This window comes from Etheostoma spectabile, chromosome 9, assembly GCF_008692095.1.
Source record: "Etheostoma spectabile isolate EspeVRDwgs_2016 chromosome 9, UIUC_Espe_1.0, whole genome shotgun sequence".
Classification (NCBI taxonomy): domain Eukaryota; kingdom Metazoa; phylum Chordata; class Actinopteri; order Perciformes; family Percidae; genus Etheostoma; species Etheostoma spectabile.
In genome coordinates, this window is record NC_045741.1 from 35,257,325 (window position 1) to 35,325,605 (window position 68,281).

General features: G+C 40.7%; 6 protein-coding genes across 10 annotated transcripts; 1 reads left to right on the forward strand and 5 right to left on the reverse strand.

The window, feature by feature from the left end:
• Nucleotides 1-681: 681 nt before the first annotated feature.
• Nucleotides 682-7,561, reverse strand: mknk1 (MAPK interacting serine/threonine kinase 1). Its single transcript, XM_032526369.1, has 14 exons — nucleotides 7,442-7,561; nucleotides 6,744-6,791; nucleotides 6,153-6,255; nucleotides 5,932-6,030; nucleotides 5,746-5,843; nucleotides 5,413-5,492; nucleotides 5,246-5,319; nucleotides 5,040-5,144; nucleotides 4,881-4,936; nucleotides 4,687-4,782; nucleotides 4,342-4,536; nucleotides 3,706-3,870; nucleotides 3,068-3,111; nucleotides 682-2,751 (listed from the first exon to the last, which is right to left on the reverse strand). Exons 2-14 carry the CDS (start codon nucleotides 6,780-6,782, stop codon nucleotides 2,532-2,534), a joined length of 1,374 nt encoding a protein of 457 aa, XP_032382260.1. The 5' UTR covers nucleotides 6,783-6,791; nucleotides 7,442-7,561; the 3' UTR covers nucleotides 682-2,531.
• Nucleotides 7,562-8,121: 560 nt separating this feature from the next.
• mob3c (MOB kinase activator 3C) lies at nucleotides 8,122-13,445 on the reverse strand. 2 transcript variants are annotated; one of them, XM_032526376.1, is made up of 4 exons: nucleotides 13,154-13,445; nucleotides 10,953-11,387; nucleotides 9,416-9,618; nucleotides 8,122-8,567 (listed from the first exon to the last, which is right to left on the reverse strand). In XM_032526376.1, exons 2-4 carry the CDS (start codon nucleotides 11,368-11,370, stop codon nucleotides 8,538-8,540), a joined length of 651 nt encoding a protein of 216 aa, XP_032382267.1. In that variant the 5' UTR covers nucleotides 11,371-11,387; nucleotides 13,154-13,445; the 3' UTR covers nucleotides 8,122-8,537. The 2 variants fall into 2 exon arrangements, with proteins under 2 accessions (XP_032382267.1, XP_032382266.1); XM_032526375.1 differs by having other exon boundaries at nucleotides 10,953-11,546.
• A 61-nt stretch (nucleotides 13,446-13,506) lies between these two features.
• Nucleotides 13,507-43,091, reverse strand: zfyve9b (zinc finger, FYVE domain containing 9b). Of its 3 annotated transcripts, XM_032526368.1 has the most exons (17): nucleotides 42,809-43,086; nucleotides 40,496-41,271; nucleotides 40,270-40,369; nucleotides 39,986-40,182; nucleotides 39,779-39,890; nucleotides 38,950-39,072; nucleotides 38,594-38,749; nucleotides 38,230-38,454; nucleotides 38,063-38,145; nucleotides 37,810-37,914; nucleotides 37,576-37,726; nucleotides 37,055-37,135; nucleotides 36,630-36,792; nucleotides 36,375-36,480; nucleotides 36,105-36,284; nucleotides 35,207-35,370; nucleotides 13,507-13,559 (listed from the first exon to the last, which is right to left on the reverse strand). In XM_032526368.1, the coding sequence occupies exons 1-16, from the start codon at nucleotides 42,870-42,872 to the stop codon at nucleotides 35,209-35,211; spliced, it is 2,784 nt and encodes a 927-aa protein (XP_032382259.1). In that variant the 5' UTR covers nucleotides 42,873-43,086; the 3' UTR covers nucleotides 13,507-13,559; nucleotides 35,207-35,208. The 3 variants fall into 3 exon arrangements, 2 of the variants coding, with proteins under 2 accessions (XP_032382259.1, XP_032382258.1); XM_032526367.1 differs by lacking the exon at nucleotides 13,507-13,559 and having other exon boundaries at nucleotides 34,640-35,370; XR_004333567.1 differs by lacking the exons at nucleotides 13,507-13,559; nucleotides 35,207-35,370; nucleotides 36,105-36,284 and having other exon boundaries at nucleotides 36,405-36,480; nucleotides 36,630-36,887; nucleotides 42,809-43,091.
• Nucleotides 16,660-34,495, forward strand: elovl1b (ELOVL fatty acid elongase 1b). 2 transcript variants are annotated; one of them, XM_032526372.1, is made up of 9 exons: nucleotides 16,674-16,926; nucleotides 27,594-27,710; nucleotides 31,229-31,331; nucleotides 31,410-31,600; nucleotides 31,790-31,870; nucleotides 31,963-32,019; nucleotides 32,109-32,214; nucleotides 32,527-32,663; nucleotides 32,910-33,236. In XM_032526372.1, exons 3-9 carry the CDS (start codon nucleotides 31,262-31,264, stop codon nucleotides 33,234-33,236), a joined length of 969 nt encoding a protein of 322 aa, XP_032382263.1. In that variant the 5' UTR covers nucleotides 16,674-16,926; nucleotides 27,594-27,710; nucleotides 31,229-31,261. The 2 variants fall into 2 exon arrangements, with proteins under 2 accessions (XP_032382265.1, XP_032382263.1); XM_032526374.1 differs by lacking the exon at nucleotides 27,594-27,710 and having other exon boundaries at nucleotides 16,660-16,926; nucleotides 32,910-34,495.
• A 178-nt stretch (nucleotides 43,092-43,269) lies between the features above and the next one.
• On the reverse strand, nucleotides 43,270-49,530 carry btf3l4 (basic transcription factor 3-like 4). The gene is given in 6 exon segments (XM_032526377.1): nucleotides 43,270-43,632; nucleotides 44,951-45,010; nucleotides 46,843-47,044; nucleotides 47,219-47,332; nucleotides 49,470-49,486; nucleotides 49,489-49,530. Coding segments are annotated over 6 exon segments (474 nt in total). The 5' UTR covers nucleotides 49,523-49,530; the 3' UTR covers nucleotides 43,270-43,585.
• Nucleotides 49,531-52,692: 3,162 nt separating this feature from the next.
• Nucleotides 52,693-58,328, reverse strand: ptgfr (prostaglandin F receptor (FP)). Its single transcript, XM_032526370.1, has 3 exons — nucleotides 57,929-58,328; nucleotides 56,756-57,564; nucleotides 52,693-53,354 (listed from the first exon to the last, which is right to left on the reverse strand). Exons 2-3 carry the CDS (start codon nucleotides 57,548-57,550, stop codon nucleotides 53,040-53,042), a joined length of 1,110 nt encoding a protein of 369 aa, XP_032382261.1. The 5' UTR covers nucleotides 57,551-57,564; nucleotides 57,929-58,328; the 3' UTR covers nucleotides 52,693-53,039.
• Between the last annotated feature and the right edge of the window lie 9,953 nt (nucleotides 58,329-68,281).

Here is a 68,281-nt window from a genome sequence, read left to right on the forward strand (position 1 = left end):
TAGTATGCCGGATCGATGAAATAACTGGCCTTTAAAAATAAAGATGTGCCTATGGGAATTTAACATAGGGGTGTGTATATTTATGTCCCCTCTATTTTAGATTAGATTAGATTATACTTCATTCATCCCACAGCGGGGGAATTCCCTTATTCCAGCAGCATTTTCTACAATAAAAGCAAAACAAACAAACACAAGTAAACACACACACTAACAGGCAAACAACAGACAATAAACAGAAGGTATGGCTGAATGTAAAGTGGCATCAAATAAAGGTATTTTAAAGGGCGGTTGCCATGGTACAGAATACAATATTGCAGCATGAGTGACGATAAAATGAAATTGCATATGTAATAAAATAATACAGCAAAAGTAGGTAACCATAATATAAATTATATATATTTAAGGAAGAACATTCATTTACAATACATTCTACATTCACAAAGAAAATTGATGTCCTTAAAAGGTTGGATTTTCCTAATTCTTTTTAATTAAGACATTAAGCTAAATTTCCAAGATTCTTTTTATTACTTTCTTTTTTTTTTTAAATCGACTTTAGCATGGGTGTGTAAACTTTCTCAAGCCAATGTATGGAAGAGAAACTAATTTGCTCAGTACAGCTGAATGATATCTTGCATTAATTAAAGGCATAAAGAGTAAATGATGCTATGTATGTAACACCCATTAGACAGGAGCTGTTAAGGATCTTTTTATTGAGGACACAGCATACCAGAGAAAATATGCTCCACACTGAGAGCTTTATGCATTAGACCCCATAAGAGCTTTGACAATTTTCAATGGGAGTCCATAATTGCACACAAATTACTGTATCTCATTTGATGCCATTACATAATGATGGGGGTGGGGGGGGGGGGGGAACAAACAAGTCCTTTTATGATTTATAATGGGAGAGAGGGCTGAAACGTAGCAAGTGGTTGTATACTAATGTGTGTATTCGCTCTGAGCAAATCTCTGACAATTCCTTCCATCCTATGAAGGACCTTTGTTGCTATAGGGATGGGGTGTCCATGGCAACAGTGTGAAATCAGGGGATGTGTCATTAAGCGGGAAACACATTAAGTTGATAGGGTTAGGGAAAACAGAGGTGATACACTACCATCGGTGACCTCGTTCAAACACAGACAGGGTCCATAATGAGAAACAAAAACAAAAACAAAATCTTTAAAAAAAATTAAATAAATAAAAAGATCAAAAGGAACTTGATGGACTTAAGAAGTCTTAGCACGGTTAGCCCATCATATTTCCCTTGGCACATTCAGAGCCAGTCACAGACACTACAAAACTACACAACATACAAATACTTGTATAAAAATAAATCCCTTTCAACCCGTTTGGAAACCTCTATCTTACTACAAAGTGTAACATTGCTATTCATAAAACCTCTTTAGGTCGTACTAGCTACATACAACCAAAACCATTTCTGCAAAATCCAAGTCATTCAGACTAAAAAGACTGACCTATCAAATCAATAAGACAACTAGAAACCAAGTCTTTTTGGGATGGTGTAACATTGGTACAGTAACAAACGTGCAAAGACATGGTGCAAAACAAAAGGTAATGTGATAAAAAAAAGTTGTTAAAACCTCTTGAAAGATAATTACTGTAGGTGTGGATTTCACATTGTTAGACCAAACTGATTATTTGCGATGTAATATTCTCCCTTTCAGATAAACTAGAGTAAGGGATTTATTTTAAAGTACATCAGTGCTACAGGTAACTTGTGTTGAAGTGAAAGCTAGAATTGGAAGGAAACACAAAACTATTTGATCAAAGGGTCTCCTCTAACTTAAACATCCATTCACATTCTTGCACTTTCTGGAAGTTTAACGTAGCGTCGGCAAGAATTACTTTAAAGGATAGAATGGAGAAAAGCCCATTGCCAGAGGTGAACAGTCTCCTCTAAGTGTAGTCCAGTTTTATCATTTAAACCACGTACATCCACACACTTCAAAATCACATACACCAACATGCTTGAAAAAAAGCAAATATAAAAGATAACTCTTCCCTTTTCCTCCAGCAACTGAGAAACATTTACATAAAATATTAACCAATTCACAGTTGGACAACAAGATAAATAAAAGCTATCAAACCGAGATAATATTGCATTAGGACAGCAACAGCTGCTGAACCCACGTAATGCTGTGTTGATCATGATATGTACCGTTTAGATATTCAATATAAACTGCTGGCATTAAGAGGTTTCTGCTGTATTGGGGTGATTATAAAGATTAAAATCATTGGATAGGAAATAGACAAATCTGTTAAGACTAAGGAAACCCAAAGCTATTCTCAAATGAAATCAGCTGTTGTTTAAAACATAGGCAGCTTAAAACGTTTCCTGGACAAATCTCAGGAAAACTATGTTTTCAATTAGGAGGCGGTAGCCGACGATTAACTGTCCCCTTGGTGTTTAAACTCTCTCTAGGTGATAAGATTACTGGCCAGGGGAAAAAGCTTCAACACCAAGAACAGTTAGTCTCCTCTGATACTGTGTGGCCACACGCACACATCCTTTAGGCTGTGAGGTCATCCGAAGCGGGTGCGAAGTCCGTGGTGCGCATGGCGTTGGACTGCGCCCGTCTGCGGGCCAGTCTTGAGTTGGAAGGAGGAGAAAGCCTCATGGAGCAGACGATGGCTCCGACATCTTCATGCTGCTCGTCGTGCTGGGACAGCTGCCGGTTAAAGGCGATGGCTTCTGCTGCAAACTGGGTCAGGTCCTTAGTGCTGCTGTTCCTGAAACAAGACAGGAGGCAGAAGAGAGACACGTTTTACCTTTGTAATGTCTATACATTCCCATGGCACAATGTGGTTTTCCTGCCTCTTCTTACTCCACACACAGGCTCCACTGTCCTATCAAAATCTAATGTGATGATTGCAAAATCATCACATTACATGTGGTTGTGATGATTGCTTTTAGCTGACTATACTTCTCTGTAGAGAATTTTAATTGTATTAAATAATTATTGTATTAAATAATAAAATTTTGTTTAAAGCACCTTAAGAACTGCGTGAATAAATTTGACTCAACATTCGAGGCTGCCTGTCATACCTCTGTAGAATACGAGGAGTTGGAAGACCTCTCTCTGGAGCGTTCTGTAAAAAAATAAAATAAAACAATGGTTAATTTAAAATCAATTTGCAAAAAATAGCAGCGAACGAGCGATACAGTGGTGTTGTATCAGACAACATTAGGGTACCAAGTACAAAAGAGGTATTCTCAGGGTGAGATTTGTGAAAAAGAAAATGCAATCATGAAATCCGTCTTCAATGCCATGGATAGTGCCACTCAACCAGGCATGCCAAAACACTTATATAATAATATTCAATGTAAAAAAAAGCTGGGGAGCGGAGTTCATTTCCCAGCGAAAACAAAATACTTTCACCCATGAAACGCGTGTTTGTTCCTTAGGAGTGTTTTAATCCCAAACGCGATCTTTTTCCTAAACTTGACCAGTCGTTTACATCTCAAAACTTAACTGTTGTCAATTTTTTTCCGGCTAAACTACATTACCATGGCCCCTGAAGGGGCCATCCTCTGGCGGTGCCTGTAGCCGGCTTACAGTCACCTAGGTTAGGTTAAAATACTTGTATTAGGTATGTAACATGTGGTCTATTGGTAAGGTAGCATTGACCACAATGAGGGGGGGGGGGGGGGGGGGGGGAAATACGTAATGTAACAATACCTACCCCCTGCACCCAAGGGTGCTTGAGGACCTGAGCAGCACTGAGGCGCAGAGTTGCGTCCCGAACCAACAGCTTGGATATGAGGTCTTTGGCCCCCTCTGTGATGTGATCCCAGTCCTTGTCTGGAAATTCATACTTGCCCTGCTGGATGCTCTCAAACAGGTGACTCTGAAGACAGGATATGACACAAGTTGCTGTAAAACCGTTCAGCGGTCGGTGGTTTTGTTATGCAGTGGTAGTGAAGCAGAATGACAACATTCTCCGTGCTGACAATTGAAACAGCATTAGAGTGTCTGTAAGTGTGTCTGATGGTGACAAAATGCTCTAGAGGAGAGATTCAACATTAAACCCCGGACTTAGATAATAATCAGGTGATAACAGAGGAAAACAATTCATGTCCACAATTACAGACGCAGTCACACCTAAATCCCTTTATTGTTCAATCATCATTCTATACAGTCACACACACTTTTTGTTCCTAATGGTTAAAAGAATGCACTTAGATTAGATATCACGAAAGCAAGAGGCACACGAACTACGCAACTCATTCCCATAACAAGTTCACAACTTCAAATGTCTTGTTTCTCTGACCAACAGTTTAAAACTGAGCAAAGACAGCGGCTGATTGGGCGGACATACCTGGCAGGTTCTGCAGGTTTCTCCCCGGTCCCAGCCACAGTCGGTGCCACAGTGGCCTGTGAAGGGGGGGCTACCGCTCAGAAGGATGTAGAGGATGACCCCGAGACTCCATAGGTCACAGCGTTTGTCATAAAACGAGGCCTCATCAGTAAACACCTCCACTACCTCTGGAGCCATGTACTCTGCTGAGCCACACTGGGAAGGGGTAAAAAGAAAAATAAAGCACATGGGAAGAGTTACAAAACAATTAGATTCGTTCAGTTTGAGTGAGTGAGTGAGTGAGTGAGTGAGTGAGTGAGTGAGTGAGTGAGTGTGTGTGTGTTAAATTCAAAACTAGAATACTACCGGTGTGGTGAGCTCTGGAGTTGTTATGGGCGTACAGGCACTGCTAAGCTTCACTCCACTTCCCAAGTCAAAATCACAGATCTTTACTGGGGACACCTGAGTAGAAATATGGGAGAAAACCCATTAGACTGTTATGCTTCTAGAAAACAACTAATGTCCTTTTGAAAGCTTCCTGTCCTTTAAAAGTTACTTACCCGATCGGTGCCTTCACAAAGGATGTTCTCCAGCTTAAGGTCTCTATGAGCAATGCCTGCAAAAAAGCAGAGGAATGAATTAATGAATAAATAAATAAATAAAATCCATAGTTATTCTGTGTGGACATCCATAGGATAGCGGTTTGGCTGTGGACTTACCTTTAGTGTGTAGAAAATCAAGAGCTTGGGCAATGTCCCTGACCACCTTACTGGCCTCTAGCTCATCAAAGTACTTGCGGTTCTGGATGTGCGTAAGAATGGAGCCTGAAGAAAGAGAAGCAATCAGTGTGTATTTTTAACGAGTCCACTGAAAAAGCTAAGTGTATGCAGACGGTGTAATTGTTGAGCTATTGTTTTATACTTACCGCCACGCAGCTTTTCAAAGACCAAATAAAAGCAGGAGCTGTCTTCAAAGAACTGGATCAATTCCAAAATGTTGCTGGATCAAGAGATTTCCAAATGATTAGAATATGTTTCATAATTAGTTAAAAAAGAAAAGACAAAAAAAAAGTCTTTTACAAAATGCACTCACTTGTTTCCTTGACACTGGTAGAGAGTCTCCACTTCTCGAAAGACTCTGCTGCGGCTGTGCCCTGCACTCTTTTCTATGATCTTTGAAAAACAAAACAACATATTAAACAAGTGTCACGTGTTAAAAAAAAAAGTGTCAGCATTTATGCAAACCGTTGCATGAAGTAAGCCCCAAAGGTTATCCAAAACTATTTCCACAACTGTCAAGGTTGTCCATCAAGTACAACACAAGCCAGAATTTTTTTTTTTTAACAGCATCCAACAAGCAGTATTTCCTTAATCATAATGAAAAAAAAATTCAATACTTTGTTAGATGAAATATATCCTTACTCACCTTCACAGCAAACTCCTGTCCATTCTGCAGACTTATGCATCCTTGAACTTTAGCATAAGCCCCCTGACCGAGCACCTCATCAGTCAGTTTGTACAGATCTGAAAAAAAGTGACATACATGAGCTGTGGTCGGTGTTTGTTTCATCTTTTGATGTTTGATGTCTTCCAATAATATCAGCATGGTTACCATCAAAAGTGCCTGTGGAGCTGTCTGTTGCTCTAGTTCTTTTCTTCTTCTTTCTTTTAGCTGCATCTGGGATATTCACTGGCTGGCTTTTCTCAATTTCTGTAGCAACAAAAAAAACATATGCAATCTAAACAGTCCAGACTTTGCCAGTGTGTTATTGTAGGCAGGCCCCGTTCATTTGGGTAGGTCCAGAGCGGTTCTGAATCATAGAGCTGTTGTACCTGCTGGGCCCTGTGAAAGGTGCTGTCTCTCCTCTGAAGTGACCCCATTCTCTTGAGTTCCCCCGCAGCTCTGCCCTACTTGGCCCACCGCCAGGGACTTCTCCTGTAACACAGAGAAGGAGCCGAATCGGAGGGGGGGGGGGGGGAGGGAGGGGAAAGAGCAAAGAGCAGCCAGAGCAAGATCAGGTGGTGTTACAGTGGAGAAACCACAAGAAGGATCACATAATTCTTTGTTCTTAGTGTTCAATTGTGACCAATTTAAATTGCCCCCCTGTGTGCAGCAGGCTAACATATCATTAACAAAACCTTTTTTTGCAAACTACTATTGCAACCTAGCTGATCTTACATCACCCTCTGGCAACGTGCCAAAACAGTGGCCTGATGAGAATACAGGAAGCACCATGACAGGCCTCATCACCCTGGACATTACCAGAGGCATGACTCATGGGAAATGATGAAACTTCTACATTGCTGTATAGATAACCCTGACAGTTAGTAGACTACTTTCTACCAGCTAGGTGGTATTTAACACAACACGTTTCAGCAAGTTAAAGGTTTTGAAATCCCCAGTATTAACAGTTCAGATCTTACCTGCAGAGACAACTCCGTCATTATGCTCTGCCTCACCATATCTGCCAACTGAGAGTAACAAATACTGAGTTAGTCTGGAAAAGACTACCTCGACAGAGAACACGCCATTAAAAGTGGTCGGAAGTTAAAGAATTTGCAATAAAAAAAGTAAAAACTATATTAACCACCCCACGGTAAAACTGACATGTACCAAAACTGTTTCCTCTTTCTTAGACTCTCTTCTGTTAAATTTTGTTTTGGTCTGTTCGCGGTTGAGTAACAGAAGCCGCAGAAGTAAGTTTAGCTCTAATAACCAGCCTTACATCAGCTCAAAGGTGTAGCAGATATGGATCCTTAGCTAATCCTAGCTAAATATTTGCAATAGGTCCTTCTCGTTAGCAACTCTCAGCCTACACAGCCACATCGTTACTTTTCATTAGCACGGTTGCTTCACACATCTAGGCAATGTTACCAAGACGAAGCAATGTCACGTTCTAACAGATAAACCAGAACATTAGGAAAGCTAAAGTTAGCGTTTAGCTACTGTTGACTGCATATTCCGATGTTATTGTCGTTAGCTAAGCTACCCCGAACTAGCTAACAAGTACCCCTAGCTAGCTTGTCCTAACGATTAACGTCTATTCGCATAACGTTCGTATTTAAATACCGGTCAGGTCTCGTTAAAACGAAAAAACATAAACACAATAATTCCTTCAAACCTGCACTCTGTGTCCAAAACCAGCCAAATCCCCTCTGTCAAAGCCTCTCACAGCTGATGTAAGCGTCCATCGCTAGCTCCATCAGTCAAACAGTCAGTGACGCGCAAGGCGGGAAAAACAGATCAACAGACGTGTACCCCGCCCCTTTCTGCATACCTCCTTCTCCCATTGGTCGACAACATGGCAACCGTGACGACACGTAACGTCACTTGGCTTGTTGCCCCGTCACACCCATAATACAGTCTACAGTTACACCCCACTCCACGTATTGGGGATTTTTTTTGTGCATGATGACATGGTTTATTTACAGATGCGGATGTTGACAGGTCAGCAGGACCGTAGAAGAAGTAGCCCATTTGCATACAGTCTATGAAAATACGGCTGACGACACATATATACAATGTTTCATCATTATTATTTGTTAGTTTACAGCGTTAGTCATCCTTGTCTTTATTTATCTGGTGAAATATGTCTTCGTCTGTGTTGGTTTTGGCCTTAACCAAACCTCTAAAGCAAATACTGTATATGATTAAAAAGATATATAAGTAGCCTCGTTGTCTTTTGTCTTTTCACTTATATCATACAGTGTTGACTTTTATAACGAAAACAAATTCATGAGCCAATGTTTTCTGTGCAAATGTTTGTGACGCAGTGCAAAAACACATTTGCAATAGAATTGATCATTTTTAGGCTGCATTTTTATATTCAAACTATGAAAAACTTCAAATAAAATACAAACTTTCATTCAACAAACAAGACTCATAACTGTGTATTAAAAAAAGATCCAACATAAACATACATGCACAGGAGGAAAAGAAAAAACATGAACACAGGAGCTGTATTGTAAAACAACACAAAGTCCTATAATGATGGCTTCAAGCACCACAGTTACTGTAAGTAAAATCCTCTGTGAGGGCACAGAGCCACCATCTGAAGAAGTGTGGTAAGTTAGTGGACCTTCCCAGTTGTGCTTAGAAAACCACTCATACAACTTTATATAAAGTTGTTCTTTGTTTTGAGTGTTTTGAAGCCAATGATTTCTCACGGGGCTCAGATAATGTCAAAATGTAAACTCCTTTTGTCCGTGTGGTTTTGTTTAACTGCAAATCTTCTCTGTCATCTCTTTCTGTAGGAAAAGAAAACAATGGACATGTTTAACACATCAAATTCATATTGTAAGAGGAGATGAATGACTTTTAAGAAGTGCAACTTTTAAAATGAAAGACATTATCTCTCATCATGAGACATTCTTGTTCCTTTAGGACCAACAACAACAAAAAAATGGCCTTGGGTAATAAAGGTGAGACAATAAAATAGAGTCTGTTTACAAGATTAATCTTTTCTACAGTGTGTTGACATAATTGTTGCATCCCTGTTTCACTTTACGAAGGGAACTACACAGCCCGGGCTTCATAATGGGGATAAGTAAAGCCTTTTATTGACGCTTAGAGCACCCTTTTCCATCTGGTCAAGCGTGATGGATGTCCCTTTGTTGGATGAAGCAACAACTACACAAACTCTGCCTCATTACTGCACAAAGTCAGTAACTTCTCTAATGAGAGATGGTGCTTCAAACCAAACCATTTTCTATAAAGCAGTTAACGAGGGTCACTCTCACTCATGATTGAAAATTGGGGGAAAGCGAATGCTGATTCCATTCCCAGTGTCAAATGGAAAATGATTGTTATCTTAGGGAGAAGTAAGTAGTCTGTGCGGCTTCCAAGGAAAAAAAACGCTGTAATTTTCTTTGCGCTACATGTGAAAACACCCTGACATGAGGACAGAACTCAACCTCACCAAGCATGCTGCATAATAAGGTTATAGATTGCAGGAGGACTAATATTTTATGCAAGACTGACAGTTATGAGAGCAATACTGACAACCCTCTTAACACAAAACATCCATTTGATCTTCTTTCTCATGCTCCCCGTCGGCCATCTCACACATCTGAGAGCTATCGAGCTATTGTCTCACCAGAGGCTCGAGTTCAGAGTGATCAATGAGGTTGAACTCTGAGATGAAGTAGTAGTAGTGCTTGTAGCAGGTATTGATGTGGGCCTCTGCACCCATGCTGCAGATGCTGTCAAAGTGATGGATGTAAACATGCACAAACACCCTGAAGAGACGGCTCAGGATCTTCTTGCACACCTGCTGGAAGTTCTTGGGAAAAGGTACACCTAGTGTGAAGAAAAAACGAGAAACGTGTTACAGACTTTAATAGACTTCCAACTGAGAAATTGTTTGATTAAATCTATCATAAAAAATGTAATTATTGTCTTTATTGAAACCCATCATTTAGCACATGTAATATCCTGTAAGCAATACTTTTTCTCCTCAACAGCATCAATCGTTGAGTGCTAGTCAGTAGCTTAATGAAAAACCAAATTGCATGGACAATTTATGAGAAGTGATGAGAAGTCATTCCGAGCACAGCCTCTTTTTAGGTACTGGTTTGATAAAAGTGGACATAAAAGAGAAATTATATGACCTGTTACTTTATACTGTATTCCACCTTTATTTAAAATTGTTTAACAAGACAATTCTTACATGAGGCCCCAGTCAGTTTTATAAGTGCCTCAGTGTCTTTTTTTCTGCAGTTACTGTGGATGAGCTCTGTCAATTTAATGAAATATAAATTATGATTTGGTTAAAAAAAGAAAGAAAAGAAAACAAGAACGTTTGTTTAGGAGGAAAATGAACAAACAAAATACGATTACAAATTGGTTTCAGCCTAAAATTTAGTACATTTACTGCCACTATAACAAACAATATAGGAAGATGTGTGAATACATAGAACAACTAGAAGTGCACTCTGAGAGCGCAGACCTCCGCCAAGGCATGCCCTATCTCACAATGCTAATGCAATGTGAATTCTTTTTCAGATTATTCCAATGCCACAAAATGCAGAACAAACTGTCTTGCAATGTTAAACAAAAGTCAAATATAATCTGTGTGTCTGCCCTGTGATTTGAATCCGCTCCAAAATATATAATGGGTCCTTGCCTGGCCCATCTTACACCCATCCACCAAGTTTCATAAAAAAATGGGGCCAGTTTTTCTGTAACCCTGCTGACAGACAAACAAACCAACAAACAAATGGTCATAGAGACAAAACCCATTCACACCTGTATGTTTTTATTTCACATGACTTGCATGTCTATGGACTGTAGGAAACCAGCGCTACCAGAGGTCACTCCTGCCAAATCCACACAGAGAGGCCCCTGATTCTCTCCTCTAATAAATGTTTGCTGTCAAATCTGGTGCTGAGATAAAATACCACCACCATCACCTATTCAATCTCCCCGAAATGTCAACTTCATTGTTTAATTAACCTCTGCTGGAACATTTTCATCCCCTTTTAAATATTAATGAAGGGGAACAGCATTGCACCACCAGGCTGACACTTCAGCATTGACGCAGCACAACGTCACTGTTGGCAGCAATCAATCATGTATTAGGTTACACACTCAATAGTAGTTCTGATGCCTTCATTTGTAGACTCCTCACACACCTACTCTGGTGGGGAAGATGTCCTCATTATTGATGAGCGACTCTATCCAGTCCATCAGCAGGTTCATGTACTTGAGTGCAGGCAGCTTGGTGGGTTTCTTGTAGTCATCACCGTCCTGCCACCTGTACTCGTACCTCAGCCCCCCAGACATGATGGGACACGTGCGCTCGGAGCAGTACTCGCTCACCGTGCCGTAGATCAAGTTGATCCTGTTGAAGAAATCCACCACGTGGACCGCAATCCAGTCGTTGATGTTCTCTCCCTCCGGCAGCTGCACCACTTTCCTCAGGTCCAAGCCGGACTTGAGCGAGGCCTGGGCCTTCTTGTATAGTTCAAAGCGCTGCGTGCCCGGTTCAAATCGCTTTCTCGGCCTGAACGTTTTGTCTTTGCTGAACACTTGTCCGAGACACAACGCCATTGACTCAGCCGCGTCACCTGAGATAAGGGGAGAATAATAACAATAGAACAATAATTAGTTTTGTGTTTGATAAAGTGTCACCTTCCTGGGCAATAGAAACAGGATGGTTTCAGCTCGGAAATCAGGTCACAGGGGGTCAGCGTCTGTCATGTAAAGATTGCAGGGAGCTTGTGTTTCTGTAAAGAAGAAGAAGAAGAAGAAGAAGAAGAAGAGAAGTCAGGGGCCTAATTCATTGCCTGATCCATCCACTGTTTTAGGCCAGAATGGCCAAGAAATTGTGCATGACCAAAACATCAAAAGGTATAAATACAAAGTGTACATATCATTGACAAATTGTTCACAAAGGAGTCATATAATCCGTTTCACAAGCCAAACATTTTCAAGAACTACATCATTAAAATGACTCACGCACATACTGCATAGAAAACTGTAACTCTAAGTTTGGTGTAAAAAAGAAGAAAAAAACAGAACATGACAACTGATAAAAAAACTCAATGTCAGTTCCCCCTTCTCAGAAATGAGTCCTGGGATATGTAACACAACCAATACATCAACACATTGACAAGTGATTTGTTTTTCTTTCTTATAGCTATTAACCATCTGGCTAATAATGCACACTGATCGGGAGCATGCCCTGTTGAAGGGCTGGTTATGTGATCCAAAGCCTTTATTGTCATGGTGATAAAACATAATGTTCTCATTTGAATATTAACTACAGTAAGTGGGTTATTAAGGGAAAATAATGTGGGCAGTCCAAGGACTTCACATAATAGAAAGGGTTACATTTTATTGTAAGTTGTGTGTTTCCATTCAGAAAATTTGGAGAATTGTAGCATGTGTTGGTTTCACAGATTTGACACTGCAGTCACATTTCAGCGACTGTGGTTGCAACATGATACTATGTCCGCATTTGTGCTCCGATTTTGTACTGGCTGCCTCAACGTTTCCTGTGGTTGTTTCTCTGTGACTCAAATTAGCAGAAGTTTCAGCCTCTGCAGAATCATGTGTGCTAACGTTATGGACCCAGCACTATTACGGTGGTTTGTTGTGAACCTCTGTTGACCTCGTTTCAGAAGACTTACAATCCACAGACTCCTCGCACTGGGTTCTGTTCACTCTTATTCATCACTGATACAGTGGTGATTTCAAATGCAAGCAGCATTTGAAATATGAGAAGGGTACTTTTTCTTTCCACTAGCTTTGACAGTGTGCCTGATCACCACACACCACTGGGGGAGCATGAATGCGAACGTGGTCATGAGATAGCTCCTAATTTATCCATGACTAAAGGGCTTCTGAGGAAGGATCATAGTTACAAGTGTGTCTTTCAGTGTACTCCGTTCAGGGCTTAACAGTTCCAGCAAATCATTAAACTTTTATGACACTTTTTGTGCTGAAGAGAGTAATCCATCCATCCATCCATCTTCATCCGCTTATCCGGTGAAGAGAGTAATGGTTTGTAAAAAGAAAAATAGATAAATCAAAGAAAGAAAGAAAAGTGACTGAACGTGGGACCTAGTGACTTAAATTGTGATTACTTTACGTCTCCCGGCGTGCCTGAACAGCCTCGGACTAAAGCCTGTCTGATAACGCACTGTTGGCATGCTTTCACAGTTTTTCTGGAATTGGCCTCCACATTGCAGGCTAACACAAGTCGGCTCAAGACCAGACACATAAATGAGAAAGAAAAAGAGACAGGAACTGCAAGGAACCAGAAACAAAAGAAAGAGGGAGGTCAAAAATAATAGATTACAGAATGGAAAAAAAGCTGCCTCCACTGTACCTGGATGAAATCCTACAGCAGAGGAATGTGGTGGGAAGTTGTGGGAAGTTCAGGGAGGATTTAGGCTCCGGAGCCCTTCTCTTTAAACTCCCTGTGCAGGACAGCTCCAGCAGCTCTGCCCCCCCTCTGGCTCCTCTGGATCCTCTCCGCACTTACAGACCGAGAGGCTCCAACTTCACTCAGCAGCAGAGACAACACAGTAAAGAGAGAAAAAAGTTGTTTGGCTTCTCTTCCTGTGGATGATGTCACATCCTGATTTTGCCTTCTGGCCTCTGTGTCTGTGTGTGTGTGTGTGTGTTTGTCATTGCCTTGTGTGTGTGTGTGGTGTGTGTGTGTGTGTGTGTGTGTGTGTGTGTGTGTGTGTGTGTGTGTGTGTGTGTGTGTGGTGTGTGTGTGTGTGTGTGTCAGTGCCTGTGTGTGGGTGGGTGTGGGTGTATGTGTGGAGGACCTATAATTTGAAAGAGAAGAAGGGCTGGAAAAGGTCTTTCGAAACCCCCACCCAGCCTTCCCCGTTTTCCATTTCTTTCCTCTCTTCTCATCCTGTAGGCAGAGGAGCCAGCCCACTTGTCCCACCAAAGTCCAGCCCTCTGGTAAAGGTCCTGAGAAAACAAGCCCTCCTCTTATGCCAAATATGGGACAAAAAGAGCAGAATGATCCCACAAACATTTCTGGATGTTTGGCAGCCCATGTCCTTCTTTATTGTGTGCAGTCCCAATAATATATAATTTAAATTCTTGGCCTTTTTAAGATATTGTCATTAAACTCCGAGCTGGACCTTAAAAAGAGAAAGTGCTCATCACCAAATAAAAAACATTTAAATCATGAATACATGAGGCATGTTTGACTGAAACCATTTACTGGAGCCCTTGGGGGCAGAGTGTTCTTATGACAAACGCCCTGACATGTTAATATGGAACCCTTGTAACTTCTGGGAAAGGCCCGCCCTACAAAGCAGCTCGATTGGTTGGGATTAGGCATTGAATATTAGTCTTAAAGGTGAATGGGTGCCACTAAAATGCAGAGGACATCTGCTGTGTAATGGCACTCAACCAGCAAAAAGATGCTGTCTACACTCTTTGTAAAAGAAATCCCTCCAGAATGATGACAGTAGGATGAGATAAAGTCTCATTCAGAGAGGTATAGCTTTATTACACAATTTACATTTTCTAAGTTAAGGAGCAAAGGAATCAAAAGCCAGAAGTGCAGACACCTATGGTAGATTTGTGATGACAGCTGCCTTCCTTCCTAAGATTAAAATATGGGAACAGGGTTCAGTGTGTGTGTCCTGAACATTCCCATTGTGTTGCAGCAATCAAGCCAGTATTTGAATTGAGGTGGTGAGATTTTCAATTTTGGGGTCCTCCGTGGGGCAACAGGTAAACCACAATACAGGATTTTATTGCTTCCCTGACCTTCATTTTAAAACGCTTGATGTTGCTTGGTGGAAGAATTCAAAACCTCATCTCACACTCATGGGATTCAAGATGCATGCTATTTTAGTATTTTACTGCTAAATTTGATTGCATTTTTTCCTTTCCTTTTTTGGAACATGTAGAAAGGTTATATATGTAGGACTATCTGCTAAGAAAAACATGTGCTACAATAGGACAATTTAGCCTAAGACCAAACTGCATGATTTAAAAAAAAAATCAGTAATATATATTTATACGTACACGTACAGTATGTGAGCGTATGGGTAAATATGTATACATTTGTGTATATTTTGTTGCTTTTCTTATTCACACAATTCTAAATCTGAATCTTTGTACTATTCATAGCTTATTGGAAACATAAATAAAAAAGAAAACAGACAGAAGAAAGCATTCATAAATTGCAGTTACACAACATATCCACTTGGTGTCAATATGTTATTATGATGAGTGCTGTTTATGACACCTTCTGTAATCAGGGTTATCAGTAAATTATCATCAGAAGAATATCCTTTTTCCAGGCTAGCAAGTGGTTTTGGTTGAAATGTGGATTAAATACAGTTCAGTGCTAACTAATTTGGCATTGCATGTTTGTACTGCACAATGTCTAAATAAAGTAGCTTAAGGGCAAGTGAAAAACGGGTGATGGATTAGCCAAACCCAATTCAAAAGGTTGAAGTCTTTGAAAACAAAAAGGTAAGAGGTGTGTATTATTTTACATACAACACAGATCTAACCAAAATATATGACTTAAACATACATAATGCAAGGGTTTTCAAAACCCCCCAGTGGTGACGGCATACACAGGAAACAGACAGATAAGGCCTGCTGCTGCCCTGTGCTCTACTTGTGTGTGGTGTTATAACCGGGAAATGTGACACAAGAGGAAGTGCAACCAGCCAGGTCTTTTTCCACCTTTAACCTTGAGTCAGCATCCCACTCCCTGTCATTATTCCTCAACACCACGCTGCCTGTCCAAACAAACACTTAATGACACACTCAAGATGTGGGAATGGGGGTAAGCCTGTGTATTGTGAACAGTGAACATGTGTTGCTACTATCTAATGAAAGTAAAAGTAAAATTGGAAAAATCCATATATACTAGGCATGTTCATATCTTACATAATTGTACCAATATGAGGTACCAGACACCTTCCAAGCTTTTTACTGGCAATTGACTTTTGTCTAAGTTACCATAATGAGCGACTTTAATGTATTTTTGTGTTGAAATGTGTGTCTTATCTGTACTTTAAAGTATGTAAACAGATGACTGGTGGTGCAGGAGGACTTGTTTTTTTCTGGTTTGAAAATTCTCCTGGAAGTTTCAGGTATTTAAGAGAGTAAGACAGAGTTTACAACCATACAGGTGGATGAGTTGTGATCATGAAAGCAAAACAAGTGTCTGATGCTGTCAATACAGATCCTCCATTCCCTCTGTAAGTCTCTGTAGAGTCAGTGTGGTGACGCTCACCATCAGAAGAGCGTCACCCACAACATTGGAATGTCCATTCATCTCACTTTAACAGGCTGCGAGTGTGGTGATCACATTAGGTAATTAGATCCTTTCTTACATGTGTTAGGTAAACTGGCACATACCTGAGCAGAGGTAGGTTTACATACTTTAAAAACATCTGACTGCCGTTGACTGACAGACATGATCAAGCAAATCTTTATCTTCACTGGGGATCAGATTTAGTCATTCATTGCTTTGAAGCCTGAATAAAATTGTTGTATAAATGATCTTGCTTTTTTTTTTTTTATATCTGAATAAATCTGAATAAAAATGTATAAAAAGGTGGAGGCAGATAGGCCTAGCTCAGGTGGGCTTTTAGCTTGTTGTTTTGTTGCAAATTTTATGGTTACGGAGATTGTCGTCAGATAGTTAGGTATTTATACAGGCCTATTTTGGTGGTAATATGATGACATGCCATCTATATGTACTTCTGCCTTTTTGCTCTCTTTACATCAAAGACCAAAATGGAGTGTAGCTGTATACCAGAGTTTAGAGATCCACTCCCATCAGAAGCAGCACAATGGGTCTGAGGAAGATTAAATTAGGAGGAGGAAGGAGGGAGCCACTTAACAAGCTTAGAGTCTGTTAGAATGAAGCCGCCGCGGATTTTGTATTGGTGATGATTGACATTGGATACAGTGAGTTGGTTACGTCCATATTAGGCGACCAACTCACAGCAATACAGAGATGACTCCACCTTTTTCCAGCTTCATCAAAGGGGTTGCGTCGAGAGATTTAAGCGGAAAGGAAGAGGAAGCAGAGCTGACTTCACGCTGTCGCTGGACGAAGTTATCAGCCGGTTTTCGACAGTTTTCGCAGGTTAATTTCAAGTGAGTACTTTCTAACTGTTTTTGTCTGTAGTAATTGAACAGTTTGCAATGTGTACGCAACGAGGTTTTACTTCATGGTGTGTTTAATTATTAATTTGAGCGCTGCCAATTTCCGTAACGTCATATTCAAATTATATTCATTCATGTGGGGTAACTTGTTTTGTTTTATTAATAAGTAGAACAGGTTAGACGTAGACTAGTTTGCTGTAACTTAAGACTAGATTTTGGATGCGTTTTGTTAAGAGGGCGCGAGAGTCACCTCTGACCTTGTGCACGGCGGTGTTGCGCCCTAAAGTGTACCCCCTGTGTAGTTTGGTGATTACATTTGCACACCAAGTAGTTTAGCTGTTTTGGCTATTTTTGGTTCTGTATCGGTCTGCTTCTCATCACTTGCACCTGTGCTGTGGACAAAGAGCACATTGACAGCCGGGTGTCTCTCTGCTCAGTGGCTATTGTTCCTCTGCACTTTGAAGGCAGATGGTAATGATCCCAGTGATGGGAAGTGATAAAGATAACTCATAGACGTGTGTGTGCTTGTTTAACAACTAGGTTATGAATTAGCCCATTTAGTTTCAGACTAGTCGATCACAAGTAAAACTTATCCTGCTGGCCAAATGGTATAACGATAACTCGATCTAACGGTTCAGCCTCGATTTCACTAAGCAGCTTCCGAGCCAGAGGGACATCCGTAGCATCTTGTTTTAAGCTCATGGTAGGCCCAGTTTGACTCGTGTACAATCACACATACTGTATTTGAAATAGGTCCCTTTTTCTCGCAAGCACAATTTTTTTTTAAAGACTGGTGTTTTATTTAGATTAGTTTTTAATGTTTTAGCTGAGTATTTGTCTATTTCCCAGGCTACATTTAATGTGATTTAGCCTGTGTCAAAGGTGATGCAGCCCAACTATCTACTTAAGTCATATTGCATATAGGCTATTTTTTTTTTAAGATTGTAGTATTTTGTTCCAGTAAAAAACATTTAACTCATTTGAATAAGAGGAGGAGTTGAACTTTCGACCAAGTGATTCCAAATCCATGAATCAATATTAACTTTTTCATATATCATATAAAGATAACGTTCTCGATAATGTTGTCACACACCTCGTTTATTGGGTGCAACAGTATTAGCCATGTCAAACTCTTGTTTGATTTTACCATTCTGGGAGAAAGACGGAACCAACCGCACCTAATTTTTTACAATGCACAATGAATTAATCAATCAGTTTTATTGGTCACATGAAATCGTAGGTACAAGTCCAGTAACATTTTATCCCGTCAGCTCTTTCAACTTTTGCGTGATTCACCATAAAGCAGAATGAGGCCATCAGATTGGCACACTGATAAAGAGTTGCCCTGTTGAGGCACTGGAAAGAATACTGTGAGGCTTTTTTTACCACACAAGTAGTTCCATTGACATCTGAATATGATCCAAATACAAGTACTTTTTTCATTTTTACAACTGATGCATGTCGTGCTAAGAAGACACTGTGCACATGGCCACTTTTGAATTAAAACACTTGTTTGTGCAATGCTTCAAACTGTTTGCACATTGAAAACAATTAAAGAATTGTTTTTATTATAAAAAAGAGTCAAAAATATGTTGCAGGGGACCCTGATCTCCTGTCTAGCCCTAATTGATGGTTATCTTCTCAGATGTTGGCTTCCTAAGGCAGATTATGAATCACTTATTCTGTGTAGACATGTAAACATTAGCTGTATAACTACCGACTGTGGGCTAGAGACAAAGGGCCTCAAGGTCAGCAAGCATTGTGACCGTTACCACTCCAGCGTTGCATGTTGTTTTGACTTCCTCAACTTCCAAAGTCAACACCCTCTCTGAAGGACTCAAATTTAAGGCAAGTTTCAGCCAGTTGAAATGACTTGATGCACTCTTAAACCCTAACACTCTTTAAACCAGGTTGTTCCTCCAAGAAAGCTTTTGCAAGCTGAGCTGGGTGTGCCCATGCAGCAGTCAAAATTCACACAGTTGAGCGCTGTCTTGTCCTGTAGGTTACTGAGCAGCTGGAGTAAAGTGCTGGGCTCAAAAGCGGAAAATATTAGTCGTGCATGTTTCCCTCACCGCATATTCCCAACCAGGCTGGTGTTAAAAGGATCCTTGTCACGTCTGGGTGACTTCCCTGAAACTCAAACTGTCACTCTTTGCTTGCTTACTTGTCCGTTAACTCTGCCCATGTTTGCTTTGTCCGTTGAATAATGTTAAGGAAGTGCCAGTACGGGTTCAGTTCAGGATACCGGTATCTTTTACAGCTGCACCTTGATAGTGTTAGTTGGAGACAGTGTTGTTTTCATACAGTGTACATCTTGTCTAGTGTAACTTCCAATCCACTCCCCCACTTATGCATTTTTGTTTCATTGGATTGAATTGACTTTTCACACAAACTGACAGTTTAGTCTAGAGTGGACTTATCTTTCAACACTGACCGTTGGTTTGCAGTTTCCCTGGTTAAAAACAGCAGTTGTGATGTCAGTGATTGGGCCGTGGCCCGAATTTCAACTTTAAGTTTGAATCCACATGAACCAACGCAGCAGTAGTATTTTGCAAAACAGCATGTGCTTCAGTGTGAATTTACCATTTGAAGCTGCTTTTTAGTGGCTGTAACAGTAGTACAAGGTTTGGAGTATACAGCTTATATATGTCAAATCCACAGTAAGGAAGAAGTAAAACCAGGGTGGTGGTTATGCACCAGTTCAGTTCAACACGAGGGTGTAATAACTTGGTAAATAGCTGTAACATGGTTTAACTTGTCTGAACAGGGCAATGACAAGAAGGAAAGTTTAGTGTTGCCTACAGAATAATATTACATTTGTGGTAGTGGCTGACCGGGGTAGGCATTGGAAATAGTCTCGATGGCCTGGAGATGGCTGTGTGTTTTGACCAGAATGCCTGGAAAGGTGGCCACATGTTAAGGTGTGTTTTTAGTTGCATCAGTGACTGGTTAGGTTTTTTTTTTTTTTTTTTTTATCTGATCCTGTAATTATTACTTTGCCTGTTGTTGAGTAAGGTTTTAAAAGCTGCATCATGTTTTATTTGGAACTTCAGACTAAAGGTTAGATTTAGAAAAAAATAACCAGCTATTACAAATTGTAAAGATATAGATCTGTTTCAGATGTTGGCACAGCTGGCTATTGTTTTCTCTTTCTCTCTGTCAAATGAGTCAGATTAGAAAATTGCAGTAGTATATTTACTAGGGCTTTTTTTAAACACGTGTTCATGTTTGAAGTTTCCAAGAGGAAGTTCCTGTCATAGTAGCATGTTAGGTATTCTTGGTAGACAGATTTGTCATTCCAGTCATGGTTACGTCTTGCATAATAATCTCAACCTTTCTACTGGGCCAGGTTTACACTTGACCTATATATCATGTCTGGAGTTGTTGTGTTGAGTTTGAGCATGCTCTCCCATCAGACACTCACAAGGGCACACGCCCTGGAGTGGGCAAAAAAAACCTTTTTGTGGTTATTGGTGGTATTGGGAAAATGATAATGAAATTACTCAATATTACAATTGATCTGGGTATCATGGGTTGCATAAAAAAACAATCCAGATGTTCACCAATCAACTCAGGAGAAGCATAGTTAAGTTTTTTTGATTGGAAAACATGGGGGAAAAGTAATTGAATTGCCTTTTTTTTGTAATTGGTTAAGTGATCTATCAATTCGGGTGCCAATAGTACTTGCTTGCACTAAATACGACCCTACTACTACACCCTACAAATAACTACTATTTTGTTTGACATCAGGGCAATCTGTAAGCTTTTACATTCAGTCTCATTCAGATCAGTATAGGGACAGACAGTGGTATTTGAGTGTTTCAAGTGATGGCATGGCTAATTATTCATCTTTGTTTTTGGGTTTGGTTAAAAATCCCGACAGGATACTTTTACGCAGCACTCAATTCATAAGTTATGAATGTTTGCAGTCATGAGCATTGACTCCCAATGCAACATCGGCTACTTACAAGTTGGATGTTTTTTTTCCCCCGTAGCTTCAGCCATCGTTTGAATAATTTCGCAAACATCTTTTGCTGAGATCTCCAGAAGCCAGATACATCCCTAATAATATTATGTCATAGTTTTTTTTTTTATATATAAAAGCTCCAGGTTAGAAAACCAAAGTTGAAGTAAAATTACAACCCAAAGTGTTTGTTGTTAATACCCACCACAGTTTACAGAACACCTTCCTGGTTCAACTTTGACCTACAGAACTTTAGTTTCCACTGTTGTGTGCACACATGTTTCCTGTGCAAGGAGAGGTTATTGTAGACACTACAGTTGCTTACAGTATATTTGGTTTTACCGCTAAAATGGTAATCTGGCCGAGGTTATTACTTGTTAGCACAATCGAGTTCCTCGTTTGATATCTCCATGTTCTCACATATCGACAATTACTTTGAGGACAATATAATCCTAACTATTGGGGAAACCCAAGTTATATTAAACCAAAATTACCCCTTAACATTGTGTAATTAATGCAACTTTTCATGTGCAAACTAAACATAATTATGTGCAACATCATACCTAACCAGTTGCAGCAATCTTTGCTCATAACTAAGATTGGATCCATAATTCTGCAGTCAGTGGTTGGACACAAACTGGATCATGTCACCGTGCAAATGAACTTTTTCTGCTCATTCAGAAGTACCCATGCACTATTGTTGTCAGAAATCTGAGCTGTTGAGACCTGTCAAGGGGGACAGAGAGAGGGGAGGGGAGGGGAGGGAGAAGGGGGGGTGCGTGAAGATAATGAGACCAGTGTTAAATGGCCAACCTTGTCTGAATACTTGCAGGTAGTGTAGGGGTAATACTCCCCCGCCACCATCCTACACACATTAACACACACACACACTGAAGGGGAGGTGGTATAAAGATGTCAGTGTCCAGACAAGTTGAGCAACATTCCTAATGATTTGAGCCTTTTGATTATTTTAAGTCTTCTTGAAGTTTGTTTTCCTTAATGTGTATTAAAAATAGATGTTTTGTGTTTAAATTTGTACATCATTGAGTCCACGGTACCCATTTGAATCATACCACATATCTGCCATGCATGGCTAGAAACTAATGGCCACAGTCAAATCTAGATGTGCTGTCACTTTTGACGAATAACCTTTGGATTTTGATTATGCAAATGACAATGTCACCGACCCGTGCAGGCTTATATTCAGATGCAGGAAAGACAAGGTTGCAGAACAGAGTTTATCCTGTGCCATTTCTTTTATAAGGGACCAGAAAAGTTTTTTTTAAGGGTTCGTTAAAAGTGAGGAGGATTGTTTTTTTTTTATAAATTCAGTGTTGTGTAAACTTTGACAAGCCTGTATTTACACAAAATGTTTTACTGCCAAGTGTCTTGACCTTAACAAGGCATCACTCCATTACTGGATTTTTGAGGCGGTTCTATTCTATCTGTATCTATTTTACACAAACAACAAATTTTAGCACTTTCTTTTTTTTTAAGGGATCTCTTAAATTTGTTACTGAAAAGCTGTGATATATTTAACACAGATAAGGTGATAAGGAAAACTTACAGATGTAAAACAACCCCAACCAAGATGACGGTGATAGCCATTATATATTCTAAAATGTTCACTGGAAAATAACATTTGAAATAAACACTAACTTAAATAAAATGACTAAAGACACAAAAAGCAATTTCAATTTCTGTTTGCATTTCTGCCAACATATACAATTCAATTTTATTTATAGTATCAATTCATAACAAGCGTTATCTCGAGACACTTTACAGATAGAGTAGGTCTAGACCACAGAATTTACAAGGACCCAACAGTTCTAGTCCTCCAGAGCAAGCAACAGTGGCAAAGAAAAACATCCTTTTAGGCAGAAACCTCAGACAGACCCAGGCTCTTGGTAGGCGGTGTCTGACGGGCCGGTTGGGATTAGAATGAAGAGTAGCAATAACAGTCACAAAAAATAGTAGTTTGTAGTAGTTCATGGCATAGCAGGGCACTGTGCGGCATTACAAGGCACAGCAGGACGTAGCAGGGCACCACAGAGCGTAGCAGGATGAACATGGCATCGCAGAACGTGTAGCGGGACCATGGCGACAGCTGCAACCATGATTTTGGCGCCTCCCTGATCCAAGGAAACATGCTGGGGGGAAAAAAAGAACATAAGGACTCTGGGGAATGACTCCCCAGAGCTAGGTTAGGAACAAGCATTTCTAGGACATAGATGCACATAAATGAAAAGATAGGAAGATAGAGGAGAGACGAGCTCAGTGTGTCAAAGGAAGTCCCCAGCTGTCTAAATTATTACAGCATAATTAAGAGAGACCGGGTAAAGAGAGGAGCCTGGTCAGGCTAGAACTCTCCCTTACCAGATTGGGCTGTATGCCCTGCCTCCCTCTAGTTTTATTATATTATTGATTATATGATAGATAAATCTGACAACTATGACGAGAAGCAGGTGGGCCGGGTTAGGTGGACGCTGCGACTCCTCACTCCCTAACAATATTCAATTATATGCCCTAACTATAAGCTTTATCAAAAAGGAAAGTCTTAAGCCTACTCTTAAATGTGGAGACGGTGTCTTCCTCCCAAACCCAATCTGGAACCTGGTTCCACAGGAGAGAAGCCTGGTAGCTGAACGCTCTGGCTCCCCTTCTACTTTTAGAAACTCTAGGAACAACAAGTAACCCTGCATTCTGGGAGCGTAGTGCTCTTGTAGGGTTGTAAGGTACTATGAGCTCTTTAAGGTAAGATGGTGCCTGACCATGAAGAGCTTTGTAGGTGAGAAGAAGGATGTTAAATTCTACTCTGGATTTTACAGGAAGCCAATGCAGAGAAGCTAAAACAGGAGAGATGTGATCTCTTTTCCTGGTTCCTGTCAGGACACGTGCTGCAGCATTCTGGATCAGGTGAAGAGTCTTTATGGACTTTTTTGAGCAGCCTGATAATAAAGAATTGCAGTAATCCAGCCTAGAAGTAACAAATGCATGGACTAGTTTTTCTGCATCATTTTTTAGACAGGATATTCCTGATTTTTGCCTTACGTAGGTGAAAAAAGGCGATCCTTGAAATTTACTTTAAGTGGGAATTAAAGGACATGTCCTGATCAAAGATAACTCCAAGATTCCTCACAGTCGTGCTGGAGGCCAGGGTGATGCCATCCAGAATAACTATCTCTTTGGGTAATGCGTCACGGAGGTGCTTGGGTCCCAGAGCAACAACTTCAGTTTTATCCGAGTTTAACATTAGAAAATTACAGCTCATCCAGGTTTTAATATCCTGAAGGCACGTTTGAAGTTTAGCTAACTGATTAGTTTCATCCGACTTGATCGATAGATATAACTGAGTATCATCTGCATAACAATGAAAGTTTATGGAGTGTTTCCTAATAATACTGCCTAAAGGCAGCATATATAAAGTGAACAGGATTGGACCAAGCACAGATCCTTGTGGGACTCCATGACTAACTTTGGCGTCCACAAAGGATTCATCGTTAACATGAACAAACTGAGATCGATCTGATAAGTAAGACTTAAACCAGCTTAGAGCAGTCCCTTTAATGCCAATTAAATGTTCCAATCTCTGTAATAAGATATGATGGTCAATGGTATCAAATGCAGCACTAAGCTCTAATAACACCAGTACAGAGATAAGCCCTTTGTCTAATGCAATTAGGAGGTCATTAGTAAGTTTCACAAGTGCTGTCTCTGTACTATGATTACAATACTATAAATCTATAAGACAATCTTCCCATAATGTTAAATCATTGAAATATGGTTTTAAGCTTTACTGTGCCTGTATGTGTGCTTATGTTTCTAACCAGGCAGATGTTATCAGGTGCACATGTTCTCTGCCACACCTGTAGACCCTGCATGGCTCAGACCAGTTTTGTATTTTAATGAAGGAAAAAAAAAAAAAAGCCAATTGCTCAACATGTAATGTTACTGACGTAGTTCTTCTTGTAAGCTTTTAGCTTTTCCGATTGTGGCAAATGTGTCATAGGGCTTTTTATTTGGATGACAAAGCAGCGGAACGAGTTTGGATTACACTGGATCATCTTTTTTTTTTCTTTTTGGGAGAAAGCTCTTTTTTTATCTCTTTATCTCGAGACACCAATACGACAGACATATTTGGACTGAGAAGACTTGTTGCCCAGGGAGATCACCCTGACTCATACGTAGTTTCCTCTTCAGTGAGTTTGTCACCCTGCTGGTTTGATTAGAATGTGTGATTTTGTTTTTTGACTCTAGTAATCCCTTAGCTGATAGTATCCGTTTTAACTTGGCATTCGCTCAGTTCAAGTGGAAATACAGTTATTCTTGGCGTTGATGGCTCTGCTCTTGATAATTCTCCATGGACCAGCCAAGCAGCATGCTAAACCCAAACAGGGAGCATCATGCTGAAAACCCCTCTGGGTAAAAAGTGTGAGCCAAAAGAAAGACTTAAACTAGGAAGGTGGAGGAAAAACGTTGCCGGCAGCAGTGAGTGAAGCAGCATCAGTGTAGCTGGGACCAGTGAGGAGGGAGTCTAGTTTAAAAGTTCCACCTTGATGTGAGTAATGTTGCCAACATTCCAGACTTTCTTCTGACTTGTTTTTAAAATGTTGTGAGCACAAGAAGAGACCAAACTGTCAAACATTAGGATAACATCTTCTGTTCAGATTGCTTGTTCTGAGCAGAACCACTTAAGCTTGAAATACCACGTCATTAACTTTTTCATTTTTGCATCAATCTCTGAAGGGAATGCCTCGATATGATCCATCTGATCTGGCTTTGAGTCTGCTCATCCTTGTACGCGACAATGGAAGTTATTTCCATTGCATAGCTTGACCTGACATTTGTACCCTGGCAGCAGAGTCAGACTCCTTACACCAGTGTGTGACATGCTGGTGGAAATTCTGGGAGACTTATGCTTACTAATATGATGCAGCTGACACCCACACATTCCTGCTTTTACACTTTCAAAGTTTCATTGGTATTATACTGTTTTGGTTTACCAAGATTATCAATACTGTCAATAGAATTACAATTTGGCAGTTGTATGTCAAACACACTTGAAACATTCAATGAATTTGATGCATTTTAGGATAAAGTTGTAGTTGGGAGGTCACTCAGTACTTTGTGTAAGGAATTGATTGGATGACTTCTCTTTTCTGTCACACATCAGATATGAACCCATACTGTGTCTTTTTACATTAGAAATGTTTTTTTGTGGTTTTATGAAAAAAAAGAATAATAATGAACAATTAAATATCTATTTAATTTATAAGTTTCCTTGACTAAGCACAGTAAACACCTGATACACCTGATAAAATATAGTCAAGACTTTTACTTAACTAAGGTTACCAAACTAGTTTCACTAGTGCAACTAGCAGAGAACGATGGTTTATTTTATTGTCTGATGTGTTTTGGTATTCTGCTAAAACGCACTGGAGTGACAGGTAAAGCCAGCCCAGATGCAGTGCAACACTAAAGACGGCATTTATTGTGACATGATCACTCGTGCAATGCTTTCAGATGTCTATCAACAGCCAAGTTCAACTAGTATGACTATGAGTGTGCTTTCAATAGCAGTTACAGACTTCTTCTTATTGCTGTATGTATTTTTTTTATAGGCCTTCCACTAAAATTAACTAAAATTATCCATAAGCAGACGATTTTACTTTTATTTCTTGTTGGGAACAACTGGGTGTGACCACCTGACACAACACTCTCAGAAGATTTTAAGCATTATTGTGTTAGGCATGTCTTCTCTTTGCAGTAATCATTTGGGTCTTCCATTAGCCATACTATCCAACCCTGAGCAAACATGAAGCTTTTATGACTATTTATGGTTTTTCTTAGCTCGATTGTAATAGATTTTTTTTCTGTCAGGCTGTCATGTATTGCACTCCTTGGTGTTACCAGTAAACTGGAAATGAATGCTTTAATTTGTGAATATGTGGACCAAGCATGCTGTGGCTCTTTGCCAAATATTAGGCAGGCAAACAACAAGTACACACATGGAAAGAAATGCAACTTCTCCTGACTTGTTTCAGGCATTTTATCCATGATATGGATTGTCTCCCAACACAGAGAAAGAGACATGGAAGCTAGTTTTTCTTTATGGGTGTTGGTCGGATAAAGAGCCAATTAAGAGGTAACAATGGCCCCCTTCATGATAACAGAGGTTCCTCTGATTTCTCACCAGCTGCTTGTGAATAATATCAGCCCACCCTTGAGTGAAAACCTACAGGGCGACTCCTTAGTTGTGTGTGTTTCTCTACGTGTGTATGTGAGTGGGTGTGTTTCAGTGGGTGGAGGGCATGTGAAGAGGGAGGGGGGCTCAGACTTGTTAAATTCAGGGCGGCAGTCACAAAGTAGCAAGTTGCATTATATTTCTGTGTGTTTTGTAGTGTGGGTTTAAATAGGGCCATCTCTCTCACCCCAGTTGTACTCTCTCTTGGCGCCCCCTTGCACACAGTGCTTGCTCTCTCTGGCTCAGCCTCTTTCCCTCCCTCTCGTTCTGTGAGCTAGTTATTCATCCACTGTGTGAGTCAGGGAGGGTGGGGATTCGGAAGACTGCTGTACCAGTCACACTTTGTCAGTTTACTTTCTCGTTCTCTTACCCTCTCCCTCTCTCTCTCTCTCTCTCTCTCTCTTTCCCTCTCTGTGTTTCTTCTCGCTGCTGCTGCTGCCGCCGCCCCAGGCTGCCTGCCCTGCCTGCCCGCCCGCCCTTATTGTTTACAGAGAGGCTTTGCCGTCTTGTGAAAAGAGTTCACGTTGGCTTTTGATGATTTAAGGGAAACATTTTAGTCTCAATAAGGTAAGTTGCTTGCATAGAAGTTGAACTAACTTGTGTGGAGTCTGCCCGCATGTTGAGCTGGGATGGTTCCTGTTCTTTTGGTAATTAAGGATAACCGGCTGTTCTTTTAACATGTTTTTTTATATATTATATATATATATATATATAACGGACACTTTATTGTGTGTTTTAACTAATGGGTTCCTCTCAGATTTTTTTTTTTTTTTTTGGTTTATCATTAACTTCTACCTCGTGAGTGTGAGCTCCTTTTTTCCATCATATGATTCATTGACATGCTTGAATAGGAAATCTTCCCCCTCCTTTTCTTGTTTTAGATCTCCTATTGTAGATGTAAATCGGCCACCTCGTGGTTGTGTGGTGGGACACACAGAATAAGTAACGGTGTGTTAAAACAACATTATTTTACTTTGGTCACAAGAATGGACTGGTGTAGCTAAGTGCTGCGAATCGTGGACATTTCTGTTGAGAGGGAACACAACTCATTGCCTCAAGGTTGGGTGGTGCATGTCATGTGTCTACAGCTAAATTGCTTCACTCTGTTATGGAAATAACACAGCAGAGGCTTTGTGGACCCCTCTCACAGTTATGAGGAAGTTCCTGTCCTCTTGTGGAACTACTACTAGTATTGCTGATATAGCTGAACAACAATGACAACAGTAAAGTGCAGTTGATCAGTTTGTACTGGTTCGAATTCTGAAGTAACACTAGACTTTAATTGGTGTCATTATGTTAGAGTTCACTGATTACTAGATGCAGGAAATGGTACAGATGTGTCTGAGCACTGTGGTTCACTAACCATGGTTGTTCTTGTAAAATGGTCTTTGCCAGTTGATTGTGGTTCACTGAACTGGAATGGGAGGGGGCTTTATTTTTCACTTAGGTTACTGAAATATTATACACTCTTTCTTCTTCTTGTTCATGGTCATCATAAGACTATCTCCCTGTCTCACAGTCAGTTTTATTAGTCTGTATTCTGTAAAGAATCCCTTAAAAGTGAGTCACATGTTGCATGTTAATACAGTAGTTTGAACCTGAAAACTGGGAGATTTAGAAAAACTTGTATTTAAAAAAAAAAAAAAAAAAAAAAAAGGCAAACTTTCATCCTATTTATTTGTAGGATTTCAAAACAAAAAGTCTCCTGGTGCCCGGTCTCAGTGTCTACAACCCATTTATTTAAACTCAGAAAAGTGACTTTTGGGGCCAAACAACAAACTAAATTTGTTTTCTCATTTATACAAACCTTGAATGCATGACCAACATTATTAAGGGACAGTTAAGATTTCCTTTTAAAATTTCTACTGGAAACAAAAGTGAGGTGGTCAAACAATTACTACGCAGTTCATGGTCCCTGGGTTACAATAACCTCGGTGGTGGTCATCTGCTCAATATAACAGCCAGAACAAGACAGACTCACTCTACACAGTAGACATGATAGTAGTCTTGTCGAAATGTGAGGCGCCTGACCAAATGCCTCATCATTGGTTCAATAGCAACCACAGCGTTTTGTGTAAGGGTTTTCTGAAATGTTGTGTATCTGATCTGTTCTACCACACCATTATTTGCACTTGATAATGTGAGTTTTCACCCTAATGGTGGAAGAAGGTTAAGTCAGCGGTGCAACTGTTACAAATAAGACTGAAATACCTAACTGAAATCACCTGGAAGCTCAACAAGAAAGAACGAGCAGAGAGATACAGTAGAGTTGGGATGGTTTTATGTCAGTTAGCTTAAGAGCTGGTTTGATTTGCATTGAGAGATGATCTTGTGGAAAGATCCCCATGCCTAACTCTAGGTATGATGAAGGGGATGTGACGATGTGGGGCTATTTTAATTCCAAAGGCCAAGGGAACTTTATCAGGATGCATAGTATCCTGGATCCCTGAAATAACGGACCTTTAAAATTAAAAATCTGCCTGCCTCTATGGGAATTTAACATAGGGGCATAAAGATCAATTTCCAAAAAGATGTTGTTTTTTTATTCCTCTTTTTAATCAACTTTAGCAGGGGTGTGTAAACTTTCTCAAGCCACTGTATATGCTGTGCTGTAGACATGCCTTGTGGTTATAGAAAAAGCCTAATGGGAACAAGCTGCAGGCGGTATCTACAAACGGAAGAGGAATGCTGTTCAGAACACGTTTTAACTTGAGCACAATGAATCCGCAAAATATTATCCTAAGCATATCAAGGGCTATTATGTTTTCCTTTTTAACTGTGCAAAACAGGCTACATCCCCGCATGTGACTTTTCACAAGTAAGCACAGATTACATTTCCTGTTTGACATCCTGTGATAACAGACAGCGTTTTTAAAAAGTTGAAACTGAAGTTGGCGTCCTTAAACTTAGATCCAGCTCATTGTTGGCAAAATACATAGCTGTCTCTATGCTGTACTCCTTTAGTGGTGTTCACCTGAGCAGCTCTTCACCGTTGTTAGCTGCTCTTCATTCCTCAGCATGAAATCATGAGCTGCTAATTATATTGGTTTAAGGCGGGCTGTTCTTTAAGGCCTCGGGCAGCGAAAACTCGGAGCATTGTAGATTGTGTAACAATAGCGTGGTGAGAGGAGGCCGCGCCCTGTATGTCCTCCACACGCTTTACACTTGAAATGATAAGCCTTTGTGAACAAAAAATACGCAGGTCTGAAAACCATGGCAACATTCATGTGGACTTATTTGTAGATTGACTAATAGGTTCAGTTTGCAGTGGCAGTTCTCCAATAAATGTGGTTGCTACATAACAAGAAGCAGTACTTTTTTTGGTTTTAAGGATGTTGGATATAAATGTCAGGGTTCTGCGGATTGTGACTTTTAGTTAAATGATCTGGAACTTTCCCCTTTTTTTTTGCTTCCAGTTTTTTTTTATTTGAGGAGAGCAGTTTAGCTTTACTCCTACACACAAACTGCAGTAGAGTGCCACCTAACTGTGGGATGAGGGACGCCCTCCCAGTTCCCCGTAGTACCTCCTCTCTGATATCAGGCCATGTCTCACCAGTGGTTGGAGCAAAGCATCCTGGTATTTATTGTTGGGAGTGTGTTTTTAGTCAGAGATGAGCTGCTCTGTCCCGGTAATTGCATTTCAGTCCCACTGAATCAGGACATGTCTTAAAATGCTTCTCCTTGAAGGCATTTATTGGTCACAGGTGATCACCAGGAAGACCCAAGCAATGAATAAGACGTGATTTCTTTGTTTCAAAGTTTTTATGTAATCCATGCTTGAAGAAGAATACTGTTGGATTTTATTGTTTGATGTCTCTAGAAATGTTAATGTCTAGGAAAAGTGAACCACTTTTTAAGCCGTAAGGTTTCAAACAGATGGGGAAGGATAATGGTACTTTTGACTTACTGTTACGCATCCAAAAAGGCATCAGAGATGTACATCCTTTATTTGGACCTTTTAAAAATGAACAAAATTGTTTTCTTCTCAGTGTTTGAATTGCTGCCAAGGGAGTGGTGGAAGGATTGCTGCTTTGTTTTGGCTTTGACAAAAAGTAACAATGAGCCTATTGGGCTTTTTTTTGCAGATAATTGGGTCACAACAATTCAAGACGGCAAACATGCTTCAAGAGATTCAGGCGATGGGCTCACATGCCATGGATATCTACGACTACCTCTTGGCGGGAATTGGTAGGTGATTTACCTGAAGAAATACAGAAGATCACTCTTTATTTTTGTTGTCTAAGGTATTTTTTGTTTTGTTTTCAGATCCACGGCTGAAGGAATATCCACTGATGCAGAATCCCATTCCCATGTCCTCAATATTGCTGTGTTACCTATTCTTTGTAATGTACCTTGGACCTCGCATAATGGCCAATCGAAAGCCCTTCCAGCTAAAGGAAGCCATGATAGTCTACAACTTCACGCTAGTGGCACTGTCATTATTCATTGTCTATGAAGTAAGACACTGCTACTCTCCAACATTTTAAGACTTGTAATTAAGTTACTTTCTACTCCTTTTAAACATTTCATGTGTTGACATGGCTACATTTGTGTAGTTTTTGTGTAATTAATATCTGTAAGGATCACTTTTTTTGTTCTTTGTACCTATGACTACAAACCAAGTAAATAAGATGTTGTTTTTTTAGTTCCTGATGTCTGGTTGGGCCACAACATATACCTGGCGATGTGACGCAGTTGATACGTCTGACAGTCCTCAAGCACTTCGAGTAAGTCCCCTCTAACTACTTAGTCAGATACAATTCCTCATTTAATGTGAAGTCAAATGATTAATTTACCAAGTCTGTGTTCTCCTCACCAGATGGTCCGAGTGGCCTGGCTGTTCTGGTTCTCCAAGATTATTGAGCTCATTGACACAGTACGTTCAGTCTTTTAGTTAACCGCCTTGATGTGCAGTTTTGGTCACAACAGCCGGGCTTTAACTAATCGATAACCTCTTTCGATCAGATGTTCTTCATTTTGAGGAAAAAGCACGGCCAGGTCACCTTCCTGCACATCTTCCACCACTCCTTTATGCCTTGGACCTGGTGGTGGGGAGTTGCCTATGCTCCTGGTGAGTACACATAAACTATATCTGGATTTTTCAAACATTAATGGAGGAGCATCAGCAGGTTGTAGCGTTATTACGTCAACCTGCAAACCAAACTTGTTGACCTGTACAATCAGCAACACTGTCCTCCCATTTAGTTTCTGCTTGTCTTATTAAAGAAGCGGGTGCAGGCTACCTACAAAGTACTGAGATCTGTTTAGTCATACCAAAATGATTAACCAAGACTTTCTGACCTTGCAAGATAAACTAAGAATGTAGAGGCCATAGAGGTTTTACTCTGAGCCGGCCTAATCCTGTTTGTGGTTATTACCCTAGGTGGAATGGGATCTTTTCATGCCATGGTGAATTCCTCCGTCCACATTATCATGTATTTCTACTACGGCCTTGCTGCTGCTGGACCACGCTTCCAGAAGTTTTTGTGGTGGAAGAAATACATGACTGCCATTCAGCTGGTACAAACATCCTATTCTCCGAAGTTTTCTGTGTTGTTTATTAAATAATTCATTTTTCATTTTAATTGTGCTACTTGTAGGCTTCATCGATCAGCTTCAGGACAGCATGATGTAGCTTGAATGCATGTTCTGTTGGCATGTTTTTGAAATGCCAAGTTAATGTCTTTGCTCCAAAGGCACCAAGACAAATTCCCCAACATTTATTTATGGAAAGTGCTTGGCTGACTCCTGATTTCTTCCCAACAGACCCAGTTTGTCCTGGTTTCTCTCCACGCTACCCAGTATTACTTTATGGACAGTTGTGATTATCAGTTTCCAATGGTGCTCCACCTCATCTGGATGTATGGAACCTTCTTCTTTGTGCTCTTCTCCAACTTCTGGATCCAAGCTTACGTGAAGGGTAAGCGGTTGCCAAAACAAGACGTAAAGCAGTGTAAGAACGGCACAGCTGTCCACAACAATGGCAAACACCACGAGAACGGCATTAATTACAGAACCAGCAACGGAGCCGGCAACAGCTCTGCTCCCCACGAGAATGGCATCACTCACGTGAGCAAGATGAAGAAGGCCTAGGACCCCTGGAAGGAAACACCCAAGAAGTATGACCCAGTGAACCTGTTCAAACGGATTCCAAAGATAGTTTTGGCTGTGTTTCTTTTCCTGTTTTTGGGTTCATGTGCAACACATGGGGAGATGATGTGGTCAATGATTTCCACAGCTAGGGTCCCCCATTTGGTTGGTTTGTTTTTTGGAGTTGGTAAACCCTTTATGGAACAAAATGTATGAAGAGAAGATGTTTTCACTTAAATGTTATCTTCACTGATTTTGCAGCAACCTGTAGTTCAGTATCACACGGGTGGCCTTACACCCCACTTGCCTTCACTACTTATCTGACCCCTACATCATCCTGAGCACCCCGTGGATAGATGACTGTACAGTTTTATCAAACTTGAAAGTACTTTTTGTAAATAATTTTACAGAAAAAAAAACAACTAATTGTATTAGTATGCTTTAGACTTTCTAAATTTTGTTATTGTGTATTTAAAATTAAATGCCAATAAATTCAATTTAAAATTCTCTAATACATATTGTGTGTCAGTATTTCCACTTGCAGAGTAGGCGCTAACTTTATGCGTAACTTGTTGAAAAGGCTTTCAGATTATAGTTGTCGGGCCTTCGGGGGAAAACTCGGACATTGTGCTGCGTTGCAACAAAGAAGAAAAGCATTTGCGTTGCCTGCTTGAGCCTCTTGTCTTGGCCATCCCAAGTATGTGGAGCAAGTAGGAGGTAAACAAGAGCCCCATTCTGCTTTGTTTAAATTCTTCATTCATTGTAAAAGGCAGAGAGAAAGCATCCTGTAGACCGGATCTACGCCCACCTAACCCAACCATCAGCTGGTTCATCGCGGTCAGAAATACGGTCATATTAGCGCTCAGAGAAAACGTTTTTACATCCATTCAGCCTGCAAATGGATGCAGTCAATAAACCACTGATCCAGTACACACAACAGTGGTAAATTGCTTTGTTTTTCTTTATTGCAAAATACCATGTCACACCTGTAAACTAACCCTCCTTTAAAGTTGCTATATGAAACTTATCTTGAGGGCAAGAAATGATTGCATTCATTATATCTATTATATATTGAAAGGTGTTTCTTACATTCTAACCCCCCTAATGTTTGTAAATGGGCTGGGCAAAACATCAAAAACTAAAACAGTTTAATGTATACCTCTTTGATAGTGCCAATCAAAACTCAACATTATCTTTACAATCAAGCTGTTGTGTTTAATTTAATTTTTACAGGTGTACCTAATAAAGTCACTGAGTGGATATTTTGTGTGTAAAATCTGAAATGTAGTTTATTTTGTGATAGATATTGGAATTCTATAGTGTTTGGAACCAAACGGTACAATAAATCCTTCTAAAAAGTAAATGTGTTAAGTAAAGGGTTCCTGGATGAACGGGCAGTACCTCGGTTGTTGTTGTTGCAAGTTTAATTCCAGGCTGGACATTACATTTCAATAGCAATCCATTAAAATACATCCAGTAAGAAAACATTATTTAGGCATTCGTTCAGTGTGCATCAAATTGCTACATATATACTACATACTGTTCATCAAGTCATTCTCTTTTTCTCTTTGCATTAAGGTCATGGGGCTGAATCCATCTCCCACTTTTAAAGGTGTTCTCCATACGGGAATTTGTATTGAACATTGTGACGTAAATGATATCAAGCTATGAAGTTGCTGTGGATGTACAGTGATCTGATGGTCCATCCTAGGTTTCATGCATACCCAGATTGTCTGCTGCAGGGCAGGGTGAGATCCCAAAACTACTAAGAGTCAGACCACTTCTCTCTACTCGTGAGTGGATGAGATGGATGCAGACCTTGGATGTGGCCTGGTTCGCCCTTTGAATGCTTTTATTGCCCTAAAAATGATAGCAGCACTGATGAAAAGTGCCAAAGACCGAGTTGTAGTCCGGGTTAAAAAGATGAAGTGTGTGTGTGTGTGTGTGTGTGCGCGCGTGCGCGCCCGCTCTCTCTCTATGTGATGTTCTCCAGGATGTAAAAGATAAGCTCCATCACCATAGGCTTGTCTCCTCTCTTGCGCCCCCTGCTGTTGATGACGGGGATCAGCACGCTATCCAGGGCGTTGAGGTACTGAGCTGGGAGGGGCTGCCCATTGCTCCCAGCCACAAATCCCACCTGCAATTACAAAACAGGAGCTTATGTTATAAACTTTACACTTATATATTGTATATACATTTTTCAAAAGATTTTTTGGGGCATTTTCGGCCTTTATTTTATACAGGACAGCTGAAGACATGAAATGGGAGAGAGAGGGGGAATGACATGCAGCAAATGGCAGGTCGGAGTCGAACCCGGGCTCGCTGCGTTGAGGATTAAACCTCTATACATGGACGCCCGCTCTACCAACTGATGTATCTATGCGGCCGTAAGTCATATTTTACATGGTAAATTAATTTGCTGTTGGCCATGTGAGAGAGCATCTAAAACTTTAAGGAATTCATCTTCAAATTTTTAGAGTTATACACATTCTGTAGCAAGGAAATAAATATCTCTGCTAAATAAAGAGTTGATAGATGAGTACTGGTAGAAAAATAAACTTCAGAAATCTCTTTCCCCTTACACAAAGAAATTTGGCAATTACACGCCATAAAAAGGTGAATAAATAAAATGTGTTTCCTGTGGGTGTTTTTATGGGAATGTGGACCTTTCAGATCATTTAGAGGAGTGCTTATTGTTTGCATGTTCCATGTTTTATTGTAAGTGTATCATGCAGACTCGCACTGGTCTGGTCTTGGTCTTGACTCAGTTTCACCTTCCTTGGTCTCAGACTCGATACACACTGGTCTTGGTCATGACTTGGTCACTAAAATTAGCTCAGTGATACTAAATACCAAAACATCCTTTCTGACCTCTTGAGAGTGAAAAGCGACACGCAGCCCCAGCTTGGCCATCCCGTCCTCTTTCAGCAGCTTGAGGTGTGGACACAGTGCCAAGCAAAAAGCCCGGGCGATCCGCTCCGTTAACCGGTCGTGTTCAGCAGAGTCACTCGCTCCTCCTTTGGGATGATCCCACCTCTGCAGGAAGAACACCTGCACAACACATACACAGAGATGTGATGGGAGGAGAAGACAGTTTCAGACGGACTAATGTTGATGTTTGAAGCAGATCATCAAATGTACTTCTGTCCAGCGGATAATCTTCCCATTTTCTTTGTATTCTGACTTCTGAAACATCTTCGTACTGCTGATGGACTCCATGGATTTCCCATCAATGGGGCTAATAACTCTGGAGGATACAAACACACATCATGGGTGCCAGTCATTTACAACGTATAGTAGATCAGTAATTGAAATGCATATGTCATTATTATATTGTTGTCTTTGATCTCCAGAGCTTCATTCTGCCACATGAACATCAAACAGGGACACACTCACCCCTTATTCACAGCGCATTTCTCCTCCACCCACTGTACACAAACAAGTTCCTGGCTATCTGATTGGTCAAGTCGTCCACAGGTGACAGTGTAGTCTTTCATCTCCCGTAGCGACCTGCGGAGCTCCGCCATGGTTTCCACGGTGATCTGCACCATCAGCCCATCTGGGGAGAGGGGACAGCGGTACAGGAAAAACACGCACACGAACAGACACACACATTCACGTGCATCAACATGTACACACGCCTAGACAAACAGTCTGTTAAAATGTACACAGACACACACGTACAAAGATCAAGACATTCTGAATCAACCAGTTTTAAAGCAGGGGCGTTAACATGCACTACTGAGTAAACAAATTATGACAACAATGAATTTCCTGCATGGTAGGAAATAGTCAAGGTGAACCTTGAGCGGACATCCTACCTTCTACGATGCTGGATTTAGCAAGGTATCCTGCAGATGCTTTGAGTGCACTGCTGAATATAAAAAAGCATGATCCAGTGACTGCAATAAAAGAAAGAAAGCATAATTAAAGACACACTCTGTGGCTTCAATTCTGTGACAATCAGTTTTTATAGTGATAAGAAAAAATGACCATGTAGTGCCATCTACTGTTATAAAAAGGAAGTGAACTTCTTTGGTTCTGTGGGCCACCTGAGCCCTTTGTTTCTCTTTGGGCAGTTTTAAAGTTGAACACTGTTGAATAATGTCATCTATATTCTTTATCTGCTACTTCCAATACAATTAAATCCATTTTTGCTGCACATTTAATTGTAATGGCGGAGTTAATGTAAATATACAGTATGTTCACCCTTTATAGTCCCCCCTTGAGGCAATTCACATTTCTGATTGCAATGAATGTCCCTTACTACTACACACTCGTGTTACATTAAGTCCAGACTCTGACATCTTGATGTCGCTCACAGTGTGCTGTCATGGCCCACCTTTGCGTGGCTGATTGTGGATGCTGATGGCTTGGGTCTGGTACTGGCCATCGTCTCCTTGCACACAGATGAGGTGGGAGTCTGCGGTCTCATTGAAGCACGCCCCAATGGCAAGCACATGCTCATTGGATTTATTCAAAGCCTTCATTAGCTAACGAGAGGGAAGAATCACCGTTGATAAAAAGCATAAACATCATTATAAACTCTGTGATGCATTTTAAAGCTTAGTCTTACCTCATTATACCCAGTGGTTGGTATCTTTATGCAGGTCCTCTGAGCTTCTAGATCCACAGTGAGCCCTGGCACCATCGGTAGGCTGTAACGGTAATTCCTAAAGTCCTGGAACACGATGGGAGGAACAGGTCAACATCAGTTATGGGAAGTTTGGTCAAAGTGAATAACACCAAAATTCACTATTAAGGGTGGGAAATGTGTTCGTTATTTTTACCAACACCAAACAGACGTGGTTACAAAATGTCATACTCACAACTAACAGTCTCATTATGGTGTGGCCAATTTCCCCAAACAAGGGCTTCCTTAAGCGCACACTGTACAGAGGACACGGGTAAACTGGAACATAAAAAGAAAGTGGGTAACTGAAGAGGAAACCTCTAGCATTGTCGAAGCGGTATTTAATACCAGGACCTGGCTTACATCTGTACTCGGCCCCCAATCGCAGCATGAGACGCAAAGGAAAGGCTTTGGCCCAGGTCACCTCTGCTCTGTGGACCAGCAGGCCAAAGAGGTAGGGCTGGTTTGGCAGAGGTAGACCTTGAAGGGACTGGAGAGTGGAGCGTATGTACAGGAAGCCCGCATGCTCCTCGCTGCCTAGGAAACTACTGCCAAACAAGGACAGCGACAGGTGTTTCACAACCTTCCCTGCACACAGGGAAAAGGGGAGTCAGTGCATGTCAGTGCATGGTAGGCAGTTGGAGGTGGGGTGGATTAGAGTCTAAACATTCCAAACAACACATATCGACTTTACTATACTATCTGTGTGTGTGTGTGTGTCTCTGACCTGTGAGGGTGTCCCTGTACAGCTGGATGAAGTGGCTGAAAATGTCTTTGGGGAAGCTTTTTTCTTCAGGAAGGCACTGCAGCAGCACCACCACCTCCACCTGGCCCACAGCGTGCATTCCCTTTGTCGTCACACACCAGCACTTCCTGTTGACATCTGTCACACACGGCACAACATCAGGAGCCTTAAAGCAATGCTGAAATACAGCTCGTCATCCTTTTTGTAATCATTAACAATAGTAATTATTTATGTATAGTATTACAGCAGCACTATACTATGATTGTGTATAATAAGTTGCCATTGTATTGATTTCTATGCACTTTAACATGCATAATGAAAAGAAAAATGATGCGTACAGTTGACCAGCTTGACCATAGCAAGTAGGTTGGCATTGAGGACAAACACCAGGGGCTTGGGTCTGCCACTCTCCAACTCCTGAATCAGCAGCATCTCAGAAGGCTGCTCCTCCACAGTGTAATCTGATGGAGGAGAACACAAAATAACACTGCTGTTAGACTGTAGTATCTTCTACCACTGCACAGAAAAGTTTTTTTATGACATTGTACTGTCATCCATTGTAAGCTAAAGAAATAGCTGACTTCATGACTTCACAATACACGTTTAAAAAGGAACCCATAGCTGTGTAAGGATTAACAACCAATGTCTAACCCGGGCCCTACTAAAAATGCAAGGACAGGCAGCTTTTAGTAATGTTATTATTTTAAATTGCCCCTGTTTAACCAGGCGAGGTAAGGTCCACATTATCAATTACAGTAACAACACTATAGGGAGCAGTCGGGACTTTTAAGTGTGAATAATGAAAACATAACTACACCAATTGCTACTTCATCTTTTGTTCAGAACAGACAAGCTTAAAATGGTTTATTTAAGAATATCCAGCGTTTCTCTTTAATTGCTAGTGTCACTTTATTTTGCCGTTTCAGTTGGCTCTGCCTTTTGTCATCACTACATTGTCAACTGCTCAACATCAGAGACCAAACTTTAACCTCTTTTGCTGTCTGATTTGTAAACAGCCTTCTTTGTGTGCCTCTCCTCTTATCTTTGCACCATGCAAGACATGAGGACACCAAGCACATTTCAAGGAAAGGAAAATACCAACTTGTGCGCTATTAAGTAAAAAAGGATTATGCCTCCCACCCTTTAATTGGATGGAAGCTGTCTTACCTCCTTTGACTCCTGTGGAGGTGAGGATGGGTGGCAGGCCATCCAGGGGGATAAGGTTGGCCGAGCTGCTCACTAAAGCCGTGGTGCCCCAGCCATAAGGACCACAGGCCTCCTGGGGGAAGAGGTTGGGCAGAGGAGTAAGCCCACTTCTTTTGTCAAATCTTAGTATAGAACAAATATTTTCTGTTGTATTTTTGATGATCCTACATTGATATTTGTCCCATGTGGGCGCAAGGCTCTCCTGATCTGTGGTGAACCCACAGGACTGCTAACCTGCCCGTTCAGCGCCCGTCTAATCAGCGGTGAGAACCCTCTGACAGGTGTGGTCGGAGCAGACTCTGACTGCTTATTGGGGAGCATGTCCTCTGCAAACCACACCCTCCTTTTTCCCCTCGGGGGCGTCCCTGAAGAGAGGATGTAGGAATTACTTCTGCAAATTTTCATTGAAGAAAACTGTAAACTTACCAAAAAACAAGTATGTCTGTGCTCACTTTTGAGGAGGGTTGAATGACAGGAAACACAAACTCGGCCCTCCTTGCCATCCAGATGTGTGAGTCTGAACTTCAGATTGGAGCAGAGTGCACAAAAAACCTGACAATACACACATGCACATGCACACACCACACAAGGACAGACACACATCCAACATGTCAACAAGTCACTCGAGAACGTCTAATCCAATTTAATCTGAAAATGCCGCACAACCTTTTTCCTCACCTTTCCACAAGCACGGCAGTGATGCCTCCTCTTGGTAAATGTAAACTTGACCCCACACTTCATGCAGACCTGTGCATGAGCATCAGGAACCCACACTGGAGCTACCTCTCCGAGGACAGTGCCTCGATCCTTTGATAGAATCCCAACAGGGCTCAGCTGGGATTCATTGTCGGGACCCAGAGGCGAAGCTGCACAGTCACCCATCGCTCCCTCCCCACTGGCTGCCTGGGCCTTGCTTTTCATTTCGTCTCCTCCATCAGATCTGACCATCTTTAACTGGTCATGTGTCTCCTCATCTGTCGCCTCTGAGCTGCAGGACTGCTCTTGCTGCTCCAGCCGGCTCTCCTCCAGTTCCTTCTCCTCAACCACAGAGTCCTCCTTTGATAGGAGAGCATGGGGCGGCTTCTTCTTCTCCTCTGGCACCTCTTCGTCGTCCTCCTCTGGCCACGCAGCCTCGGCAGGGCTCAGCACCAAGGGGCTGGAAGACTCCCCGAAACAACTCTCACCCCATGTGGAGATGGCGGTCACAGTGCAGCTGCCTTCCTCCAGCTGGGAGGGGGAAGTAGTTTTGGCAGGATGTTCAGATGGTTTCTGCTCACATGGCCCGAAGCTGCTTCTGACTGATGCGTCTGAAGAGGTCTTAGATGGAGATTCTGGCCTGATTTGGCCGCAACCCAATCCTGGTTTGGACACATCCCCATCTTTGAGCACCAGCAGGCAGGGTCTGTTCAGCCAGTGGTGCTTGGTGTCCTGAAGAGACGGATTGTCTCCTTCATCTGTTTCGAGCGGGAACAAGGTGATAACATCATCCCTCAATGTCTCTATCACTCTTTCTATCAAACACACACACACACCATGCATGTATGCACATTAGTAATGACTCATTAGGTGGAAATGTTCAAATGTTCCAATGTTCTAAGTGGCCATTTAAAAGCATGTGATAATGATCTGTTTCATCACCTCGAACACACCTCATTGCTGTCCATCATCACCGACGGCAGCATTAGCACTCAGTTGCCCCTGAGAGCTGTGTTTGAGCTCAGACCACATGGTTGAAAAAAGAGGATGAGGTTTCTTGAGGACTAAATATTCATGTAAAACCAATCATACTTGTGTAAGCAATTGGTGATTGGCTACCACGTAGCTGCTGGCTCCCCAGAGGACCAACAGTTCAATAGTGGCGCTGTGTTTGATTGGCTTTCTAGCCTATAGCATCTGTTACCATGAGGATTTACAGATGCTCTTTCTGTTGGCTTGCAGGTGTTCACACTAAAACCTTGACTGGTTCTGTGTATTGGTCCATCTGTCATGTGCCTTTGGTGGTAAAGACAAATGAGCAAATTCTTATGGTAATAAATGGTTTGCACATTCCAGTTTAGTTTCCCACTGATCATCACCTTCTCATATTCAACTGAGCTGACTGTACAGTACAGAACTGTTTCATTGTGGACATATTGCCTAATGAGCAATATTTGATTATGAACGACTGCATTCATAATCTCAATGTGAGATTCTACATAAAGGCAATAGCCTTCCTTCTGGGATTAAAGCCAATTACTGTTTTAGCACCCTTCTCTCATATGAGAGTTACGTAATAGCCATTACTGTTTAGTAGGCCTACCAGCACTAACGAGAGGTAATGTGTTAATAGCTGGTGTTTCATTGAGCATGAATCACACCCAGTGATTCATGAAGAGTTATCATGACTCAGGCAGGACATTTGGCACTAGAAATCATACACTAGCCTGCATCCGGGTATTATTGGCTCCTCTGATTTATATTTGATGTTAAAGACCTCTTCTAATTTTCCAGGCTATCCTGCATTGCAGCTCCTTCACTTAAAAAAATACATTAAAAAAGGCGGGCCGTGTCGCTCCTGCTGCGGGCTCCCGAGTGTAGATTCCCCGACCCGGCGGAGGGCGACACCGATCCGGCTGACTGGAGCTGACTGAGCGATCGCCTGAACGGGACAGTGACGCATTCAGCACACGTGCTAATGTTTAATCCGCTCGCAGGCACCGGAGCCGGCGGCAATGCGACACTCACCCCCCGCACCCCGTTACATCAGACCGAGCAGGACACTTCACTGAGGTGATGTTCGCTGGGCAGTGTGCGGACGGCGCGTGTATGAACGCAGCTTCACACGAGAATGTGCGCAACACACACAGATGATGCGGACTATGCGCGCGGCCAAATGCTGTATCAGCGATTCTCTGTGACAAACAGACGCGCAGTATCATCCCCCTGTAACGCACAAGCAATGGACGGGATGTAAAGCATCTCGAACCCCGTTACAGTCAACACAAATCTTACCCTCAGTTATCGCTCCCAAAAGGCTTTCATTCTCGTCATCCCGCGCGGAGAAGAACTTGAGCATTTTATCCTGTTAACATGTGAGAGCCGATATGAACACGGACTCGAGCAGCAGTGTTCACAAGAGGAGGATGGGATGATTTCGCCTCTCTACCCTCCTCTCTGTAATCTCCCTCCTCCCCTGTGCCTCTCTGCAGCTCTTTGAAGAAACTCAAGAGGTGTGCAGAAATGTCCCTCCCCAGTTTGCTTTCTACACAGCCCGCAGGACCGCATCCAGGCCAAGACAGCATCTGTGATGCCAGATATTATTAACAGTGGCTGCATGCACATCCTGTCATTCTGTAGGGTTTTCTCGAATTTAATGGATCATTTCCATGCAAAACTGCATAGTAAAATCTTCATTTTGGATGACAACCATCGATATTAACACAACCTTGTCAATGACCACAGCACCATCTAAAAAATGTTAATCACCTTTATTTTGTTTCATAAACAAAAAAGTCTTAAGACTAGCTTTAATGACCACAGTAATCCTGACCATGACTGACAATGTGGTGAAGGGCTTTAACCAATTTTCCAGTAGGGAGTATTTTTTATTTATTTATTCAAGTGCACAAGCCAGTCTGACTCGGACATCCGTGGGTCATTGTAAAATAGAAAAGTCTCTGGTTTGTGGGGATAGTGTCTGATATGTCTGGATGACTAGACTTAAAAACACAGGAGAAGGTTTCTCGCTTCATTGCAGTCCAGCCCGTGTGCACGTGGGCTTCATGTGCGTCAGTTTGCCTCGTTCTTTGACGCTTCATCAAAGTTCTCCACCAGATCTGCAAAACAACACCACAATGTGAAGTGTTACACTCAAATAAAACTACTCTGCATTATAGATGTTTTACCCTATTTTCCAAATGATATCAAATGCACTCAGCTGAATATTTAAAAAGGATTGCGGTAAACAATATTCCAATTTTACAGTGTATCTTTCCTAATCAGTCTAAATAATAGACTTTGCATTAGGGCTGCACGATTATGGCCAAAATGATAATCACGATTATTTTGATCAAAATTTTGATCACGATTATTTGTTGATTTTAACCAAAACAAATTTTATTGTCACATAGGCTATTTATAACTGCGAGAGGGAGTGTGATGGACGCTACTCACAGAGAGACGGCTGACTCATTATGAACGGGTCCAGCACGGTCAAAGGGCGGATAAACACGGCGTCTGTATCTTAACTGCGCTGCTTTTTTATTAACTATGACATTCTGGCCATGGGTCAATCTCTGGCCCAGGTCCTGGTCCAGGTCCAGGAGCTCCGTCTCACACTGATACTCTACCAACGAAGTTAGTTTGCATCAATAATTTCTCCTGGTTCTTCGCCGTGGCGGCCGCAATAGGGGAGTTACCATGGAAACACTCGTACTTATCCAGGTTTGCCCTCATACTTAAAAATATACAGCTGTGTTAGTACCCAATTAAAACTGTAGACAATATCAGAAGTGTTGGGCCGGGGCCGCTGTGTGGGGGGCGCGGAGAGTAAGAGGGGAGAGCGTAGAAAGATCCCACACAGGCACGGCTTTACAGACGAATGGGTCATGTAACGCAAAATCAACCCATATCCATATAAAAAAGTACTGCAGCGGATGAAGGACATTAGCACCGGTGCGTCCTAGAGGAGCTAACAGCTAACAGACGCTACTAGCACCGATAGCACTGCTAACGCTGTTGTCTGAAAAACAATACACGGGACAAAGTGTTGCGTTTACTGGTAAAAGGTAACCTTAAGACCAACGTATTACCGCTGCTATCTGTTGAGTTTTTTCCCCCGCTACTCTGTCCCTCTGGGACTGTCTACATCTTGAAGCTAAAAACCCCGGGGTTCATTTAAACTACTCTGACGGCTCATGAGCAGACGGTAGTAGCGGGAGATTGCTTTGCAAAAACCCGGAGCATTCAATGAAATGACGCTTTAAAAAAAAAAAAAAAAAAAAAAAATCGCTCGATCACCAAATTTGATCGTGGGAAGTCAAATCGGGATCGCGTTAAATTCGATTAATTGTGCAGCCCTACTTTGCATTATGAAAAATTAGTTTCAATACAAGTAGACACAACCTGACTTTTATACATCTAAATGGTGCATACCTGGAACATCATCGTCCTCTTCCTCAATGTCCTCTGCCTTTGGAGCCTTGCTGTCGAGAGCTGACATGAAATGTACAGATAAAAAACAACATATTATAGCTAATAGCTTTGGTTATTGAATGATTGTCAGCAAATATTCTGAAAGAATCAGTCTGGAGATATTTTATATTTTTCTTATTGTCAAGAAAACGTAAAAAGAGCCAAACAAAATGCATTCCTCCCACTAACAAACATTTTCTGTGAGACCAAAGCCTGATGTATCAGTTCCCTCTGTGCCCTAGACCTCCGTTGTTAGAGCCACACCTTTACACTGGGTGACATGTTGCCTCATTATCATGAACATGGGACCTGTAGTTATTTTTTTTTTTTTAGTCCTGATGCTGTAAATAGTCATTGGAACACTGTTATCCACTGCTGAAAATAGTCCAACAAATACACTACTTACTCCTGTTTGAATCAACTTTGCTAAAAAACTAGTGCCCTGTGGATATTGTTTTGCCCTTAAAAAGAAGAAACTATGTAATTGTGACCTGTTGTTTTAACATTTACTTTATATCTTCAGAAGGAATGAATGTGCTTGTGGCTATAATAAAAGCTTTAATAATGGAAAACGGGAGAAACTTTAGGTAGAGCAAAACAGCAACAGAGGAGGGATTTGAATGTTATCTGATCCAACGGGCAGCACATTAGCTAATGGTTGGCCCCTGGCTGGTTACTACACGTGTCAGTCAGTCCTTAGCCTGTCCACAAAGCTACACCTGCACCTACAGTGGCTTGAATACATTTCCACACCCATGCTAATGTTGATTCAAAAGAGGAAGAAAAAACATCTTTTGGAAATTGATCTTAATGCCTTAATATAAAAAAAAAGAATGAAAATCCAACCTTTTAAGGACACCAATTTTCTTTGAGAATGAAAAATGTATTGTAAATAAATAAATGTTCTTCCTTAAAATACACGGGGCATAAGTATACACACCCCTATGTTAAATTCCCATAGAGGCAGGAACATTTTTATTTTGAAAGGCCAGTTATTTCATGGATCCAGGATACTATGCATCCTGACAAGGTTCCGTTGGCCTTTGGAATTAAAATAACCCCACATCATCACATATTCTTCACCATACATAGAGACTGGCATGGGGAACTTTCCATAAGATCATCTCTCAATGCAAATCAAACCAGCTATTACGCTAACTGAAATAACGCCATGACAAACACAATCTCAATTAATTCCAAAGGTCAAAAACTTTATCAGGAGATATAGCATCCTGGATCCATGACATATCTGGCCGTTAAGAATAAAAATGTTCCTGCCTCTATGGGAATTTAACATAGGGGGGTGTATACTTATGCCTCCTGTGTTTTAAGGAAGAACATATATTTTTACTTACATTTTTATATTATAATAACAGTACATTATTCATTCACAAAGAAAATTGGTGCCCTTAAAAAGGTTGGATTTTCCAAACTTTTTTGAACTAAGGCATTAAGATCAAAGAAGAAGAAGTCGTTCCAGGAGGAAGTGGGATAGCGAGCGCATCCAGTCAATTTAACAAAAGACACCCCCCAAAATCATACATGTCTCCTCTACAAACACCATGGACGACAAGAGATTAATTTCGCAGGAGGGAAAACATAATAGACATCACAAATCCTTTTTATAAGGAAAACGCCAGAAAAGAGAAGGCACGGAATTTAATTTCCGGGGTGTTTAGATTGGAAGGTAGATAATAGCTAATAAACACATAATTGTTCTTTCAAGTACTTGTAGAGAAGACAATAAAATCTGCAATACGCTCTGCTTCTGAGACGCTCCCGGTGTGCTATGGTGTGCAGCACAGACGTGCCCATTGAGAAGAAGTCGGGGTAAGAGGTCCTGGCACACCCACCTTGCCGAGGGAACTGTTCTGCCAGTTTGCGCAGGCTGCTGAGGCTGTCTGCTCCCAGCTGACTGAGGATGCCGGGAAGCATCTCTGTCAGCTGCTTGGTCTCAGCGTGGCCCGTGATGGCGAAGGTGTTGGCGGACAGAGAGGCCTGAACTTTGGGGTTGTTGAAGTGGATCACAGTCCCGTCATCCTTGATCATGTTCACCTGAGAAGGGAAGACCACGCAGTTTTTACAGTGGCTAAACGCTCCGGTGTCGTCATGATCTGAGCAGTTACTCTATGCTGAATAAATTCAGTAAACCTGAAAGCGGTCTGGTCTACACTGCCAAGTAAGAGCGCATCACATTAAAGTAAAAAGGTAAGATCCATACCAATTTACCTCCTCAATCCCTGCGATATTGTTGACAGCCAACTTCTTAAGTGAACTCTGAAGCTTTTTGTCATCAGCTGTTGCAGTTCTGTGTACCACCTTCTTCTTCCTGCGCGCAGATCCCTTAAACCAAAAGAGGACATAAGAGTTTTACATTACAGCCACTGTGACTCACAAGAGTGACAGCATTAGGACAAAAAGAAAAGGCCATAGAGGAATCATAGCCTTTGTTGTTGTTGTTGTGTTTTATTGTATTTCCTACTAGGCTCTCAATTAATACACTTACGAATCAACAAGAATAAACAATGTGATTCTGTTCAAAATCTGTTGCAGTCTATAGCCGGAGAGATGGTTTAGGATAATATTGAATATATGTAGATATTGGAGTTAAAAAAAAACTCTTGACAATCATAAATCTGCAGTTTTTACTAAAATGTATAATCACAATATACATCAAGTTAATGAAGATCCCTTGAATGTGTTTCAATGGTCTCTGGTGGACAAACTATTTGATGATATCACTGTTTCTAAACTAGCTTAAATGTATCTTTGGCACTTTGTAACAACTTCTTCTTTCTTCTTCTTCTTTTCTCGATGTCTTTGGTTTTAACAGTGCTCTTAGTCCAATATTCTCAGACTGCTGCCCATTTGTTAAAAGTCTTGGTGTTTTTATTGACACTTCTTTTAAACTTGATAAACCAATTAGCTCAGTGGTAAAAACAAGCTTCTTTCAGCTCAGACTTCTTGGGAAGGTCAAGCCTGACCTGCCCCATAGCCAGCTGGAAACAGTTGTGCATGCCCTGGACTACTGGAACTCATTCTACTGTGGCCTTGATCAGTCTTCAGTTCGCCGATAACAGTTAGTCCAGAATGCAGCTGCACGCCTGCTGACAGGAAAAAGGCGCCGTGACCACATCACCCCACTGTACTGTCGTCTCTCCACTGGCTGCCCGTCATTTTTAGAATTCCTTTTCAGATCTTATTGTTTGTTTTTAAATCTCTTAATGGGCTGGCACCATCATATTTATCGGATATGCTGATTTGGCCCACTCCAGTCAGAGCACTTAGGTCCGCTGACCAGTTGCTTTTAGACTGCCCCAGATCCAGACTGACACCCAGAGGAGACAGAGCTTTTTCAGTAGCAGGTCCTAAGCTCGGGAACTCTCTTCCTCTCATTATTATAGCAGCTTTTAAAAACTCATCTTTTTGCACTGGCTTTTAAAATAAGCTGAGCTGTGACATTTTATTGTTATTGATTTGAGTATTTGAGATCTGCTTTTTATTGTTTTGGCATATTCTGTTTTAGAAGGGTTTTTCCGGTTATTTATTACGCTTTTATTTTATGTTGTTATCTATATTTGTACAGCACTTTGGGGCAGTAGTGACTGTTTGTAAATGTGGTATATGAATCAACTTTGACCTTGACCTTCAGGCATATGCGCTGATAGCAATACATCGGCAACAAGCTAATATCGGCTGATATTATTTGATTTGACATCTCTCGTTTAGGTCACACACATTTTTTCTAAATCTCACTTTTTTGTGTTACACTACATTGAAATGACTCAATGTAATACTATTTTTTAATAAATAAGAGTTGTAATCATCTGAAGGGGGGGTGTAAGGACCATACTGAGACACTTAAAAATGTATCATAATGTGACCATAACATAAGGGATTTATCCACATAATTTATTATCGATTCATCTCCAATTTATTTGAATAAATGTCAGGGTTAACAGTAAAAACAAGGCCATAACTATTTCCCACAGCTCAATATGTCAACTTCAAAATTTCTTCTTTTGTCCAAACATCAGTCCAACCCAAATAGATTCATTTAGAAGAGAAGAAACCAAGAAAACATCCGTTAATTGACTAGTAGTGGCTTCACTCTAAATAATTGGAAAGACACAACTATCAAGACTCAAATATTTAAAATTTAAATAGTATAATTTTAATACATTTGCATTTCTAAAAAAGATTTTAGCTCTTGAGCACATTCTCGGACCCTCTGTATTTAGTTTATCACATTGAAAATGTATTATGACACCATCCTAACATACCAAATACAACAATGAATTTTAGTAAATGCTATAAGCACACTCTAAAACTTGCAAATAAAAAGTAAAAAGTAAAATTACAAACATCACTTTTTATGATAAGATGTATTGTAGGTTTTGGAATAGCACGCATACAGAGACACGCGCGCACACACACAACACAACAGACACACAACAGACACACACAGGCACACACTTACCTTTCCTCCTATCCGGACTGAGCTTGAAGTTTTGCTAGTTTTTCTTGATTCATGTTGTCACCTAAAAAATGAGAAAATTGAGGAGAGTGTTGAAAACGGTATGTGTGTGCAGCTAAACAGTTAGCATGTTGCTGCTTTCCCTGTCGACTGTGAGCTGCAACGTTAGGTACTGCAACAACAAAATGAGCTGAGAGAGAGTCTCCAGTTTCTACATAACACAGTGAAATTCAGAACCAGAAAAAAAAACGTTTTACCAACAACAACAACAACAACAACAACAACTCAACAAACCAAGACGTTAAAGAGACATAACACTGTACCACGCTAATGCAAGAACAAGCCCGACTTTTCAGGTTGCTGTGTGTGTCTGTGTCTGTGTGTTGTTAGCAGCTGCAGAGATGAAAACACAACACAAGGCCTACATGACTGAACACAACGTGTCACGGCTCGGCTCGGTCCGACAGCTCTGCTCCGACCACACACCAGCGACCACACACTCCACACGCACCGCACATTACACACAAATGAACATGTATCATCACAAACCTGGTCAGATATCCACACAGACATGCGGCAGTGAAAGATGGAGGATATCGGGCAGAGATTACGTCACACACCATACGGATTTTTTTTCTTCTGCGTTTCCGAGAAGCTGGATGATCAGAGCGTCGGGCTGCCACCTACAGGACACTTTATGAATTACACCAACAAACGGCGCAGCCCTCACTGTAGGTGTCAGTAAAAACCATATTATTACACATTCTGAATGTAAAGATGGAAGTGTATGTAATATTGTTAATCTTGTTATTTTATTAGGGAAGTTTCATATTCATTAATCAAATTTTTCAAACTCAAGACCATGTTTTAAACTATTCCAAATTGAAATTGGCATATGTTTTGAATCTCTTAAGTTAGTGACAAATACAAAAGCTATAGCTAACTGTATCTGATGTTAACCCCAGTCTATTTAATTAAGAACATCTGTTGTCAATGTCATTAACAAGGTTTGTAAATCTGTCCAATTCTTATTTATTTATTTGTTTTTTATTATTTTTATTTTTTTCACTTCATGGATCCGTTTATATTGTAATTAATACTTCTGTTACCTGGTCTCATATTATATATGTCGCAATCTCTTTCTTTACAATTTTATGTTTTGAGCTGTGATGACTGAATGTTTGTAAATTTAAATCTTTTCTTTCTTTTCTTTAAATAATGTGTCTGTAAAACATCATAATAACAGTTTGCCTCTTTACAAAGAATAAAAACAGTTGTAATGTTAAAAAAGATGTGTGAGAAAGAAATGTGGAAATGATCAACAGAACTTCTCAAGCCGCTCCTGCAGCATTTTACTCCTTTATAAACAAAACAACAGCCTTATCCCATGGAGCCATAAGTGTGTCTCTGAAATAATGCTGTTTCACCGATTAAAAATAGCCCAACTAATAAAACGATATTAAAAAAAACATCTATTGTACATTGATAACTGTAATTAAATTGGCCTTTAAACGATGTATCTTACTGTAATGTCAAACTCACAGTGGACAAAATGTATAGCAAAGCCATTATTACACTTGCAAAATATATCTTTTATGATATCTTTTATGTCTTTACATTTTGAAATAAGTGGATTTAATGTGCAATCCTGAAATTAGTTAATAATATCATTAATATTATCATTATCTTCGACCATTTTTTTCCATTTCAGTGTCTGCCTTGCTATATTCCTCCTTACAATGTATTTGTTCTCAATTTGTTTTTGTTTTCAAAGATGTGTAAGCAATGTGCCACCTATCAGGGAATATAAATTACTGTGAACCTCCAGAGCAGAGGTGATTAGCAGGACTTCTGACAACACTTAACAGCTGGCAAATCACTAATGAATCAGTTTACTGTTACGCTTAGAACAGAATGACTAAAATGCAAGGCTCAAAGGAATGCAAATAGATTTATTGACTGAAAAGAGCGGGGAAGTGGGATGGCAGACGCCAGGGACAGGCACGAAGAGACGGAGAAGCTTGGGGAGTCTGGTGGGTGCGGATACTCGGGGGTGCGTGGGAGAGCCAGGAGCGTGGAACAGAGAAGACACTGGAGCTGGGAGCGGAGACGGAGACAGGCTGAAGCAGGGTGCCGTGGGGGGGCCCGGGGCCCGTGAGGAGAAGCCAGCTGACCGGAGAAAGAAAACAGGAGTGGAGGTGATAACCGCGGGGAAGAAACAAAAAAAAAATAAGTCACATTAACCATAGAACACTGAAAAGAACAAAAGATTGTAGAGAGTTTCAACAGTGGGACCGGAGCAACGGTCAAGCGAAGATTGGTTGAAGAGGCGGGGTTGATGTACTGTTGTTGATTGAAGATGGAAGGCAGGTGTGAGCGGCGGGAGCAGGTGATTGTGGATGAGACTTAGGTGTGCGGGGTCAGCTGGCTTCATCAGGAGGGAGAGTGAGGAAAAAAGAAAACAGCAGGGACAAACAGGGCAGGCCAACAGAAACCTCAGAAAAATAGTCAATACTCGCGGCCAGCCGGACCCCAACCATAACAATGACCTTATCATGATTTATTGCAGTAATTGTAATTAGGTTAATATGAGTCTAACTGATTGGCATTTACAATAATAATTTACTTATAAGAATTGAATACTGAAAATGTCTATAATTATCCTGCTGCCAGACTCCACAGAGACAGACAGAGACACGGGACGGACTTTCTCCTCAAAACCTGTTTTTGGTGAAGAATAACTTCCTCCTAACACATACTACTCTGACCATTACCCATTATAAGTAGTTGTAGAGTATTTAATTTGCTCAGTAATATTAGTTGATTTGTTTTTACATTTCCACATTTATTTCACAGTTCAGCCCGAAGAAACTGGAAATATTTCATGAGAGAGAGATGATATGCTACTCAAGCATTTGTACAGAACATTACATTTACTTTAAAGTTATGTACACATTACCATAAGCAGACCGCTGACTGACTTAATTCTGTCATTCTGTCTTTCATGGTATGAAAATGCTAGATAGACAGACAGACAGACAGATAGATAGATAGATAGATAGATAGATAGATAGATAGATAGATAGATAGATAGATAGATAGATACATATATATTGTATGCTACAAATATCTAAACATTGTGTGCTATTTATACTTAAATATATCTGCAAACACAAGGCTACACTGAGTTTAGTACACAGACTGGAGCTGCCAAATGGACAGATGGTCACTTTTTCAATAGACAAATTGAATTAAGGAATGACTAAACTAACCTGTCTGTGACTGTAATATTTTCTGAGCACTGTAGACGTTTTTAGACATATTTTGTTCACAGCCGCTGATGCGAAAAGCAGAGCTCAAAGGTGAGAACAGAAAATGAATCCCACATTATACAATAGGTCACAATACTGCCAGTTCATGATTACTAAAGAGAACATGAAAAATAACTTTAAATTGGTGGTTATGTACAACTACTTTGAGTGTCTGTATTCCAACAAAATTCTGCACATCTTCACAGCTTCTTCCCGTTTTTTCCTCACAGGTGTTCTCAGATCCAAACAACGTGACCATGTTTCAGGTGATGGATTTGATCGCAGTGTCTGACAGAGGAAGTCTACCGGGGCAGCGGCAGTCAGTCGGCCCGGCGCCTGAGTTGCTGGTCTCCATCGAGCTGTGGAGCATGCTACGCTGCCAGCGGTTTAAGTTATGAGACTTTGGACCCCAGCAGCTGTGAAACAACATGAAGATTTTCCTCAGAACAGCCTTCCTCAGGAGGATGTAGACCCAGGGGTCCAGGATCTGGTTCCATGTGGCCATGCGTATCACCATCAGCAGACTGGAAGACGCACGCTCGTCCTGGGCTCTGGTGCTCACCACGATGACGTGAATCTGGTGGAGTGGTCATGGGCAAATGGAAAGTGACAGAAAAACTTGAATAAGTGCATGCTGTCTAAGATATAAATCAACAAATAACTAATGTAGCATTTAATAAAACTCATGTGCTCTAAAGCCTTTTTTAAGAAATCTTTACTTATTGACACCCATTGAATCAACAATAAATAGTGACTGACTAAACTGAAAAATCCTATTTAATTGTTTGTTTGATCCACTGTATGAATGAGATGTTTTAAATAACCTAAAGGAAATTTCAATGCATTTCCTTTGGACAAATTGCCAAAATTTGTAAAGTAACATGCAAATATGTTGCAAATATGATCAGTGTTTTGCTTTGTAACTGTGATGGATAAGGAGTGTGTCACGCAGCTAACGGTGTAAATCACAGTCAACGACAGAGCTGCGTGTAGGTGTGCAGTTTAGATCAAGGGCTAAACAGTAAACTACTGAAGTATTTGAGTCTTGATGTCATAAATCTTTGGAAGCGATCCTCAGCTGCAAAGAATGAGAGGTATGGACGGATAAAAAACATTAAAGATGCAAAAAACCTTAAAGGAATACGCCACCGTTTGTTGAAATAGGAGCCAATGTATTTTTTGTCTCAGTGCATGCAGCTTAGCTTAGCTTAGTTTAGCTTAGCTTAGCGTAGTGAATGGAATCCAATGCTGCCGGTTAGCATGTTGTGAGTAAAAGTGTGCCAACAAACAAAAGAAACAACCAAATTACTTCTTTCTTAGGGTATTCCTTTAAAAACAAGCTTTTCTTGAGTCATCTTTTCATCACCCTTCACAGATAATCCAAATCTACATTGTATCTGTCTCATTTCAAAACCCATTTCAATATCTCTAACCGGCACTTTGTAGGCTATTTACCAATGTTCAAAATCATCAAATGCATGACAGAATGGCAAATAGGAGATGTGGTTTAAGATCAGAAAAATGATAGTATGTAATAATAGTAGGATACAAAAAGGGAATGCATTATTGTTATATAATTACATTAATTAATTAACATCTGTGTTCTCAGCATGTTTGCACATCATTGCACCCAGGGGACTGACTGTAAAGGCACAGTAGCATCCCTTTCTACCTATTGTATATATAACAACACATATATATATATATATATATATATACACTCACCGGCCACTTTATTAGGTACACCTGTCCAACTGCTCGTTAACACTTAATTTCTAAGCAGCCAATCACATGGCGGCAACTCAGTGCATTTAGGCATGTAGACATGGTCAAGAGAATCTCCTGCAGTTCAAACCGAGCATCAGTATGGGGAAGAAAGGTGATTTGAGTGACTTTGAACGTGGCATGATTGTTGGTGCCAGAAGGGCTGGTCTGAGTATTTCAGAAACTGCTAATCTACTGGGATTTTCACGCACAACCATCTCTAGGGTTTACAGAGAATGGTCCGAAAAAGAAAAAACATCCAGTGAGCGGCAGTTCTGTGGGCGGAAATGCCTTGTTGATGCCAGAGGTCAGAGGAGAATGGCCAGACTGGTTCGAGCTGATAGAAGGGCAACAGTGACTCAAATAACCACCCGTTACAACCAAGGTGGGCAGAAGAGCATCTCTGAACGCACAGTACGTCGAACTTTGAGGCAGATGGGCTACAGCAGCAGAAGACCACATCGGTGCCACTCCTTTCAGCTAAGAACAGGAAACTGAGACTACAATTTGCACAAGCTCATCGAAATTGGACAATAGAAGATTGGAAAACGTTGCCTGGTCTGATGAGTCTCGATTTCTGCTGCGACAGTCGGATGGTAGGGTCAGAATTTGGCGTCTACAACATGAAAGCATGGATCCATCTTGCCTTGTATCAACGGTTCAGGCTGGTGGTGGTGGTGTCATGGTGTGGGGAATATTTTCTTGGCACTCTTTGGGCCCCTTGGTACCAATTGAGCATCGTTGCAACGCCACAGCCTACCTGAGTATTGTTGCTGACCATGTCCATCCCTTTATGACCATAATGTACCCAACTTCTGATGGCTACTTTCAGCAGGATAATGCGCCATGTCATAAAGCTGGATCATCCACAGACTGGTTTCTTGAACATGACAATGAGTTTGCTGTACTCAAATGGCCTCCACAGTCACCAGATCTCAATCCAATAGAGCATCTTGGGATGTGGTGGAACGGGAGATTCGCATCATGGATGTGCAGCCGACAAATCTGCGGCAACCTGTGTGATGCCATCATGTCAATATGGACCAACTCCCTGAGAATGCTTCCAGCCCTTGTTGAATCATGCCACGAAGAATTGAGGCAGTTCTGAAGGCAAAAGGGGTCCAACCCGTTACTAGCATGGGGTACCTAATAAAGTGGCCGGTGAGTGGTGCTGTCCTCAATGCAACAGTGTTAATTTTTTTAGCGTGAGATCAACATTCTTTTTGGCCTTGTAAACTTTGTAATTTTTTTCACACACTGTTGCAACAACTAATAGTGTTAGAAAAACTACAACACCACACCGTATCTAGCTAGATCGGAAAAAACTAAACAGGCACGCCGCACACACTTGTTTGGGCTTGCAAGCCGGCCAAAGAGTAGTGATGTTACGTTTTGAGTGGATGGCGAGCACGAGACATTGAAATGGATCCCAATAAGATTCTGAATGGAAAGTATACTAACAGCTGCCAAATGGTTCCATTGACAAGATCAAAGTTATCTATGTGTTTTGTCTTTGTGAACTGAACTATCTTTGCAGTACGTCCAGTCTGAAATACCACTTTTTTCACCCTTTTATTGATGGAAAGTGTTGCACTGTGTGAGAGATTATTTGCTCCAAGTGAGAATGTTGCGTGTGAAACTGAACACTACAGTCGACTATATGCCAATGCTGTTTTCAATCAAAAAAAAGCATTTGCACAAAGCAAGCCAATCCACTTTTCCACGTTGATAAGAGCATTAAAATGAGAAAAAGTGATGGGCCAAAATAAATCAAGGGATATTTAGAATAGATAAAAATGTGTGATTAGTTACAAATATATATATATATGTATACATATATATATATATATATATATATATACATACATATCCCCGTCCAACATCTACTGTGATATCCTTACCTGTCACCTGTTTGCGTTTGGTTGCTCTAAATGGTGCTGCTCTATTTGGCATATACGGATTTACACAATGAACATGTGTATAAATGCATTTGAGAGTACTATGATTCAAAAGCAAATGAATGCAAACTATTTTGATCTGCAAGTCTTACTCTGTGCATTTTGTGTCAAAGTAATAGACTATAGTCAAGGGAACAACTGACCTTAAGGTAGTAGCATCGTTGTATAGTTTGACAAAGTTTAAAGGTCCTTCGACAATTGTGCCAAAGCAATTGAGAAAAACTGCAAAGGTCTAATCAGTAGGAGATATTCTTACCAGCAATGGGCCCCAGCACACGCACGACACCAACATGATAGCCAGCAGCTGGCAGATCATCTCTAAGTGGTAGGAAGTGCTTCTACAGTGATGCTTGCGGCGCAGTCTGTCCTGCAGCAGAGCGCAGCTTGTCAGTGCATTGCACACAATGGAGAGCAGTAGGGCCAGCAGCCCCAGCATAGAGAAAATCAGAGGGAGGAGCACATCTAGCCAGTCTCTGGGTTCCTCCATGTGAAAGAAGCACCAGCTCCTGGAGCTTTGAACCTTGTAGGGCCTCCACAGTAGCACAGGCAGCACAGCCACCAGGGCAGCAAGCAGCCACATGAGTCCGAGGAGCCTTTTCATGTGGTGGGGAGCTAATGCTGTAGAGTGGAAGATAGGCCTGATGATTCCAATGCAGCGCTCCACCGCCATGACACTCCCCAGGAACAAGGGGGTCAGGCCAAAGAACACCATGCACGCCCCAAAGACGCTGCACACAATGCGGTAAGGGTCAAATGTCTCCCATTTCTTGTGGAAGCTGTAGACCAAAAGCACCAGGGAGCCGTTGATGAGGTGACCCAGCAGGTCTGTGAGCACCAGGCTGCTGGCGAACAGCAGGAAGGACGCCTTGGACTTGATCCGGATGCGGATGTAAGACTTGATGAGGATAAAGAGCGCGAGCCCATTGGAGAATATGCCCACAGTCATAGAGATGACGGAGGCGGTGATAGACAGTTCCTTCTGGCTGCAGGAGTTGTTGCTCGGTCTGACCTCTGACCTGCAAACCGTCTCTGAGCTCCCATTGGCTGACATGGTGGAAATGAAATCTAAAAGAGAGGAGAAATGGTACATGAGATGCCGGATTTATTTGTACCAACATATTTGTAATAAATCTTCACAGGTTAAAAATGAGCTTTTTATTATTTTAATCTGGTGAGATCACTTCATACATAACATAGTTTTTTTTTTTTTTTTTTTAATTTGGAACAGATGCCCAGCTTTACGATAAAATGTTTACAACATTTTACTACAGCTCACATGCAGTTTTGGGTGTGACTGTGGGTTTCATCAACATTGGTGAGTCATGCGATAAAATAAAAATAAAAATCTTAACCGTATGTTCCACATTCTCTCTAGCCAATAACTTTTGTCGATGACGGTTTCTTACTAAAATCTCGTACAGTTCCTTACCTTGCTTCAGGTTCAATCTTCTTACACGCAACTCGCCATAAGTCAACAGCCTCTTCCCTCTCTGTGTCTTTTACGATATTTCAATAAAGCAAATCAGCCCGGCAGTAAATTGAACGTCCAGAAACCGCTCTCCACAATATTCCTGTCGAGGCGGCGATCTGTGCAAACCGTTCCGTCTGCGCTCCGCTGGTGCCCAGTCAGCTTCAGTCTGCGAAGTGTCACTTCAAACTCAAACCCACCTCGATGGCTGGTGACTGTACACTGTGCACATCTGTCGCGTATCGCAAAAAAAATAAATAAAATAAATAACTGCTACAGTTTTGTGTCGGCAGGTTGTCAATAACTGGCCATGATGTCCTAAAAGAACAGTCTGTGTGTGTGACTGTATCACATCCCCTGTGGTTACTCAAGCCTTATATGAAGTCAGCACAAGATTGAGAGGTACTTTTGGTCCAGAAAGATACATCAAATTCGTACCACAGTATAAATTGTGTTATCACTGTTAAAGCCTTATCACTTGCTAAGCTGCCTTTTTTATTTCATTTTTCATAGCCATATAAATCCTGTTGTTATATCCCATTAGTCATGCGTCGGTTCTGTCGCCTTCAGGCTATTTTATTTTGCAGCAATCTTTCATTGATAATAATTAATTTTAAGCAGCTTCAACAGTATTTATCCAATCCTACATTTTTTATTTATTTATCAAGCGTCTTTTTAAAAGAAAATATGATTCGTCATACAATTTGCCTGTACATTCTGAGTCCTTTTTTTTAAGGTAAAAAAGAAAAAAACAAAACAATGAACAACAATAAAACAAGACAAAGCGAAACAAAACGGTGGCGAAAACACAACCAGGCTGACCACGATCGCTCACACTATCCCAGCCCCCTATCTATCCGTCCATCTAGCCCCTTCCCATGTGCAATCCTACATTTTTGATGTTGAAATAATACCAGAGCAATAAATAAAGTTTCCAGTTCTGAGGATCTAACAATGCAATGCTTGTGATGTGTCGGAGACATCTGAGCTAGACTTCACCAGTTAGAGAAACATGTCTCAGCTTTGACTGGACAGAGTGGTTCTTTCCTCCTATTAGTCACACATTTTCTTTTCTGGCGGCATACTGTACAGCCAGCCATTAGATAGATCATTGTACTGGATGGGGACAGGCATGTTTCGCTTTCATAACTGGTATTTGTTGATGCCATTTTTTCATAAATTTGTCATTGTCCAGTGGGTTTATGCAGTCCCTTGTCATCGACTAGGCCTAGGTCTGTATTTCTACTTTTTTCTTCCTGATTCCAGAATGATGACAAAAGAGCTTTCATTGTAAACTGTGATGTGTAAGTTGCTCTTTAGACATCACTAGGACTTACAGTGTAGGAAACTATATTATTTATAAACAAAATATCCGATTTTCAGCCATGTCTGTCTTAAATGAGAATAATAAGGATAATTTGGCACCAGATGTCCAAACAAATGTTATACAGTGTGAATTACACTGTTATAACAATAAACAGCACATGCAGTATTTCCTCACACAGTTTTTGGTTTCATTTGGTGAACTCTTCAAGTTTTTTTTAACCTCGCTGCCCCGGAAAAATCAGCAGACTCTTTTTCTCAGAAAGGCCTGGGTAAGAAAGCAGACATGGACTGAAACTAAATAGAAGCAGCTTTACAAAATACCATGAAATTCACATAAAATGAGTAAAGTGCTCCAGAAAAGAGCCGAACAAAAGATCCTTTAGTCTAAATGCAGCACAGAGAGTTCCTTACTGAGTCTGGGAGCAAATTACAAATGACTTTCGTGATAGCTGGCAATTTAAGACATATTTGAGAGGAGTACATAATTGTAAAGCAGATATGGAATTGACTTAATAAAATATCACCCTTAAACAAAGCCACAAGCAGGAGCGATTCTAGGATCCGACCTTAAGGGGGGCTTAGCCCATAATGAAGTGTTAAAGGAAACACTTACGAGGAATGATGCAAAGATTTTTGTAATTATGTAATTGAGCGCTTACATTCACAATTTCATTCTTTTGTTTCTTTGTAACCTTTTCTGATTTTACTGTTTTCTATGTTCACTCTTTCTATTGTCTGTTGTGATTTTATTTATTTTGCTGGTAGTTGTAAAGTGCTGTATAAATACATTTTGATTGATTGATTTTGAACTTCAGGTCCAAATAAGAATATACAAAAAAATAAACTAATACCCACAAAAGGGCCGGGCAGATGCTGGCTGTGATCACATGTCAACCTCTGCCATGGACTGCATTTGGTCTGTGTGCAGCTCAGGTGGGACCTGGACACCTGACGCACAGTCTGTAGGCTACACTTTGTATCGAACCATTCTATCTCCGAGTCACTTTTCGAAAAACGAACATTCAGGAAATAATAGCCAGGCTGGAAGCCATCCATTAAGCCTCATTGCAGCTGGATATCTAACTGCAGCAGCAGCAGTCAAGGTGCCGCCAACTCCCTTCATTTTATCAATAAAAGGGGTATACATATATGCATATATTTTTACTTTATAGCCTCAAGAGTTTTTCTGTCCTGCACTTTCTGATGCTCATTTTGGTTCAGATGTTAGCACTGTTAGCCATTTTGTGGCACCTATTGTTAGCAGTGAGGCGCCGCATTCAGGGGTCGTTTGGGAGCCCTCTCCTCCCAAGTCAATAAGGGGAAAGCGGTGCATGCTGCTAATCTTTTTTTTTTTGAGATACATAGTTGTACATGGTTTTCACAGAAGAGTGACAGTGACAGTGAAAAAAAACATCAAATCCCCCAAACTCACACATCTTTTGAAGCCTCAATATCCCTTTTTCCTTCACACTGTTGCGCCTATGACACCTCCAGAAAGCTCACAATGATGTTCATCATCTCTAAAATATATTATATTCCATATTTCTGCTCTGCATCTTTCCCTGGCCTGGTCTCTAGCAAATCATCGGCAGTGGGAACTTATTTTATTTTTTTATTAGCTGCTCATAATGCCCACTCTACATGGATTTTCATTTGTCTCCAAACTCTTTTTTATTTAGGAAATTCTCTCATCTGAAAAAACAGAAACATCTACTTGTTTACACCCACCTGAGCACTTGGCTGTAGCACTTGACTGACTATGGTAGAGAACTAGAGATTTGAGTAGGGAGAGGAGAGGAAGTAGAGTAGAGAAAGGAAGTTTGAGTTTTCAGATAACGATTGCATGCTTACTTTGATGACGAAGCCAAGTCGCCATCATACACACATGCATTTTAGAGCATCAGCTTATTTCCCAAGAGAGTGCAATCACAGACCCACTAAGTCTACACACTATGCCTATAGACTCCGCAGTCAGCATATTGATCGATAGGGTCTCCATGACATCAGCCCACTGCAACAAAACAGTTCCTGAATGTAAGCCATGGTGCCAGGCAACTGAGTTAGACAACCTTTGGGTCACACGTCAGCTATCAGCAAATATCACTACAGAACATTGTGAAGGGAAACCAAATTTATTCTACCAATACTTTTCATTATGAAAGTGATTTGAACTGATGGTGAGCTTAATCCATGAAATGAGATTCCTGTAGTTAGTAGTTAGTATTAAATTGCTGTCACAATCGTGTTGCTGTCACAGTCATTTCATGTCGTCTTTCCTATTCCAAATTCTTTGCTGCTGTATGTTAGTTTAATTTTACTGCATTTCCAGCAACAATTGTCCTGGGGTATTAATATCAAACTTTGAAATTGAGTGGTACTTTCTTTAAATTAAGTTAAATTGAGGTTAAGCTCAATAAGCCATAGAAGTTATTTTCTGGAGAACAATAAAGCTGTTTGGAGCAGTTTGAGTGTTTTCTTTAAACCTATACTGTGCACAAAAATATATGTAACACAACAAAGGAAAGGGAAAAAGCCAAAAAGTATAACATGAGCACTTTAATGTCCCAGTTGTGGCAGCACCCTGAAGAACTTTACTGCTGTATCATGCCTGACGTGTTGAAGACATGCTGACTTATTTCCATCCTCTAAAACTTTATTTGATTTCTTTATTCAACATGAGTTAGTACTAAGAAATAATGCAGTGTATTATTTGCTATACATGTAAGAATTTGAAGTATTATGTTGCTACTCTTTGCTTTCTGTCATAATAGTTAGCAAATAACTTCATCATTCCATGCCAAAACATACAGTTAGTTAAATACTAATAAGGTTGGAAGATAGCCTTCTGCATTCTTGCACTTTTTGGCCAACTTTTGAGCATGTGGTAAATTGAACTTCATTTCTTTAAATGATGTCCCATTTATCTCTCACTGCTTTATTTATGTGTGTAACAGAAAATCAAACATTTCACAACATGTCAACAAACAAATTCCTTCCATGAAGGCAAACTAAAAGCATTTCTTATTGTGAGAGCTTAGTCATAAAGCACATGTGTAGGGTGTTTGATAATCTTGTTCAGTATTAGGCTGTGCGAGGGATCTCTGTGTTTTGCAAATTGTTTTAGGGCTGAGGTTAACAAAACCTTGCCGTCAATTCTTGGCCTCTTTTACAAAGCGATGTAAACCAAATACACCAACAAATTTAAACGTTGAAATACTTTCAATGAATAAAGTAGGTTTTCTCAATGTCAATATCCACCCATATACTGTCCTCCAGAGGAATTAAGTTTGCACAGCCAGTGGCTACGCTGCACAATTTCATCTGTATTCTCACAAAATCTAAGTTATCAAACATAGGTTTTCTGTAGGTGGAGATGACCTCAACACTTAAACAAAAGAAAAACAATGTGTTTTTCTTTTAAACAATTCATTGTTTTTTCAAGTCTGTAACTGACTTGCAGCTGTCTCTGTTCTTATTGTAAAAGCAGAATAGCATGTCCTCTCAATGTGGTAATGAAAGCTGCTTCTTAGCTCTCTTACGTGCCCAAATTGTCACTAATTATCCAACAAGGGGACTCCTGATCAAATCTTCTCCCAGGTGACATTACACCTTCAAGCGTGGTGTCATAGAGTATCTGCTGTAATGACAGGCAGCAGAGTGGTTGGTCACAATGCAAGTCGAGCACAGCACAGGCATGGGAGAGCAATCACATTCTTTTGTTGGCTGCATCAAATGGGGCAGCCATAATAGACTGCCTGCCTCAGTAGGGTTCAGATGGAGCCAGGAGTAGATTGAGCGAGATGGGAAAACAACCCATAATGCAGGCTTTTTGCCAGCGGTACTGTTGCTTCCTCCTTTGCGTCCCTATCTCATTACAAAAACACCCCTGTGCCAAGATTCACAGGTAACAAACTCTCTCTTCCTCTGCTCTCGCTCATCTTGTACCTGCTGTCCTTTCTTGTTTCCTGTCTGTCACCCTGACCAAAAAATGTCCCTCATTACATCAAGTGTTAATGGAGCCGAGTTTTTGTGCCATGTGTCAAAGCTGTTTATCAAACCAAGATGGGACGGTCAGTCCAGAGAAAAAGAAAATCAGTACAGTTTCAACATAAGTTGGGGTTCCAACCTTCTTTGCTGTAACCACCTCACCCTTTGCTCATATGTCACATTTCAACTCAAATTCGATCCAATAAGTTTACGACACTTGGTGGCAACTGAATTATCTGACAGTAACAACTGAGTATAAGAGAACAGCTGTCAGCTAATGGCCTCCCAGATGACAAACTCACTTATCAAAACAGAACTCAATGAAACTAGGGAGAGCAGAGTTTGTTTCTATTGATTGTATGATTAATTTACAGTCCAACAGACCTAAGATTCTTTATGACGACACGAAGCTTGGATAGAATGGAGACTGTGTAAAATCTTCTAAGTAACTAGAAACCTTTTTGGTGGATTTAGTTTTTGAGAAAAACTACGGGATGCCAATACTCACAATGCAGCCCCTCCCATGAAAAAACCCGATCAGTAAATTTGGCCCCAAAGCAGAATACCCAAACCTATTATGTTTGTTTTTAGGGGGTTTTAAAACCTTGGGGGACTGTAGAAATTTAATTCAGGTGGGGGGGAAAAAAAAAATGTAGGCCGGGGGACGGGACGGGGGAAGAAAAGGAGCCAAATTCCACATTATGTTGGATGTAAGAAACCAAGGGGGGTTTTCCCCAGGGGACCAGGGTCAGGGTTTAAGGGGACTTTAAATTTAAAAAAGGTTTAAATGGATTTTTTTTACCCAAACCCCAAATGGTTTTTTAGACCCTAATAACTATTTCTGTTCCCCAAATTAACTGGTTGAGTTTAAAAAACAAAAACTATTTTTTTATAAAAGGCGCCAAGTTAAGGACGGTTCCTGTTTAAAAAACCCTTTCAGCATGTGTTACCATAAACCAAAAGGATTTCTAAAATTTTCGATGAGGATTGTTACCAATGTTATGTAAATGCTTTTTGGGCAGGTTGACACGCACTCCAATTTTTAAAAATTTTGGACAAAAAAGGGTTATGACAGTAGAATTTTTTTTTTTGTTTACCTTTAATGGGTTGCGCGGGGTTGCAAACTTGAAAAACAACCCAATAAAATGACTCCGATTTTCGAGGGCTTGAAATTTAACCCGCGGGGGGAGGTTCGCCCCCAGAGCCCACAAGAACCCCAGAGAAAACAAACGGGTGATCCAAAAGAGACGGATTAGAAACGCATATGGTACACGCCATGTGTTTTGGACGAAGGGGGGGGCACTTTGATTTTATTTACCTCAGGGTGAACCAAAAACCTTTCTTTTGCAAAAATTGCAAACTGAACGCATGCTGAAAAACAAAGTAAATCCTTGACACCAGAGCAACTAAAGCACTTTTTTATTGTTTGTTTCTTTGCTGGATTTAAGGTGAAAAGGTCTCTCTGCTGGGTGTAAGCGCCGGTTCTAAGTGGGGGCTTTGAGCTCAATAACAGTCTAAAGTTGGCCATTTTTCAGAGGAGTCCTCTGACCTCTCACCTCAAGATATCTGAATGAAAATATGTTCTATGGGTACCCGTGTGTCTCCTCTTTTCTCCCAAATGTATTATTGTCACCTATTCTAAATGGGGGATTTGAATATTTCTGCAGTCTGGGGACCCTGGGCAGCTTTGTAATTGCATAAATTGGGTATGACCAGAGAGCTTACACTCAAACTGAGCCCAACTGTATTCATGTGTGATGATGTGAGGCCTTAAAGTATTCATTTCATTTTAGGGAAACCATTTTTGGGGACATGACCTCACTGCTATAAAATGACTTGTTGTGACCTTGAGGATAATCACAGCTTTATGAAAATGTACAACCACAAACTAGAGACGTAGGGCATTCAGTGGTTGCATGAGTTTCCTTGGTATTTTAACAATAAGGGGGTTTCTGAGCAGTTTCCAGAATAAAAGTGCTTGCTACCCAAGTGTTTGATACCAAATTACAATATACAATATTTTCTATGGTGTCTATAGAAAAGGTCTTGGTGTCCTAATGGATTATTTTGGTGGGATTTTGACCATTGTTATTTTGGTGGAAAGACCATTTTTTATTTCTAGGTAAAGCATAATTTCCAATCCTCAAAAATGGATCAGACTATCAGATTCATCTATATGCCGATGACACTGTTATATTTACATCTAAATACAAAATATCTGAGATTCAAACCTCACTTCAATTTGATTTCAATCTTATTCAAACATGGCTATCTTCTAATCTGCTTTTATTGAATAAGAAGAAGTCTTATAGCATGCTTTTTGCAACTAGATCTGCACTACATGAGCAAAATAACTCTCTTGAGGTTCAATTTTTGGATGGTACACCTTTAACATATGTCGAGGAGTTTAAATATCTGGGCCTCTGGCTCGACTCCCAACTTACCTTTAGACCACATATTAATTCTCTTGTGATAAAAATAAACTGTAGTTTAAGAATGTTATATCGCTCAATTAATTGTTTTACAAAACAGATCAGATTAAAAATTATTACTCAGTTATTATTGCCTATAATTGATTATGCAGATGTTGTTTACCAGAATACAGCTGAAACCAATCTTAAGCCTCTGAATGTGATTTATAATAGTCTTTGCAGATTTGTCCTGAGGTGTCCATTCAGGACGCATCATTGTCAAATGTATCAGTCGTTGAATCTTTTCTCACTAAATGCTCGACGTCAGTTTCACTGGCTGCAGTTTGTTCACAAATGTATTTTCTCAGATTATCCATTTTATCTGAAACAACATTTGATTGTACAGTGGTGTGAAAAAGTGTTTGCCCCCTTCCTCATTTCCTGTTCCTTTGCATGTTTGTCACACTTAGGTGTTTCGGAACATCAAACCAATTTAAACAATAGTCAAGGACAACACAAGTAAACACAAAATGCAATTTGTAAATGAAGGTGTTTATTTTAAAGGTGAAAAAAAATCCAAACCATCATGGCCCTGTGTGAAAAAGTGATTGCCCCCTATACCTAATAACTGGTTGGGCCACCCTTAGCAGCAACCAACTGCAAACCAAGCGTTTGCGATAACGTGCAATGAGGCTTTACAGCGTCCTGGAGGAATTTTGGCCCACTCATCTTTGCAGAATTGTCTTAATTCAGTTACATTAGAGGGTTTTCAAGCATGAACGGCCTTTTAAGGTCATACCACAACATCTCAATAGGATTCAGGTCAGACTTTGCTAGGCCATCCAAAGTCTCATTTGTTTTTCTTCAGCCATTCGGTGGTGGACTTGCTGGTGTGTTAGGATCATTGTCCTGCTGCAGAAACCCAAGTTCGTTTCAGCTTGATTACACGAACAGATGGTCGGACATTCTCCTTCAGGATCTCTTGGTAGAAAACAGAATTGATAGTTCCTTTATCACGGCAAGTCTTCCAGGTCCTGAAGCAGCAAAACAGCCCCAGACCATCACACTCCCCCCACGATATTTACTGTTGGTATAATGCTCTTTTTATGAAATGCAGTGTTCCTTCTACGCCAGATATACTTGCACACACACCTTCCAAAGAATTCCACTTTTGTCTCATCGGTCCACAGAATGTTGTCCCAAAAGTCTTGGGGATCATCAAGATGTGTTGTGGAGAAATTGAGACGAGCTTTGATGTTCTTTTTGCTCAGCAGGTGGTTTTCTCCTTGGAGCTCTGCCATGCAGGCCATTTTTGCCCAGTCTTTTCCTGATGGTGGAGGCATGAACTCTGACCTTAACTGAGGCAAGTGAGGCCTGCAGTTCTTTGGACGTTGTTGTGGGGTCTTTTGTGACCTCTTGGATGAGTCGTCGCTGCGCTCTTGGGGTAATTTTGGGTGGCCGGCCACTCCTGGGAAGGTTCACCACTGTTCCATGTCTTCGCCATTTGTGGATAATGGCTCTCACTGTGGTTCGCTGGATTCCCAAAGCTTTGGAGATGGCTTTATAACCCTTTCCAGACTGATAGATCTCAATTACTTTCTTTCTCAATTGTTCCTGAATTTCTTTGGGTCTCGGCATGATGTGTAGCTTTTAAGGATCTTCTGGTGGACCTTACTGTGTCAAGCAGCTCCTATTTAAGTGATGCCTTGATTGTGAACAGGTGTGGCAATAATCAAGCCTGGGTGTGGCTAGAGAAATTGAACTCAGATGTGGACAACCACAGTTATAGTATGTTTTAACAAGGGGGGCAATCACTTTTTCACACAGGGCCATGATGGTTTGGATTTTTTTTCACCTTTAATAATAAACACCTTCATTTACAAATTGCATTTTGTGTTTACTTGTGTTGTCCTTGACTTTTATTTAAATTGGTTTGATGTTCCGAAACACTTAAGTGTGACAAACATGCAATGGAACAGGAAATGAGGAAGGTGGCAAACACTTTTTCACACCACTGTATATCAATCATCCTATAGCCTCAGAGACACTGACTATCTTTTCTTCTCAGTACCACATATATCTGAAGAAATTGGAAGGAGAGCTTTTAAATTTAAAGCCCCTTCCGATTGGAATGGTTTACCGAGGTCTTTTAAAGCTCTTTCCTACTTTCACCAGTTTAAGATGTCTCTTATTTGTTTGTTTGTAAGTATATGTATGTACACGTGAAGTATGTATGTATGTCTGTGTGTACATATGTACATATGAATATATTTGTGTAAGTAACTGTGTATATGTACGTGCCAATGTATATATGTGTGTATATTTGTACATACTATATGTATATTATTTTATTTATTTATTTTCTCAAACTGTCTATATTATTAACTATAACTGTTTTATTGTTTAATATTTATTGGTTGGAATGGGAAGGATATGGGTGATTTTGTTGTGATCTGAGAGCTTTTGTTTTTGTTTGTCAGTATGTGCATATATTCGTGGTGAATGTTTTTTTTTAATTTTTATTATTATGTCCCCCCAAGTTGTTTTGTTAATTGTTTTGTCTAACTGTGAATGTACTGTATATTTCCTG

Bases quoted from the DNA above. Each gene is read 5' to 3' on its own strand.
- mknk1 (XM_032526369.1), bottom strand. From the start codon at position 6,782: ATGGTGAGGCAGAGCATAATGACGGAGTTGTCTCTGCAG. The intron at 6,031-6,152 runs GTACAACAGCTC...TTGTTGCTACAG, and splicing joins CCTTTCACAGGGCCCAGCAG to AAATTGAGAAAAGCCAGCCA. The intron at 5,844-5,931 runs GTAACCATGCTG...ACTTTTTTTCAG, and splicing joins CTCCACAGGCACTTTTGATG to ATCTGTACAAACTGACTGAT.
- mob3c (XM_032526376.1), bottom strand. From the start codon at position 11,370: ATGGCGTTGTGTCTCGGACAAGTGTTCAGCAAAGACAAAACGTTCAGG. The intron at 9,619-10,952 runs GTGTGTGAGGAG...TCTTCACACTAG, and splicing joins CATCTTCCCCACCAGAGTAG to GTGTACCTTTTCCCAAGAAC. The intron at 8,568-9,415 runs GTGAGACAATAG...CTTTTCCTACAG, and splicing joins ACTCTGAACTCGAGCCTCTG to AAAGAGATGACAGAGAAGAT.
- elovl1b (XM_032526374.1), top strand. From the start codon at position 31,262: ATGCTTCAAGAGATTCAGGCGATGGGCTCACATGCCATGGATATCTAC. The intron at 31,601-31,789 runs GTAAGACACTGC...TTGTTTTTTTAG, and splicing joins CATTATTCATTGTCTATGAA to TTCCTGATGTCTGGTTGGGC. The intron at 31,871-31,962 runs GTAAGTCCCCTC...TCTCCTCACCAG, and splicing joins ACAGTCCTCAAGCACTTCGA to ATGGTCCGAGTGGCCTGGCT.
- zfyve9b (XM_032526368.1), bottom strand. From the start codon at position 42,872: ATGCTCAAGTTCTTCTCCGCGCGGGATGACGAGAATGAAAGCCTTTTG. The intron at 37,136-37,575 runs GTGGGCCATGAC...CTTTTATTGCAG, and splicing joins CCACAATCAGCCACGCAAAG to TCACTGGATCATGCTTTTTT. The intron at 36,793-37,054 runs GTAGGATGTCCG...CCCTCTCCCCAG, and splicing joins TAAATCCAGCATCGTAGAAG to ATGGGCTGATGGTGCAGATC.
- ptgfr (XM_032526370.1), bottom strand. From the start codon at position 57,550: ATGTCAGCCAATGGGAGCTCAGAGACGGTTTGCAGGTCAGAGGTCAGA. The intron at 53,355-56,755 runs GTAAGAATATCT...CCACTCCACCAG, and splicing joins TGTGCTGGGGCCCATTGCTG to ATTCACGTCATCGTGGTGAG.